Source organism: Camelus bactrianus, chromosome 8, assembly GCF_048773025.1.
Source record: "Camelus bactrianus isolate YW-2024 breed Bactrian camel chromosome 8, ASM4877302v1, whole genome shotgun sequence".
NCBI classification, from domain to species: Eukaryota; Metazoa; Chordata; class Mammalia; order Artiodactyla; family Camelidae; genus Camelus; species Camelus bactrianus.
Window position 1 is genome coordinate 42,087,896 of NC_133546.1, and position 72,089 is coordinate 42,159,984.

Genomic DNA, 72,089 nt, shown 5'->3' on the forward strand with positions numbered 1-72,089 from the left:
AATAAAGAAACTAAAGAGTTGGACCAAATCCCATAGGTGGTGAAATGTCATCAAAGTGTTTTTCACTGAGGGAATGACATAATCATACTCCACAGAGTTAATCCTGCAACTTTATCTGGGAGGATACCTGCCAGCAAATTCACTCATTCAACAGATATTAATGAGCACTATGTGCCAAACATTTGGGATATATTAGTAAACAAAAATAAGATCTCTGCTCTCACCTTTTAGTGGAAGAAGATAAACAATAAACAATAAACAAAGTAAGCAAGGTATATGGTATATTAGAAAGTGGTAAGTACTATGGAAAAAAACAAGAAAGCAAAGCATGGGAAGGAGGGCTGTAACTTTTAAAAGGTTAGACTGGGTAGGTCTCATTGAGAAAGCAACAGCATCTTGGAATCTGCAGCATCAAAGATTTTAAAAGATTGGCAGCTATCATGTAGCTGCAAGCATCTAGCCAAACATTCCATGTAAATGACTCTGTAATTAAGGGTATAAACTGTTTCTTAGAAAAAACTTATGACTCATACAACTTGTAAAGCATCAGATAGGAAGAAGTTGTAGAACGTCATGGCTCCAATAGTAACAGCAAGGATGTCTCTGTCAATGTGTATATTGTTCTACTCTGTGATAAAGTGGTTCATAAATAGGCAGTAACTGCTGCTGTTGGGCCACCTGGCATCTTGTCATGAAACATATTTTCAGCACCGTGATCTGAGTCTTCACTGATGAGAAACGGTGGTTAATATGCATCAGGGCATATAGCAGAACCTTGGCAGTCAACCCCAACTTGGCATTCTGGAAGGTATCTTTATGCTGGAGAATGCAAACACTGTGCCAGGCCCTCCTCCAAGAAACAGTTGAACTGACTCAGCTATGGTTTCAAGTTGTATTTTCTGTTAATAGAGATGGCATGAAGTTATTTGAATGGTGCAAAAGAGATCTGAACTCCTTTCTTTGCTTTATAGTGGACACAACATCGATCACAAGTATCTTAGTGTTTTGTGCTAAGGAGAACCCGAAAGGAGCTTTACAGTGTGGATACTATGTGTAAGATGCTACACCATTTTGTTAGTTTCCTAGTTTGCGCTCTGAAGTAGCATGGATTTGTGGAAATCTTCCTGCAAGACAGTTCTTTTTTTCCATAGATAGTGTAAAATATGTTTTATTTTTAAAATTTATTCGTATATGTTTATATATGTATACATTTTTAATTGAAGTATAGTTGCTGTATATTATATGTTACAGGTTTCCAAGATAGTGATTCACTATTTTTAAAGGTTATACTCCATTTATAGTTTCTATAAAATTATGGCCATATTCCCTGTGTTGGACAACATATCCTTGTAGCTAATTTTGTACTAATAGTTTGTACCTCTTACTCCCCTACCTCTATATTGCCCCTCCCTCCTCCTCTCTCCCCACCGATAACCACTGGTTTATTCTCTATATCTGAGTGTCTGCTGCTTTTTTGTCATATCCACTAGTTTGTTATATTTTTTAGATTCCACATATAAGTTGTATCATTTAGGATTTGTCTTTCTCTGTTTGACTTATTTCACTTTGCCTAATGCCCTCCAAGTCCGCCCATGTTATTGCAAATGGCAAAATTTCATTCTTTCTTACGGCTGAGTAGTATCCCATTGTGTATATATATAGCATTATCTTTATCCATTCATCTGTTGATAGACACTTATGTTTCCATATCTTGGCAATTGTAAACAATTTTTGGTGCATGTATCTTTTCAGATTAAGTTTTAGTTTTTTGCAGGTAAATACAAAGGAGTGGAATTGCTGGGTCATATTGTAGTTCTGTCTTTTTAGTTTTTTGTGAAATCTCTGTACTGTTTTCCATAGTGGCTGCACCAGTTTACATTCCCATCAACAATGTACAAGGGTTCCCTTTTCTTCACATCGTTGCCATTTTTGATGGTAGCCATTCTGACTTGATATCTCATTATGGTTCTGATTTGCATTTTCCTGATGATTAGCGACGTTGAGCATCTTTTCATGTATCCTTTGGCCATCTGTACATCTTCTTTGGAAAAATGTCTATTCAGTTTTTCTGCCCATTTTTAAATAGGCAGAAAAAATGTTTATTTTTTTGATGTTGAGTTGTATGAGCTGTTTATATATGTTGGATATTAATCCCTCATTGGTCATATCACTTGCAAATATTTTCTGCCAAGACAGTTCTTGGTAGTCCACCTTGACACCTTCCTCTCCCTCACCCTTCATAATGCTGCTCTACTTAGTCCATCTCACCACTGCCGATTCTCTTTGTCTTCCCTGACATCAGCTTGGTACACAGCTACTCTCATCTCAGAGTCCCCCCAGCTCTCATCACAATGTGCATTCTTGTATACCTACCCTCTGTGCTCTGCACTTCAACCTGAGTGATCCTCAAAAAATGTAGATCGGATTGTCACTGACTTGTGTAAATATCTTCCCTAGTGCCCAACTATTGTTTTACCTTTCTCTTTTTCCGTCTTCTATTTTTAACAAAAAAAATTTTTTCCCCAGATTTAGTTGTTTCACATTCTATTTCCAACCTTTAAAAAGTTATTCTTAAATTTTGAGAATGCACATGTAACAAAGTCTACTCTTTGGATATGAGTTACAAAGTCACTTCTTCAAGGAAAGTTTTCTCCTGACATAAGCCCTCATAGTACCCTGTTTTATTATTTCATAGAACCTATTTTTACTTTACACAAATTAAATTATCTAATTTATTACATGTGTTTCTCATTGCTTCCACCTCCAACCTACCACCAACAAAGGCCATTAGCACCAAAGTCAGGGATCCTGTCAAGTTCATACCACATCCTTAGTGCCAATAATAATACCCACCATTTAACAAACATTTATTGAAAGAGTGGCTGGATAAAAGAATGAATGAATCAATCAATCACTCAATCAATAAATATATCATTCATGTACCATACTACAATTTACCACTGAGAAGGAGCATAAAACAGATAAGGAATCTCTAGCAGAGACATTTTATTATGTAAAGCAGAAGTTGTAAAGAGATAATATCTTTCACAAACTGGAATGTTATAATGTACAATTCAAATTGCAAATAATTCTCTTCATGAAGAAAGAAAGATTGAGTGAGAGAGGGAAGAAAAGAAAACAAGAAAAATACAGCAAAAAAAGGCAAAGCAAAGGAATCAGAAGTCTCTGGAACCTATCTCAGTAACACTGCAGAGACACTGAGTTGAGAAATAGTTGCAGGACATGGAATAGTATTTTGATATAGTAATTAGTGTATTTTTGTGCTCTAAATTAAATCTGCTCCCTATTTTAATCTCATGGCTTTCTCTCCATGAAAACAAAACTATGCAGTTGAGACATCTGAAGCTTACTGACTCTGGGCCATTGCAGGAGTAACTGACAAGTGAAGAGGATTCCGGTTGGGGCACATTCCTGAGACAGGGATTCTGTCATCTTTCTCCCATTCCTGAAGTGAATTTGAGGGGAGAGGATGTGAAAGAAACTCCCAATAAATGTTGGTGATTCTGAAAATAGACACTCTTCTCTTCTCAACTGAATTTTGAAAATAGCATTCTCAAGGAAGTGTCTGTTGCCATGGTAAGGTTCGAAAGAAGTGGTGGATCATAGAGGCATGTCTTGGGCAGAGAGGGCCTGAAGAGGCACCATCAGGTCTCCATGACCCTGGAGTGCCACGAGAAAGGGTTTGTGGTCAGCCTGGGCAGACGTGGATGCAGATGCCCACCCTGTAGCGTGGGAACCGTAAGACTCCTGGCAGAAGTGAGCATGAAGACCATTCCAAAGGGCCAGAAAGGATAAGTTATAGCTCAGTGGATACACCACTATGATAGAGGATGGCAGGCACAAAGCTGATGCCTGTCCCATGTCATGATGGCATGTATGTACCTGGAATGTTCCCCTAGAGAGAAGATGCAGGGAAAGTGAAATCTGGAATTAAGTGAATTTGAGCCTGAAATGATTGATGGTATTTTTGGAATGGCTACGTCTACCTGGACTTGAAAAAATTAAGTTTTCTGCCACCAAGTATAGCAATAGCTCAAAGTAAAAATTTAAGTTAAAAAAATGGTAGTTACATATTTATTTGCACATCTGAGTTTGTGGCTTGAAAATTCCTACTTGTTCCATTAGCAAATACACAGATGTAGCCAGCACTTTACAGATTTTATATTCTAGCTGCGTATTCAAGTAGCTGACATTTGTTTCACTAAAAAAAGAGAATAAACATAAATTTGATAAATGGCACTAATCCTTCCTAGAAGGTAATCCTGATTATTGGCAGGATAAAAATATTTTCCTGCGAAAAATACTTAATTCCCCCATCGTCTTTCTTCAAGCATTATGGAAGTGGGCAAACTTTCACTTAGCAAAGACAAATGCCCATATATGTAACGCAACTGGACATGCTTCAAGGATGATTCCCCCAAAACAATTCAGACACATACAACTCAGCCCTTTTGTATGCATGGAATTCTCCGTAGGCATGATCATTAGTTGAGTGACTCTGAGTATTGGGAAATTTTCCCACTTTCTTCTTCTGGAAGATCATTCCCTATACCAGGAGGGGAGTCCTCCAGTTCTTTGTTCCTCTGCCTCCCTCCTTTGCCCCTGTCCAGGTCCCCTTTGGAGATGGGGTATTGCAGTGACTTAAGGCCTGGATCATCTGGGCAGCAGCAACCCCCATTTCATGCCCCTGTGACTCCCCCACTTCCCAACTTTGACCCACAGCAGCATTCCTCAGCTTCCACTATGGAAGTTGCTCTTAGCCCGTCTTAGCCCTTGTCCACCATTTTTAAGACTAGAGGATCATTCTGCACACATTATCCTGTGGATCACATTAATTTCCGGGAGCATTCTCTGCCAGCACTTCTGCACTGGTACAGTTCCACGTCTCTCAAAGACATCACAAAGAGTAACTCTCAACATACTGCATGTTTGGGGCTTCCCTGGGAGTTCCAGCTTCTATGACAGTTCTAATCTCCTTCCTTTCATTTCTGGGTTCTGTACTCAACATTATGTGGATGCCAGTGTCTTTCTTTCTTTTTTTTAATAGTTGTGGAAAAGAATAAGGTAAACTTTCTAAATTTGCCCTAGGTTTGTCTGGTACTCAATGAAGAGTCCCACAGTCTCATTTCTCTCATAAATAAGCATAAATCAATAAAGAGTCCACATTTCCATCCAGGAATTAAAAAAAAATAGTTTTGGGGACTGTGGCATCATTCCTGGAGAATATTTGGGTTTGACTGAAAATAATATAAGTTGGCTTAACTGGTATTTCTGCATCGGTTTTAGTGAATCCTACATTTTTAAGAGTTCAGGGAAGACTCTGGTTTGAGGTTGTTGGAGATAATAGAGTGGCTCTGGAATTTGTACCCCAGTCAACTAAAGTGATCCATGCAACAGGCAAACCCACACACTAAGAGTGCTACATAGAATTTCAATTGTTTGGATGAAACATGAGAGCTCTTTTCCTCAAATATCTGTGGAAATTGTGTTGTTGCAAATAATACTTTGAGAAGAAGCTTGAGGCTGTTTTTTATCCCTCTTTTTCAAACCAGATATTTATTCTCTCCCTCTAAATCTCTCTCTCTCCGCATGTAACTGTGTGTATATATATAAAATATGTATATATGCATATATAAATGCATATACAATACATACATACATATATATAGTTTGAGAACACAAAATAAGATTTTCTTCCATTTTCCTAAGAAAATATTCTTCCAAAATATGCTTGTCAGCAGTTTTCCTGTGGCTGTATTTTCTTTACTTTGGGGCTAAATTTGGATGTTAATCCCCGTTAGACTTGCAGTTGACTTCAGAATAATGTGGATAAATTCTGCTTCAGTTAACTCCTTCTACATACCTGGACAATGTTGTATTTCTTCTCCCAATACTTGAGCAGGAAGACTTGCTCTCAAATATTATCTAGTTAGCTATTCAAGTGTCTGAGGAGGGAAGGAACAGTCAATGCCCAGGCCATGAGCATCTGCCATTTGGGAAGTCAGTCTCCACATGGTTTTCTTCTGTGTTTGTTGGAGACTTTTTTAAGGGCCTTAAAGGTGGAACATGTCCTTTCTCAATTGTGAGGGTGCCCCTCAGGCGTCCTTTCTTGTCTAGGGTAAGCCAGTCACTGAAGAAAAGTCGAGGAGAGGACAGCTTTTTTTGATATGGGTGCTATAGCTGCTGGTAAAATCAGTTCCTTCTTTCCTTCCCTTCCTGCCTTCCTCCCTCCCTCCCTCCCTTCCTTCCTTCCTTCCTCCCTTCCTTCCTTCTATCCTTACTCCCTCCCTCCCTCTGGTCATGCCTAACTTTTTTAGGTCAGAAGCTTCCTTCAGCAGTAGAAATAAACTGGGCCCCTACAAGAAAGCAAAGCCACTGATGAGATATCTGTGCACCCTTTTCTCCCAGCTCCCTGGCTGTAGCTTTGGTCTACTGACCAGCCATAGTGAAAAAGCTCTAAATAGAGCCCAGCTTTCCCATATTGTACCCATCCTCTGACACTTACATTAAGCTATATTAGTAAAAGTTCTAGGGTTTTTTTTTCTTTTAATTACCCCTTCAAGGAAAAAGATTATGCATCAACTCTGGGGGGTCTCTTCCCAGGTTATCCAGATTGCATGGAACCTGGAGGATTGTCTTCCAAGTATGTTATATGAGACTGTACTCTTCCCTTGTTTCAATAATGAGGATATTTTCTTTAAAATTTTAAAGATTTTTTAAAAGTATACCATTGAGTTTTGGAGAGACCATTTATAAGCTTGTGCTTTTCCCAACTTTCCTGAATGCAAATTAATTTTTTAATTGTATGTTCAACTCATATTTTTGATAATAATAATCCTTCTAGAAGGTGCTTGAAATGAGACAGGTCTTTGTTTTAAATTCCATTTAAGGCACTTGTATCAAATGGCCTTGAGCAAGTTCTCAACTTAATGAACCTAAGTTTTCCCACATATAAAAATGGAGATAATCTGGAAGAGTGTCCACCTGGAACTTGTTCTGATCAGATATGACATATATAGCATCTAGGCAATATCTGATATATAAAAGGTGTGCAGACAAATAAATACATTATTTGAAGCTGTTTGTTTAAATTAGTTATAATTTTCAAGTTTATTTTAAGCCATAGAGTATTTGGATATCCTGATTCTTAAAGTAGAATATTATGTTTATAAATGGTTGTTGATATATGTTCTCAATAATCATATTGGATGGTGCTGTATGAGCAAAGGAAACTACTTTTCTAAAGTCTTCTAAGGATACTGAACTTCCATCTTCTTAAAAGAAGGCTTCTGTGAAAATTAATCTTCTGACATTCTCAACTAATTTTCATATTTTTCCTTTTCTTCTATATTCTTCATGAACCTGTGGGAAATACTGAATAAAAAAGTTCTGTGATAACATCCATATTTGTTCTCCCACTTTTTAATTGTAAATAATCATTCTATATACTCAGCAATTTAAACAGGCAGGAGTAATTATAGGGTGTACTACAGAAATAAATTACTTTTTTGAGAAAAGGAATTGAAAGAGTCACTACTTTCAATTTGTTACTTGAAATTTATAAATAGTCATGTGCAGATACCACCAACGCATATGAAAATAAAGCAATTTTTAATAAAAAATTGTTGTATTTTACTTGAATACAAATAGAAAGCTTAGTTCTTGTTCTGAATGCCACAAAGCAGACAATTCTGCATGTTTCGCGTTGTTCAGTAAGCTGTTGGACAGTTTCATCTCAAGTCTAACTAAGATAGGGCTAAATCAGAAATTAGAGTTTATCTGATAATATGTATTCTTGTCTTAGACAAAGGCTTTGTTTTATGGGTTCATGTTACTTTTGACCAAGATCCATCAAGAGAAATAGTTAAGTTTTTCATAAAGTAGCCAAGCTACATGAAATAATTCATATACTTCCTGCTGTCTCATGTGTGTAGGAAGGGTATTTTGCCATTTTCTCTGGTGGATCTGTAACTTGGCTTTACAGTGAAGCAGGCAGAGGAAAGGCACTCTCCCAGGAGCTGTCTGAGCTGGCCACTGCCTGGGGCAGGAAGTCAGTCTAGTCTAGAAGGAACTGAAAGGAGATGAGCAGTGTGCTGACTCTTGGTTTAACCAGCGAATGTCAAGTGAGATGACCTTATGTAGCACTTTGTGCTTTTGACCACAGCTTCACAGGCCGTATTTCAGACCCACAGCATAAGATGAACAGAGGTCCCTTTGTGATCTCTGGAGTTTCTTACTTGCTTTCACAGGTCAGGAAACACGTAGGATGAAGAACAAGAAGTGCTGAGCTTCACCTGTCTGTTGGCCCAGCTCTGTGGTTACCTCCTCTCTACTCCTCTTCCTGTCCTGATAAGCAGATCCCTATAATTAATTTTAAATGAAAGCCAGGGGTGGCTTTCATGTCCATTTTTCATTGACAAATCTCATGAAATGTCTGAGATTTTTATCTCAAGGCTCAGAGGTGTGGAATAGAGTAGGGTTAAAGAGAAAAAAATTAAGTTAAATCAGACAGTCTAAGTTCACGTTCCAGCTCTCCCTCTTACTAGCTGTATGATTATTGACAAGTTCATCAATTCCCCTGGCCCTGGGTTTTCTTGACCAAAAATGAGGGGTAAAATTATAGTACCTAACACATAAGATTTTTAAGAGGCTTAAATTAGTTAATGTAATCTAAAGTACTTAGTTTCATAGATAACGTTCAGTAAATGCTATCTACTATTATTTTTAATTAAAATACTCCAAAAATGACTTAATGGAATGTATGTTTGAGCATCCACCTTCAAAACATAGAATCTAGGTTTCTAAACTCTGAGTATGTGACTTGTGAGAAGATACAAGTATCTTGGAATGCTCAATGTGAAGTCACAAGGTTGAGGGCTCCTGAACATTAATTTTTTTTTGTTGAAATTCCTAAAAAAATTCCCCTTTTCACTTATTTTTTCCATATTTATAGGAAAAATATAATTGTGCTTTTAACCAATTAGCAGAAAATTTCACTGCTCTCTGGTGAAGGCACCATGAAATGCAGATTAACTAACTTACCCGAAATAGTTTCCAGATAAAATACAGGGCACCAAGATACATTTGAATTTCAGATAAACAATGGATTTTTTTTTTAGTAAAGGCCTGCCCTGTGAACTATTTAGAATATACTTATACTAAAAAAATTCATAGGTTTATCTGTAGTTTAAAATTAACTGAGTGTCCCATTTTTTATTTGCTAAATCTGGCAAACCTAATCCAAAAAAATACCAAACTGTGCTTCTGTCCTGTGCAACACCAAGATAAAACACAAGAATATCCAATATTCTGCTTCCTGGTTAGGAGTAAAAAATGACTTATAAAATTGCTATTTTCAGTAAGGCAATAATCAGAATATAAAAATAGCTATACTATATATTTCAGGATTATGTATTACAAGTTATAATTATTAATTGGTTATTAAAGTCAAAACCATTAAATAAAAGCAAAAATATTAGGGGGGAGGGTATAGCTCAATGGTAGAGCGCATGCTTAGCATGCATGAGGTCCTGGGTTCAATTCCCAGTACCTGCATTAAAAATAAATAAGTAAAAGTATTAATTTATTCATTTCTACATCTAATATGTAATATATCTTATAAACCCAAAATCTGGACTAAAATGTCTAAACACTTTCCATTTTCCAATTGCAAAAAATATTTGCATTTAAAAATCATTTGTGTTTTTCATCTTTTAAAGGATACAGCATGATTAAGGGCACATAGAATATGGGGAAAAATCACTTTTAAAAGATCAAATGGTAGTACAAATCAGTGCTGTTACATCTTAACCAGTTCAAGAATGATTTCATTAACATGATGTTTACTTCAAAGATAATATTTAAAAATGTTTAGAATACAATGCCTAATGTATCTATTAAAGAATAAGCACTGCTATCTAATTTTTATAGTTTTTAATACCTTCTAAATATCCCACCACCTCCTCCATATGGATTTCTGTAAGTTCTTTTTTCACAATAGTCCACTCTTCTCCCATAATCTCCCTTCTCACCATAATCTCCCCTTCCTAGGAACTTCTGTACCCCAACTTCCACCATGTCTTCTCTCTACTCTTCTTCCCTATCCCCTGCCTACCTCCCAACCTCCTCCACCAACCCAGCTACCCCCGTCCTCCCACCACCTCCTCTACCACCACCCCTGTCCCTCCTTCACTGACTGCTTGTTTCTTTGGACAGAAGGGCATTTCCAAGAGTAGTGGTTCAATTACATTTGTTCTTCCTTCCCTGTAAAGCACCCTTCCCATTAACACCATATTAATGGCTCATATTGTCTTCTCCTGGTTGGTTCCAGTACTGTTTTAATGATCTTGGATAGATCTTCATGAGCAGCATGTGTAGATGTACCAAGGTCATAGTTGTCATGCATGGAAAGAAGTAACACTTAGGTTGGTAAATTCTTGTTATGTCATCATCTTTTTTAATTGAACTAAATTCACATATTTTCTGTAGAGCTATTTAATTTGAACATGCTTATGCATTATTTTTTAAATGAGAACCTCATTCAGTGACATGTATTAAGATGCAACCAACTGCTGTTTACTATGTCACATCATTATATTTATCATATTCTCATTTAGAAAATTTTTATATTGAAAAATTTTATCTGTAGTACAGAAGTAAGTTTCTGGATTAAAATGCTAAAAGCAGAGATTGAAACCTAGTTCACCTCTACAAAATTAGGATTAAGTTTTATATATATATATATATTTATTTATATATTTATATGGGTGTTTTATATGTTATTTGCATATAACATGTTATTTATTTATAAAGAATACATATATTAAAGACAAATATAATATCACATATATGATGATTTCTTTAAGAGTTGGATTGAAATATACTAATTTACCACTGCAATGGCCATATGAATATATTGCAACTATGCTATTCAAAGTACATTGTCAGAAATTATTTAAAAAATAAAAATTTGATATGAAGTTTTAATATCTTTCTTTAATATTAGAGTTTCTTAACCATGCTGTTTTGTTTAAACCATCAGTGGCTAACTATAGAAGAAGGAAAAATGGAATAATAAACAAAGATTAAAATTTTTAAATATCTGTCAAATGTTTCCTAAAGGAAACAAGTCTGTATCTTATCCCACTAAGTTCAAGTAGAAAAAGCTTCTCAGGAAAATGCTAATTGCAAGGTTACCTTAGATTCACTAAACATGTACTTATTAAGCACCTGTGTATCTTAGACTCTTGGAGGGAGGAATACAGAAGTGGCGAAGACATGGTTCTTGATCATGAGGAACTTCTAGCTAGAGGTTATATAAACCCACATACATAGTAATAATGAAAGTTTAGGGCTATAAGGTAATTACAACCAAAGTATCATAGTGGAGAGAGAATTTCCAATTGGAACGATCAAAGAAGACTTTTTGGAAGAGGTATTATATGAATTGATTTGAATTTTAATTGGTGAAGGTGAAGAAAATGGAAACATAATGTATTGAAATACTCAGTTTGATATGTCATAGCCCTAAATTCAAATCTTAATCCCACCATGGTATATAGACTGAAGTAAGCTACATAGTTTCCTCATTTATAATGTAAAACTGGCTGAGAAACAATCTCTAACAAACAGCTCATAGGTTAAATTGGATGAACAGATGAGAGAGAGGAGATAAGAAGTCAGAAGTGTCATGAGCTACAGGGAACCTGGGTGGGGTGAAACTCCAGAGGCAACTACATAAAGCTCTTTACCTAACTGAACTTCTCTAGGTAGCAGAGTGAAGGGAAAAAGGCAAGGAGTTCGGGACACTGAAACCTTGTCCCCTACATGTATTTCCCAGTGGTAATTCCAGGTAGCTCGAATTTGAAGTTGGTGTTTTTAAGGCTCTCTTTGCCAATTTCAAAGCTCTTCTCCTAAGAATTCAATAGCAATTCTGTGATATTAAAACATATGATATATAACTTTGGGAGCAGAATAAAACAGTAATAGTAAGCATGTCCTTAAAGCATACTAGTATATTAATGAGTATGAAAGGAAAAAAATTGAAATCAGATACTGGGGTAGCAAATGTGGAGAAATCTGATTCTAGCCAGTACTAATTACATATCAAAGTGTGTTTATGTTGTAGTGAAAAATAAACACATGCAAATTTAATATTTCTGATTTTAGAATCAGCCATCTGACAGTTTCTCTACACTGATGTGTTTTAGGAATGATTATGCTTATGGAAACATGTACAAATGTTGAACTTGATGAATCTTTATTAACCATTGGCACAGTCTTTCTAATTAATTTCAAAGAAATATTTTTCCTGATTCATTCTGAAAAAAGTAATTAACAGTTGGGTTGTGGGAACATCTTTTGGGGAGGTCATTGCTTTTGTTCTCCTTTAAGTAAACATTGATTTAAAAATTCAGCAGGAAGGCATGAAAAGGGGATTCAGTGACTTACAGTGGTGAAAAGAACTGGAAAAAAAAAAAAGCTCATTTTGTGGTTAGTATCTTTATTTAGAAAGACAAAGAGTCATTATGTTTTTGCATCTTATACAATGAAAATACCTAAGGCCAAGTGAAAATTGGGAAAATATGAAGAGAGGTAAATTTGATTCAACAATGAATTGTATTGACAATGACATTATGGATATATAATGCCTCTTTCCATAATTGCTAGTAAAAAGTCACTTTGCCAGCATAAGGAATGGAAAGGGCCAGTTACCAGATCAGTGCCATTAAGAACTAGAATTGTATAAATTCAGTACATTTTCAATATTTCCAGCTACTGATGAATTAAAAGGCATTCTTTCCTTACGAATGTTAAAATCACACACAAAAATGTATTAATTATACATTATACGGCCTAATGTAATTTTTTATCCTCTAATATCACAAGTTAATATAAATGAAAAGGCAGTTGGTCATAATGATTCAAGGCATACATTAAGCATTAATTTATTCATTCACTCAATTAATGTATATTGTGTATATTAAATTATTAGACAGATATATAAGTGATTGTGACATAGACCCAGGTTTGGAAATCTCTGGCCTGAATAAAATAACACTACTTACACTAGCTAATCTTAATTTGGTTTCAAAACAGAAAGACAAAACAGCAATCCAAATGTCCCTGACACCTTTCTGTTCCCTTTCAATTCAACTGCCATGAAGCCACATCTGACCCTCAGTAGCATGAACTTTCATAGGAGCATCCTACTTGGTTTCCTTTTCCCCATTCTATTTGGCTATTAAAATACCCAGGTTATTTATGTAAAGCCTCAGTCCTTACTCTAAATTGACACTATAGAAGATGTCAGCCACTCCAGTGATTTCAATCCCAGCTTGTTTAAAACTACATACATTATCTTCCCAACTCATCTAATGCCCTGCCCAGCTGGTCCTCCTCTGCCAAATCAAAATTCAGAGTGGCCCCCGTTTCACTCTCCTGACCACTCTTCTGTTGACTCCATAAGTTGGGCCCATGAATCTTTCTGTGTTTTTCATTAGTTGAACTCTCTCTCTCTCTCTCTCTTTTTTTTTTCCAGTATGTCCTGTTTCCCTCGTTCCCCTTACTGAAATACTCTGTCTCTTCCTGCCTGGCCACCTTTGTGCATGTTAGTCCCTTGATCTGAACAGTCTTCCTCTCATAGTCAAGATTCTTGCTTGTCTTGGTGGCCATTCCCATGAAAACTCTAATCACATCCCAGGAAAGGACTTTCCCACCTCTGTATCTCATATTCTTCGTGATAATTTACAACATTCCATCTTAAATTACAGTTAATTGTAAACAATGACTTGCATCGTTAAGGATAGAAACTAGATTCATTTCTTTCTGAAAACCTGACACATTCTGCAGCAGTCCCAGGAAGATATAAAACTCTAAATAAATAGTTATGAAAGAAATTAGTCAGTCCACTCTCTGCAGTTTTGTCTTGTGCTTAAAGGCAATTTATTTTCCCAACTGTTCAGTGGTTTTCTGGATATTTGTTTTCTCACATAAAAAACAATGCATTCATATTTTATGGAGATGGAAAATATTGAAAAATATAAAAAAGAAAATGAAAATTGCCCATTATTCCTATTACCCCTGGGTAAACACCTTCAACATTTTGCGCATTTCCTTCTAAATTCTTTCCCTATGCTTGTATGTAGGTGTTTTTGTATAATTACACATACCATAAATGTTTTTATAGTATGCTTTTTAGTTTTATGGTGTATCTTACAGATTTCCACAATTTTTAAAGCAGCCAATTCAACACAACCTTATTAATCATAAGTATAGATATTAGCAATAATGTTTCTGATGGTTTTAAGATATTTATTATAAAATCTGAAATACTCTAAAAATATTATACAGTTTAAATGCAAATCAGGGATCCAAGATAAAAGGAACTAAGATGGCTTGGTTTATAGCCTTATGATTTTATGTGTGTATAATTCATGCCTAGAACTTGAAGTGTTTGGGAAATCTCTAGTCATGTTTCCGAGAATACAGGACAAGGAGAATGATAATTGTGAAATGTGTGCCCTTTCATTCCTTAATTTAAAAAAAAAATTCTAAGCACTTTGGCCTATATTAAACACAAAGTGAACAAGACATACCTGGTGACTGTGTTTGAAGAACTTATATTCTAATTGGGAAAACACAATATATAGTTGAACAAGAAATGGAAATCAATACAACCTGTAGTAAGTGTCAAGAAGGAAATAAAAGGGATGCTGTTTAAAGAACAGCGAGAGGAACCTGCTTTAGAAACAATAATCAAGGAAAGAACCAGCTGAAAAGCAGGGGAACCTCTCCTGACAAAAGAACAGAAAGTACATGGTATTGGACAGGCATGCTGTCCTCTTGGAAAGGACAGGCCAGCTGTGGTACTGAAGGTGGCAATAAAGGGAAGAGCTTATGAGGGGAGTTGAAACCAGAGGCAGGAGTCGGATGATAATGGGCCATGGAGTTGGTCTTAGCTATTTTGCAAGAGCATAATGTAGTAGATCTAGAATATATCTAAATATAAAGTTTGCTTAGACAGTGATTTCTCCTATCATTTCTTCTTGTGTTTGTTTATATACGTACACATATAAAGACAGCAGTTAATATCCACAAGTCTGATTGCAAATGAATAAATTTTCTAAGTCAGCCATTTATATAGCTCATTATAAAAATATCATTTTTTTAAACTTTGGGTTAAGACTAAATGCATTGAATGCAGTGGTGCACACAGAAATGTTGATTGAATCTGAATTGCTGTTATTATAAAGATGAGGATGTAAAATGCAAATGTATTAGAGGAAATATATACCCAATATTAATTACAGCAGTTTGTATTTTATCTTCTTTAACTAAAAATAATTGAAGTAGGAATCCACGGAAATGGAAAATAAGTCTGAACATCACATCAGTAAATTACTTTGTTAATTGTTAACGCCATTAACATCTCATAGTAAATCACATAGATGATCCTAAAACGTATGAATTATTCAGTCAATTTTTAATCTGTAGACCATTTCTTACCATTTAGACTCTCCTTGGCTGCCTTCTGCCCCCATACATTTCGACTGAATTATGAACCTCCCTGAAGCTTAGTAAACCAGGCCAAAATGTACTTTCCACTAGTGCTATGGTAAACATTCCAATGCTCACATAATATATTCTACACCACCTCCTTCCGTCTTAATGCTGTTTTCAGTGTGCATTTCCGCCTACTTTCTTTTCATCAACTTCTCATTCATCCAGCATGTCCAGATTCGTGACTTTATATTCTGGCTTCTGGCTTTCTGGTGGTCAGGTAGGGGAGCAGCCCAGAGGCAGAAAGGCCCAGGCATTTATTTTATTTCATTTTTTGAGTTTTTTCTCCGAGGTCATGTGGCTTTTAGGGAGTAGGGCCAAGTGGGCTATGGTGGGTAGGGGTAGGGATAGGCTGAGCGTCATCTTCCTGAGGGATGGCAGATGTGATGATGAGACAGGACTCCAAGATGCCTGGGCCAAGGAAGTTCTCCTCTGCCCCCAGTCTCTGACCAGGGAGCTGAGAGGCCAGGCTGAGAATGAGCAGTGACGTCAGCTGGACCTACCTCCAGCTCTACAGGTGGCTGGAGCACCACCATCTCTATTTTCTCAGTGACCAGTTTCTGGAGTTGTTTAATTTTTCTGATCTATTGGTACCTGAGAGATGGGGATATTTACTTCAAACTAGATATTTCTTCAAGAAGGGAGAGAGCCTTTGAGCTGGAACTCAAAAGATTCACATTTCTGAGTAAGCAAGAGCAAGGAGAGAGACATTATAGTTCCAGAATCTCAAAAGCCTGCAGATATGTGGAAATAGAATAAAACTTAGATAAATATGTAGGTAGAGAGAGTAAAAGTTAGCTGTTAAAATTCTTTGGGGTTTGGAAATGAAAGACCACTTTCGAAGTAATTCAGCATAGCCGTAATGTCTAGGGAAGACAGGAATGCACAAAAAATAGCCTCAGCTATTTTATACCTTGAAAGTGAAGCAACAGAGACCTAAGAAACACACCTGCCTTCCAGAAGTAATTCTTTACTCGTGGTAAAAATGGAGAATATGGTAAGCTGGATAGTGCAAGGCTGCTTTGTCTAGGAAGGTGGGGTAAATGTTCCAGAAGTGGCCTTAGATCCACACTTTTAAAGAAAAAAAGGCATGCCTTGTTTCTCTGTGAAAGAGATGCTGGTAGGTGTGTGCTTTGAAACACTGAGCAACCATCCATCCATGAATCTCAGGAAAAAAAGGAAAAGATTTGTCTCAAGTCTCGAGGCCATTATATGAAATGGAGCAGTTTTAATCATGATTTTAAATTTTTTAAATTTTTCACATATTTTACTATATTCTGCTATTCCAAAATGCCATTCCTTCAACAACCACTATGCTTGATATGTTTGCCATAATGTACAAACAGCCAGACGGCTATGACAACACTGGAATTGGATAAGTCAACCTACCTGAGATAAAATGGATTCAAAGCATCCTTACAGCCAAAAGTTCTAAAACTGAGCCCCTCTGTCCTTTGGTCCCAAAGACCAGAGACTAAGCTTAGAGTCATGCTCCTGAGTGGGAAGCTCTGATCCGAAGCTTTGTCTCCTGCTCACTGGCTGCACAATCTTGGGCAAATCATTTAGCCTCTCTGTTAATTGATTTTCTTATCTCAAAATAAAAATAATAAAATGCCAAAAAAATGCCAACAAAATAAGGTTGATGAGAAATATATGTGTAAGTGCTAATGCACTTGAATATAGAAGACAACATAATTAATATGCTATTAAAATTATTTTAATATGCCAAAGCAATTCTTGATTTTCCAATGGCTGCCAGCCACTACAGTGTTAAAAATATATATTCTCTTGTGTATCGCTCAGTTGTATTTTGGGCCAAGCAATCCAAAAAGTCCAATTACACCCAGATTGTGTGCCACACTGGAGCATGCTGTAGAACACTCTTTGCAGTTTAGAAGTGCTTAAGCACCCTTCCGTCCCACTACCAACCCCAAGCAGAGCTGCCATTTTTCAGAGTCAGCTGGAAGTGTGATGAGCTTACAACAAACAGAATTTAAAGAGCTGAAGTCGATGAGTATATTCAGCATTACTGAGCTGCCTACCCCAAAGGAATGGCACAGTGACCCATAAGCAGGAACGAATGGCTGATGTCTTCTGGAGCAGAACAGTGATTTTCCAATAGTTGGCTGCGCAGGTTTGGAGGCTATTTGTTGGGAAACGTATCACATCCATCCACAGAAATGATCATTACTGCATATTCCAGGCTGAAATTATTGAAGCCAGATTTATTGGTGTATCATTTGTTTCACATTTCCTCTGAGAGTTTTTTTTATCTATTTATGAAATAGATAACCATTGTAGATAACTGTAGCTACACAAACACACACACAAAGAAAAGAGAATTATGACCATTTTCAAATTCTATTTCCACCCTTGTCAATATTATCCATCACTAATATTCAAATCCCAGGATCAGAATAAACTTTTGATATTGAATTTACATTCCAGGCATTTTTTTGCTCTTGTAATGGACATTTTCTGTTGGCACAAATGAGAGCATACCCACGTCTTCTGTAGTAAGAATGGAGGCAAGAGGATTTGTTAAAGCACTATTTTTCTTTTTCAAAATTGGACACCATTTTCACAATTCACAAAATTGCTATTACTAGATTTATGGCTTAACTTCACTGAGGTAAATAAGCACTTTAATTCCGTTTTAACTGGGGAAACATTTGCTAAGCTAGTCTGACACCTCTCTGGACATTATCTGCTTCATCTCCCCTAGGCGTCCGCCCTACAGACAAATTTCTCTAACATTTAGTGCTGCATAAAATGATGCCAGGAGGTTTTGCCCATTGTTAAGTAATAATTTTAGAGAAAGTGAAAAATCAAGATAATTATAAAACACACTTGAATAATTTCTTTAGGGGAGGGAAAGTAAAGGTTACTATATACTCTGTTATTTTAGCTGCTATTTTTCTAGCATTTACTTTCTGTTCCCAACCAGCTCAACAATTAGTTTCAGCCTCTCATTATAACAGAAAAAAACCATACTAGCCTCTCCCTGTTGAGAATGTCATTTTCTTTTTCTACTTAATTTGAAAGATCCTTGGGAGCTAAGTAATAGTTATATGGGAGCTGATGATTCTAATCCTCACCTGATTTCTACTTTTATGGCACAATCTGGGGAAATTACAAGTTTCAAGCATCTCTTTTATGAAGTGATTGGAGCCACTCTTTAGGCTTAGTTATATAGTTACATATCTTGAACTCTAACAGATGTGTGAAATATATAATATGTAGCTAATTATATGTGTGTGTGTATATATATATATATATATATATATATATATATATATATATATATATATATATAGTTCCACATATACCATCAAATTTGTTAACATACATGAGTTACTCAAACAACTTTGACTAATGTTGTTACTACCATCCTTTTTAAAATACTTTTTCACTTTGGAAATATTTACAAAATTTTCAGAAAAAATAACAAAGAATTACCCATAATTTTAACTGGCTAACTGCTATTAGCATGTTTACAATATAAAACTCAGATCTCAATCTGCCTCTAAACTGAATTTATTCTGCTCTTCTCTCACACGCATCTCCTAGAATTTTAGACCAATTTCAATTCCCAAAGCCTCTCCAGCTTACCTTTGAGACTATTCAGGAGGTCTCACAAATATTTCCAAGTTCAGGACTTGGGTCACCAGGAGGGAGCCCCTAAGGGGATCAATGGTTCCTGCTCTGATCTCGCTGCAACAGCTGCTTTAGAGACACTCCATTCCTCCCCACCTTTTCATTATTGCCATTGAGCCTGCTCTGGGGCTGTCAATTGCTGATGGTGATACAGCATCACTATACAGCGGACAGCTTTGCCTCCCATTGCTGCCAAAGTTCCTGGCACCAACTTTGCTGAATCCACTCATGCTGACTTGCATTTTCAGTCTCCCAGAGATTTTGGTAAGATGGCTGGGATTCTAGATTCTTCTTTTAAGATGAAGTATAAATCCCCAAAGACAGGGCCAGAGGGTAAGAGTTCTGGTGATGATACTGGTAGCCGTGGTAGTCATCCTCATGTGCATTGTACTCTGAAGTATCCCCCTCACTCCCAGCTTGACCCAGTGTTCTTAAGTCTCTTCTTTGCCAGTTTACGTTGTTTGTTGCCAGGCAGTCTTTCAAAAGAGATGAGCTCTATTGGACCTCTCTGGTAGGCACAACATAGGCTCATGCTATGACACTACTATGGGTATGTTTCCCTCCATTCTGTTGTATTTCATTCAGGAGTACCATCTGCATTGTGCTTAGAACTAAGGATACCAAAGAAAATAAATCAGTTACAGCTACAGTGGCATAAAAAGCAAATATAGGCAACTATGTGAGTCTATAGAATGGGAATCTAATGTTAGGCAAGGACTGCAAATCAGCACAGCCGTGTGTGTGTGTGTGTTGGCTTACGTCTCTGTTTTGCTCCTGGTGTGCCTACTCCATTGTGTCATATGGAATGACTTCCTCCACTTACTTAAACTGCCTACTGGGCCCCTTCATGCTGTAGAGAATGAACTTTTAACTACTAAATCAACATTTTCCAAATTGTTGGCCCTGATCCATTTATACGGTCATGAAATCAATTTAATGAATCTACTGCCCAGAATATTTGTTTTGGTTAATACAATAGGGAAAATGATAAAACATATTAGAGTATATCATAGCTAGGAAAGACGGATGTTTGGCAAACTTTTTGTTTCAGTAAAATATGTGTGTAAGTGTGAATTGGTTGTAATGTAAAATCTAATTTTACTTTTTCGGATCAAGAATATTTGAGAAAGACAGTATTATTCTATATTGACTCTCTGGCTAGAAAAACAGAACAAAGTCCAATATCATTGTTGCATAAAGAGTAAAGGGAAGGCTAGTTGATGGATTTTTAGAGAGGTAGGTGGGACTTGGACGATGGAAGATTTTGTAGGCTCTGCTGAAAACTTGAACATAATTTAGGGGCAGTGGAAAACTATTAAAGGCATTTATTTAAGAGAGTAATATAATATGCATTTTTCAAAGATCATTTGGGAATAAAGTGAGAAAAGAAATGACCAGACATACTGGTGAAGAGAATATTGCAATTATCCAGGGAAGCCTTGGAAAAAGGTATGGCAGTGACTATGGAGAAAACTGGAAGGAATTTAGTGGTATTTTGGGGGGAAGAAAAGACAAAAAGTATATGATTTTTCTTTGCTTAAATTTGCATACCATTAACTAGAGTATAGATCCAATTTTTAATTTTATGTTTCATCATAAACATTTAACACAGTTATAAAATATTACTTAAATGAGTTTTTAAATATGTAATATTTAGAGCCATTAGCTACAATTTTTATGACAAAAGTAATGCATACTACTTTTTGTCGCAGTATAGTTGATACATAACGTTTCAGGTGAAAAGCAAAGTGATTCAGTTATATATATATATATTTATATACATATTTCAGATACTTTTCCCTTATAGGTTATTACAAGATACTGAATACAGTTCCCTGTGCTATACAGGAGGTCCTTGTTGTTTATCTATTTTATATATAGTAGTGTGTATCTGTTAATCCCAAATTCCTAATTTATCCCTCTCCCCTTTCGCCTTTGGTAATCATTAAGTTTGTTTTCTATGTCTGCATGTGGTCTATTTCTGTTTTGTTAATAAGTTCATTCATATCACTTTTTTCAGATTCTACATATAAGTGATAATATATCTGTCTTTCTCTGTCTGACTTTACTTAGTACGAAGATTTCTAGGTCCATCTATGTTGCTGCAAATGGCTTTATTTCATTCTTTTTTATGGCTGAGTAACATTCCATTGTATGTGTATACATATACCACATCTTCTGTATCCATTCATCTGTCAGTGGACATTAAATTGCTTCCATGTTTTGGCTATTATAAATTGTCTCTTAAAAAACTAAAAACAGAGTTACCACATGATCCAGCAATCCAACTTCTGGGCATATATCCAGAAAAGACAGAAACTCTAATTTGAAAAGATACATGCACCTCAGTGTTCATAGCAGCACTATTTACAATGCATACTATTTTTAAGGAGTGAAATCTGCACAAGAAGATTTATGCAGTAAAAATAAATAAATAAGTAAAAATCATATGTTAGCGCTGATTCTTCATACTTAGAGGATAAGCCAGCACCTGTTATAACTATAGGCAGCATTGTTTCTGCTACTCATTCAGTACGCTGATAACTGCTCCTTAAGATTCTCATCCCAGGAATAGACTACAGGCCTGCAGTGGCCCTTAGTGCCTAGAGTGTTTAACTATGTAAAATATTTTGAGTTACAGAATCATTATATATATAAAATAAGAATGTTTAGCACATTTTAAATGATACATGTTATCCACCTTTATTTCTCTAAATTATTATGAATACAAATAAAAGTGTTTCCCTTGTTTTTATTAACATCATGAGATAAGAAATTATGCTAAAATTAAGGTAGAGAACTTGCTCATTGAAAATGAATTTTTGTAAATAAGCTTGAATACAGGTAACTGATTTTAAAACAGCCTTACTGCTTCACTATTGAAGGAAAGGAATAATTGATTAAGTATATCTGTATGTATAAGTACATATACATCTTTTATATACACATATGTGCATGTATACATATGTATATGAATTTATATTGGTCACTCATAATTTCGTATTAGTTTGAACACATATAAATATATACAAGCAAAGTCTTAGATGAAATAAAAATATGCTAGAGTCTGTCTTTTCTTCATTATTGTCTTCTTGCCTTCTTTGCTGACGATTAATTGATTGTAAGTGTGTAGGTTTATTTCTGGGCTCTCTATTCTGTTCCCATTGATCCATATGCCTGTTTTTGTGCCAGTACCACACTGTTTTTATTGCTGGAGCTCTATAGTAGAACACAAACAATAAATGCTGGAAAGGGTGTGGAGAAAAGGGAACCCTCCTACACTATTGGTGGGAATGTAGTTTGGTACAGCCATTATGGAAAACAGTATGGAGATTCCTTAAAAAATTAAAAATAGACTTCCATATGATCCAGCGATCCCACTCCTGGTCATATATTCAGAGGGAACTCTAATTTGAAAAGACACATGAACCCCAGTGTTCATAGCAATACTACAACAGCCAAGACATGGAAACAACCTAAATGTCCAATGACAGATGAGTGGATAAAGAAGTTGTGATACATTTATACATTGGAATACTACTTAACCATAAAAAAGAACAAAATAATGCCATTTGCAGCAATATGGATAGACCTGGAGATCATTATACTAAGTGAAGTAAGCCAGAAAGGGAAAGAAAAATACCACGTGATATCACTTATATGTGGAATCTTTAAAAAAAAAAAAAAGACACAAATGAACTCACTGAAAAACAGAAACAAACTCACAGACATAGAACAAACTTATGGTTAACAGGGGCAAAGAGGGTGGGAAGGGATAAATTGAGAGTTCAAGATTTGCAGATACTATTATATGTAAAATAGATAAACAACAAGTTTATACTGTATAGCTCAGGGAACTACATTCAGTATCTTATAGCAACCTATAGTGAAAAATAATGTGAAAAGGATAATATGTATGTATATGGATGACTGAAACACTGCACACCAGAAATTGGTGCAACACTGTAAACTGACTTTAGTTCAATAAAAGAAATAGTAAGAAAAGAAAAAACAATTTTAAATGCCAGAATCATGTGAATAATCTATGCTTGCATCCAAACAGTAATGTGTTTTAGCTTGAAATGCTAATAAAAATTTAAGAAATCGCACTCAGATTTACTCTGTTTTCAAAATTATACACAAAATAATAATAAAAGTCATCATTATTGAGTCATAGCCATTACCAGGCATTGTACTAGAAATTTTCAACATATTACCTCATTATTTCTGAAACAATTCAGTGATGTAGGTATTATTATCTCCCTTTTAAAGGTAAGATAAAGGAATGAGAAATAGCAATGCTTGGTGAATCACAACGAAGGTAAAATGCTTCTCACCTTAGTGTTAAAATACCCTATGATTTAGCACCAAAATGGATATGCATTTCTCAAGCAGAGCTATTTGAAGATGCAAAATGTAACAATTTACTCCTGTTGACAATGATGAAAATATCCTTTTACTCTACCTTCCTTTGTACTTTGTAATTTCACTATACATATCATTTATCATGCAGCTCTATTCTCTCTTTTTCTGTGCCAAATAAATGTGTCACACTTTCACATTTGGGTTCAAATAAACTGCCATATATAATGATATTTCCATGTGTATGTGTCTTGCCTCACCAGATAGACTTTATTTTCACTGTGGGCAGACTGTTAGCTATGTAGTGAACTCTATGTGCAGAGTACATAGGTATTAATTGAATACCCATTGCCTAATAAGCATATTTTTTAAGAGTGTTACCAGAGACATGTACTAGGTTAGCAACTGCTCAGTCTTTCAACATGAAAAATTTAGTAACTTTGAAGTACATTTACTTTATTAAAGTAAATATCTCTGCCTTTCAGTGGTTAGGTCCTTTTTCTGCTTGGAGGTTATGCAAGACTAATGGTAATATTTTTAATATTCATTAGCTTACCAGACAGACTTCATGAGGATCACAGAATTATTGATCTAGATATATTTTTTCTTCCAAGTGCCAATTTACAGACATACAATACACAAATAAAGAAACATAAAATATGTACCAAAATATTGTACTTCTTAGCATCATTAAAAAGAACAAAAACTACCACTTTACAGTTGGAAAAACTCAATACATATTGAAGAGTAATTTATCACTTATAATTTTTAAAAGCCCTATAATGTTGGGTTAGCCTACACAGAAATAATACTTTTAATGAATATTAAACCCTCGTTCATACATGCTCGTATATAAAATATAGATATTATTTAAACATTCTTTTGTTTGGGAAAATCATAAAGCATATTTTTCTCATTTTAAGCAAAGTACAAAGTTAACAATGTTATTAGAGATGAATGTCAACTTTGAATAAATAACAAGTACAATATGAAGCAGTTTACTCTGAGTGAGAGTAACTTTCATTTTTGCATGGCTCTGAACTCGCAGAGATTTTTGATGACCAAGAGGCCCTTTAAGACACAGCTGCCTTTTCTAGAATGTTAAATGCTTGGACTTGACCCGAAATAGTCCACATACCTGTAAACAGAGAACAGGATTCATCATATACTAGGAATGCAGGAAAATGAAGCGCAGGGAAGGAAAACACACATGGCGTTTCACATGGCACGTCATGGGGCTAAACTGCCCGTTGTATTCAAACTGAAGATGAAAATCCAGAGCTTATGTAAAGTTAAAGGCCTAAAACAATAATAAAAGCCACCGAGGGTTTCTCAAGCTTCTCCCAATTCTGATATATTGAACTGATTCAAATGGAGTTCAGATTGAGAATATGAATATTTAATTGGTTAATCCTTGAGTCAGATTTCACTTCTCTGCAGCTCAAATTCTAAATATAGATGGGAAAAAGGAAAGAGCTAAATTTAATTCGGCAGACAGGATGCACATTTAAAGAACTCACTGAAATGATAAGTGTAACTTTATGGATTATTCATATGCAAAAATAAGGCATTTATGCACAAACACATATATACAAGTACACACACAGTCTCTCTAATTAGCTGTATGATGAATCCTAGGACTATCTGAACTGTAACTTTCAGGCAAATGGATTCAAGTGCAAAGCATTATTGCCTCAACCTTGGGACACCTATTTTGTTTTTCTCTATGGTTTGTTTTGGGGACTAGGTTATAGAGGGTAATTTGACAGAAATATGAACTTCAGACAAAGCTTTACTATTATAACCTGCCTTCAGTGTATCAATTTTCAGAATTGAAATACAAGCTTACTCTGTCTTCCCACAAAAGGCTATTTAAAAATTTAACTGGAACTGACAATAATTTACCGTATCTTCTTGCATATAATTAAATGTACAAGAGAGAAAAAGGTCCCTCTTGAAGAATTAGATTACTTATTTCACTTTTTAAAGGAATTTTAGAAGAAAGATGCTGATAATTTATCCTAAAATATGTGCTCAAAATATTTTGTTCTATTAAATGATAAGAAATTACCTGTTTCTTACTTCCCACCTTATGAATTAGTTCAAATAGAAATTACATGAAATTTCAAAAGATTCATTCACCTCTTAGCCTATGACTTTTATAAGTTACAATTTCTGTGTTTTTAAAGCAATATAATAATTTTACATTTTGATCATTACTCAATACAGAATTACATAATTTCGCTGGGGAATCTATGAAGAAGGAAACATTTATTTACTATAAAGTAGAATAAACCCCCACAATTCTTTTTCTCAAACATCCACTATGACTTTTGAATTCTGCCCTATAATTTCCTCTCAAATTAACTTCCTCCTTACATTTCTTGCATTTAGTCATTCATAGAATACTTTTTTTCAGTGTCCCCTGTGTTTCAAGTACTAGACTATCCTCTAGGGGTACAGAAATTCAAACAAATAACTTCCAGCAGCTGTAGGAGACATTTAAGAACTGGCAATAACAACATAATCGAGAAAGTGTCCAAGGTAGAGGCTCACAGTCACGAAATTTCTGAAGTTACCTGGCTTCATCCAAGAAAGTTAGAGAAGTCTTGGAAGAAAAAGTAATATTTGAACTGACTCTTTAATGACAAGTATTATTTAAGAAGGTTAACCAGGTAAGTAAAGCTGTTTCAGGTAAAGGAAACACTATCAGAAATCACTCACAGGTACACAGGAGCATACCTCACTCAGGAAACTGCGAGAATTCCTGTAAAGCTGGTTAAGAATTATCCCTTGAAGTTTAGCAAGAGGTTAAAATAGAAGTGAATAAAGGGGACAGATCATAAGGGTCATTATAAACATTCTAAAAAGTTCGGACTTTCACCTGAATGCAAAACGGAGCCACTGAATGATTTTAAGCAGAAGCTAATAAGGTTTATTTATTGTAAAGATCACTCTGACATTGTGTGGTGGATAATCTGATAGAATGGAATCAGAGAACTCAACTAAAAAGCCATTCTAATTTCCTAGGTAAGAAATAAAGCAGCCTGGGCCAGTGAAGTCCAGCTGGAATGTGGAGCAGAAGATAGATTTGAAACAGAAGACAGGACTTGGTGATAAACTGTGTGACCCAAGTTTCTGTTTTGGGGAGCAGAATGGATATGGTACTGTAAGACAGTGAATACAGAGTTTGGTAGTAAAGTATTGTGGGTTTGAGTTGAAATGTGGTGAGTACAATTTTGACATGTTGTTGGGTTTTAAACACTTGGATAGAACTAGGTTAAAATGTTGCTTAGATAGCTGAACATATGTGCCTGGAACTCAAGACAAACCTTGGCTGGAGAGAGAACATAGATGTTAGAATTTTTTAAAAAATGATGTGGCTAAAATCTCAGGGAGCATGTTCGCGATATAATTAGCAAAAGAGCACTATCAAATTATACTCTTACATACTAAATTTATTTTTACAAGATTTCTTGAGGGAAAGGCAGAGAAAATAGTGAACCCAAGTGTGAGTCAGATTAATTTTCCCGTTGAGGCTATCAGAGGGCATTGATAGCATCACTGAATCAGCACAGGAGGGAGGAGTTTTAATTTCCACCCCTGTTAAAGCTGTACCCACGCTCTCCCTCCCAGGTGTTCAGCGAAGGACTCAGTTTTGTCCTTGTATGTATGATTTGGATTATCCATCTGCTGTTTTTGTCCTTAGTTCGTGGCAACAGAAATGAAGCAGAACAGTGAAATAACTTGTTGAAGCTCAGCTAATATATTCAGATGAAAGCCAGGCCTAGAAGCAGAATGTGATTGACATTGTTCTCAGTGATCCCATATTAGAGTTATTCCATTTATCGTTCGTGTGAGAAAATGAAATGAGTAAATCAGAACAAATGCTAAGTGAATATCAGGATGTCTAAAAGCCCTTGGGAATGTGGCTTGGTTACCTTTGGCTGAAATAGGTAACAGTGGCAAAGACACTGCTACGTGCTCACCAGCTCATTCCCTTTTCCCCCTAAAAACAAGCTGGTCTACATTTCCTGGCTTCTTCGGTGAGACGAGCTCTGTGCTTGAACCTTGGCTGATGCGGTGTTGATGAAAGCGATGCCAGGCACTGTGACCAGTGTTAGCTTACTGTTGCTGCGTGAGGAATTGCCGCAAACTCAGCAGCTTTAAGGAATAGAAGCACATGATTTTACAGTTTCTGTTGATGCATGGCCTGACTGTATTCTCTGCTCATTACCTGATCAGGTTTTTGGGGTGGGAGCAGTTCTCATCTCGGGCTGGAGGAGCCCTTCCAAGTTCATTGGTTGTTGGCAGACTTCATTTCCTTGCAGCTGTAGGACGAATACCCCATTTTCCTACGAATTGTCTGCCCACTGGGGACAGCTCTCAGATCCTTGTAATTGGCCCCCTCCATCTTGAAAGCCCATAGTGGAAAATTTGTTACGTATCAAATCCCTCTCATTTTGAGTCTCTGGTTACCAGTGTTCCTGATCTCTAGACCCAGGTTTCATGTAATTAGATCCATCCCATTCAGGTCATTTTCCTCAATTGTGCTGTATAGGATAACCTAATCATAGGAGTGAAATCCTTCATATTCACAGGATGTGGACACTAGGGGGCAGGGAATCCTCAAGACCATCTTAGAATCCTATCTGCCACTCTGGCTAACCCTCAGAATATCCCGGGAGAGCTTCTGCTCACTTTCTCTTTCCCGTCCACTGCCCAGTGCAGAGATCCAGTTGAGGACTCAGGACTTGAAAGATGGAGGGGCCACCAGATGGAAGGGGCGTTAAGTCCCGGTATGAACAGCAACACTATCCACTCCCCCTTCTCCCACTTTCTTGCATTGGCCTGGGGAGTGAGCAGGAAACAAATTATTGCATTAGATTTTGAGGGAGTTTTTGTTCCAGCTGATGATCTATTTTAGTTAATGCAGAAATTGTTATCAAATAATCCTAGGATAATATTGTGATACATTCAGAACTTGCTGTTTTCCAGCTATTTACGTACTCCTTCCTTTCCCTAATAATTCAGGTAGCATCTTGCACTTTCTGTGCGTGCTGGCCTTGAGCAAACAGCTGTGTTTTGAGCCGCTAAGTAGATTTTGTAACTCTTAATATACAGGGACATCAGTTTGAAAGCTAACGTGTTTTTTATGTGGAAAGCACAGGCTTTATGGAGAAAGAAACTTTTCTCTTGAAATTAGAAAAAATAAAAACTGGTCTTTGTCAAGAGCAAAGTTGTGAGGTTCAGGATGTAGACTACATACAGTGTATCACAGACGAGTGAAAAACGCGTATTAATATGCAGTGGTTTGCTTGCCTAAAGGGAGAAAAAGCATAATCGCTAAAGGAAGGAGGAGGATGGAGGGGTTGTGATGAGATGTTGGTTAGGTCTCAGAGAAGTAGACACCCACATTCCCCAGGAACTTTAAGCCACAGAGAAGCCCCTTGTGAACCAAGAGACTGAAACTGTGGAAGAACTACAGCTGATGTGGGTGCTTAGATACGTTCATCCAGACTTGGGGTTGGTAAAGCACCTGGGAGTTCCAAAGTGTTCTCCAAAGTATTGAGTGGGCTGACAGATCTGCAGGGGCTGAGAGCCAGGGCAAGGCTCTCATAGCAGGTATGAACTTGTCCACTAGAGGCTAAGGTTGGGCTGGTGAGAACAGAGGCCGATGCAAGGCAAGATAGGAGGTAACTCTGCAGAAGCTGGTGAAAATGCAAGATGACGCTTAGTGCAGACAACCCTCCTCTGATATTAGAAAGATGTATTATGTGACTCCCCTTCCTCCATATTACACATAGTTCCAGGGAGAAGGCAAGAAAATGAAGAGAGAGAAGGAGAACAAATTAATTTCGTTTGGATTCTTAATAAAAGGGATTGGATTATGATCTAGCAATATTAGGCTTTGCACCATGAGCCGAAATAGAGGCCCACGTTGAAGTTACTTGGAGAAATATGCAAAATCCCATCTATGAAGATAGAAGATAGCATCCTCAGTCACTTGATGGAATACTTTTTCATTTAAATTTAAATAGCTCTGATAGAAAAAAGGAAGGAAAACTAACAAAACTTCATAAATAAAAGCCTACTTAATTTCATGAAGGAGGCCTGTTGATGCATACTGTGTTCACATCTTAACGGCTTCTCTTTTTGGGGGGCCTAACTCTTAAAAGTTCCCTTGGATTTCATCCTTTGCCATCTTTGTTTTATTCTCCAAATACCACCCTTAAGAAAGCTCATCCACACCTAGGTTATGCACCATTGACTACCAAATGTCTAATTCAGCACCAGTCTTGCCGTAGAATTCCACACCTACTGTTGGCCTTTATATAGTGGGAATTTCCAAATTAACATGTCCCTTGCTTTATCAGCAAACCTTCTTGCCTTTCTACTTCTGTCATGGAAATTTTAAAAATCTAAACATTGTCTGAGATTTCTCTTCCATCTTCTCCACCTACATTTGTATGAATTCTACTTCCTCAGACTCTCACTCCTGCCCCTTCAGCTCACTCCTCGTTGCCTTTGTCTAATATTAGACATCAGTGATTTCTTTGCAGGATTATGGCAATATCCTTGGGATGGCCTCTCTACATCAGGCTTGGCTACCCCACTCTCCAAACTATATATCTACTTCCACCCAGTTCAGTCTCCATATTCTTTTCAGAGTGATATTCCTAAAATGCAATCTGACATAATACTTTTCTACTTTCAATTGTTCAGAGGCTCTCCTTCAGGATAAACTCCATGATACACAAGGTCCTTCCATGGTCTGCCTCTCGCCTCCATTTAAACTTCATCCTCCTTTTCCCAATATGATGATTTACAGAGTTCCCTGCATGTGCTTTGTTCTTTCAGCCCTCTGCATTTTTTTTAACATGTAACACAGTGCCTACATTTTTGAAATCCCTGTTCTGAATAATTTCTGGCCAATATATTAACTCCTGTTTGTCTTTCAAGATTCATATCAAGCATGACATCTTCCTGATTTTTTTCCCAAAAAACTGTGGTTTGGATGGGAGAACTCAAAATCATTTTCCCTCTCACTCAGCCCCCACCGAGAACATGTGGTGATTATCTGTACCTCTTAACTACTGACAGTTCCTTTAAAATGAAGACTATTTCAAGCTTCCCTCTATACCCAGCATAAGGTTCAGTGCCTGGTTCATAATGGAAACATAGTAAAAAGGCTAAATCAATTTGCTAAGTAAAATAGGAAGGAAAGGGAGGGCAGTTTGCTTGAGAGGCATCAGAGAGTGAAACAGAGATAAAGACACAGAGAGACAGAGACTGACACAGAGAATAAAGAAGGAAATACAGAAGACAGTAATTGAAATTTTCTGGGTGAATAACACTGTTGATAAGTTACAGTCTTGGCTTTACTATCATTCAGAGAAACTTGTAAGATGTCATTTTTTTTTTTCAAATATAATCACGGAGCATGTGTTTGTTACCAACTGTCAGCCAGAACAACAACATCTCATAGCATTATCTATCTAATTGCAAAGAACCAATAAAATCACAACTCGTCTCATTACTGACTCATAAAAGGGTTTAAAAATAAGACTCAGGTTGTCAGAAGCTATTGGCTTCAGCGTGAATATACACACATATTTTTTCCCTCAGAACAATTTAATTAATTCAGAGATGTGCACATCAGTGAAAAAGCTTACTAAAAATTAAATTTGTACTTCTTTATGGTAAAAATTACAAAAATCAAAAGCTTTGTCTCTCTGGGGTAAATTCAGGCTGTAAATATGGCCTCCCAACCATCATCACCCATGGTCTGAATCCATCACCATACAGAGAAAACAATTTAGAGGATTACTGACAAAGCCAACTTTTTTTCACAGAAAATTCAACACAGTTGGTGTTTAGTATGCACATTTTGATTCTTCACGTTTATACAGTTGTCCTACTGCATTTCTGATCACTCTTGGAAATGATTTTAAGTAAATATCTGTCACAGGAATTCCATTAAGATCATCTTCTTTGATTTGAAACTCAAAGCATAAGTATATCTTTTTGGCTTTAGCGCATAAGAAACCATAGAGTTTTCACTGAAACTTTGAATTAACTTTAGTGGCAAAAAGAAAAAGTGTACAGTGTCCCAGAACATATTCAAGAAGGTTTTAATTCCAATACAACCTTGTTATAAAAAAGTCTTATCTAGAACATGGGCTCCAAGGAAAGTATTGCAAGTAGCAAATACAAAGTTCAGGGTGAGAGTTAACAACATGGATATAAATGGCTTCACCAGAACACAGTTTGGAGACAAGAAGACAGTTTGGATCACAGCCTTTAGCAGAAGAGTAGAAGAAGTCGGTGGGAAGGGTCATAGAATTGCGTCTACTCTAAATACCCAATACTTTTGAATTGGGGAAAAAATTAAATAAAAGCTACCTGTGGAAAGAAGGAAAAAGTTCTCTAAGTTAAACATTAGGTGCAGTTAAGTATTAGGAGAAAATATTTTTTTTTCACTTTAGAGACTGTCTAATTTTGCTCTTTATTTTTTAAGCTATTGGTCATTTCTTCTTAATTATTTTTTTAAATATGATATCCTCTTATATCCATTTTTTTTCCTGTAAGAAAGGAGAACAACCAGACTACCAATATCTTATTCAGTATGCAGACAGATTTAATGTTTTTGTTCTTATCTGACAAATGTATGTATTGAAATTGTGGTTTGTATTTCAGGTAAATACAGTACAGAGACATAGGAATGCAGTGTCAGCATTAATCAGTTTTCTGTTCTGCATTAAGTTGGAATAAAACATTCCTGACTCACATGACAAAACCACACTTTATAAAAAGGAGACAAGATCCAGATAGTTTTTGGTTTTTCTCCTCAACTCTTGTCAGAGTTGTCCAGCTAAAAAGTCTTTCTTTAAACTAAAACAGATACGGAATCCTAGAACATATATTTAAACTCTGATAGTTTCATCGAAACATGATTTCCTTCTTTCCTTCCTTCACTGACATGGAGTCTCAGGCAGTTGCTCGCTTTAAGTCTGTTGCTCTTGTCTGAATTAATGACAAATGTTTTTCATCATCGTGTACCCATAGTTTTCTTTAAAAGCAAATAACAATTGACTACATGCTGTAAGTGATAATCTCACAGTATAAAATCAAGTCTTCTTCACGAAATGTTAGCTACATACAGCCCTCAGAATGGAAGACCTTTTCTTTCCAAAGTTTTCCAACTATGCCATTGGAATATGTATGTCAGTACATATAGATAGATATCACTGTATCATTTAACTCCTTTTAATGCAAAGTAATAAGCACAGTATAACCAATATACAATATTGGCTTAAAATGAAAGAGGCTATACAGAAGTTAAATAATTTGTCACAATTGAATTCTCATAAATAACTTTTATAAGTTTTTAAGCTCATGTAGAAAAAAAAAACTTTAAGTAGAAAAGTTTGGAAGCTTAGACATTTACACTCATTGTGTGCATGCATCTCTGTGTGTGTTTGTGTATGAATTAATTTCTCCAAAGACATCATATTTTAAATATAAAAATATTAAAGGCTTATATGAGTATTATTGAATTTGAGATTACTAAATATACATTCTAAAGAATGTGAACCCAGGAGGGATTGTGAAAATTACAACCATGTTTGCATGAGGAAGTACATAATATGTAATCATTTAATTGATGTTTTAATTTCTTAAATAAATTATGACTATGAACATTTACAACAAAGTTAAAAAGCAAATAAAATTTGGATAATGTCACATACATGACAGAAAACTGACTACTATATAAATATCTTATTCATGTTGTATAGATAGGATTAATTTAAAACATTACTAGAAAAAGAGGCAAAGGAGATATATATATTTTTTTAAAAGGAAAGATACAAAAAATTTTTTAAAAATCACATAACTGTGATTTTAAAATTTATAAAGATGCTGTACATATCAATTGTTTCTATTTTTCTTGTTCTTTTTTATGATTAAATAAATACTCATATTCACTATAGTGTGATAAGACAATGTCCAACCCTCTTGGAGGGACTGTGGCTTGTGACACACTTCTTGGAAGACAATCAAGAGTCTCAAAAGTGTTCACACATTTTGAATGATAATTCTACTTTAAGAAATTTTGCTATCAGTATAGATATGGACGAAGTTCATATTTTATAAAACATTTATGCCAGCCTTAATTATATTAAAAACTTTCAATAGGTAATATACCCAACCACAGAGGAATTGTTGACTAAATTATGACACAAGTAACAGAATATTACAGAGCTGGGGCCTGTTCAACTTATATTTTTGAAAAAATTTAATAATGGAAAATTATTACCGTATACTACCAAAAAGCAAATAAAATAAAATAACATCAGCTATAAAATGTGTAGGTGAACTTAACCCCTGTACAAAAATTTTCTAGCTCTAAAATGAAGGAAAAATGCTAGTATCTAGTTCATAGACTTACAGTGTATATTAAATAAGTACATGTGAACTAACTAGTTCTAGAACTGGTACATGGTAAACATTTTATAAATGTCAGCTACTGTTGGAAAGGGTTAGTTTTTTTTTTTTAGAGTATTTGGCCAAAAACAGGAGGGAACTTCTGTTCTTCAGTAGAGTCTACAGAAGTCTTTTCTTTCTCTGTGTATAAAGAAAGCAATGCTGACCAACAATTTCAAAATTGGGAAAGGGGAGGTAAAAATTTTATCTTCTTGTTCTGCGGTAAAGAATGAACACGATCCACATGGCCAGGACAATCAAATGTCAGATGTTAAGTGTCTGTCAGATCTCAGAGGAAGTGCCTGTTGACAACTGTGTCCAAGGGCCAAAAGTAAAGTGTGAAAAGAGTCAGTTATCCAAATACCTGGTCTGTGCCACCAGCCCTTGTGTTTGGCTCTCCTGATAGTCACCACTGGTGTCTGTCACAAGAGCAGGATCCACTCCTTCCAACCCCATTGGGAAGGGAAATTGTGATCAAGTGTCCTGTCAGTGGCTGGGAAGTTACTTAAGATGAGGTAAAGCTGAAAGAGTGGTCCTAAAGTTCTATTTGTGAGAGAGAAATAATTCAATCAATAAATTGATGAGAGGAAGGAAGAAAGAGAGAAAAGAAAGGAAAAAGAAAGAAGTAAGAGGAGGGAGGGAGGACAGAGGAGGGAGAGAAGGAAGAGAGACAGAAAGAGAGGAGGAGGAAAGGAAATGGCCAGCTTCATACACATGTGCAGGACATGAGGTGGGTTGTATTTAGCACGCACTCACGTCCTCTAGCATTTCCTTTTTTTTTTTTAGCTTGTTTGCCAAAAAATCTTTCTGCATATATGTAAACTGAGATTCAGAGAGTGTAAATGACTCACTCAGTGTCTCAGCCAATAAATGCAGTGTCTCAGCTAATAAATGATCAGAGATCCCTTGAGGGTTTCAGTCGTCTTTTGCCCCTGTCGTACTAGAAATGTAGGTCACCTTCACTGAGCTCATGATGTTACCAAACTCAGGTTCAGCTGCCCACTACTCAAAAGCCAATACGTTTGAGGGGCAAGTGTCAGTAAATAGGAAAGTTACTTTAATCAGAAAAATCAGCAATCTGGGGAAATGGTGGACTCTGATCCAGAGACCATCTCTGAGGATTCTGCTCAGCCATGACAGTTTTTAAAGGGAAAAATGGTAGGTTTGGGGGGTGGGTGGTAAGAATCTCAGTGAATCATCAAGGCAGGAGGCATCATTTTCCGTTGTGTGCAGACTGTCTGACTCTCTTTTCAGATGTTATCTTGCCCACAAGATCTGCCTGCAGGATTGCTAAGGGGGCTGTTAAAGGTAGAAAGCTAATAATTCTTTAATTACTTCATTCTTCATTCTTACTTCTTTTTATCTAGGAAAAGACTCAGTAGGTTAGGCAAGGCATGGTATGCATTCAGGAGAACATAAGTCAGGAGTTAGTTTGAATTGCTTAGTGATCTCATTCCTATGATTAGGTCTTTTAAGGTTAGAGGGGGACAGAAATGGGTAAACAGAAAAGGACAAAGGAGCTATTTTCACTTCCCCACTGTTAAACGTCATTCCATTTCAATGGGGTTGGGGCGAAACTCCATCTTCTACAACTTCTTCATGCTGACATAAGGTGCCGAATTCTCAGAGTAGAAGCTGTCGATATGGGTCTGTAGCATCTCTCTGCTGACAATTTTAGTTGCCTGCCTGCATTTACAGGCAGAGAACACTACAGTTATTTTGATGTCCACAAAGATAGAGATTATTATGAGTAATAATGTTAATCCCGTTCTCTTGAGGTCAGTTCTTGGGATTGTGCTAGTCCTAGATTTAGTACTGCTCAAGATGGAGCAGCTGATGCCACGTCTACAGTCTGGTCATCATACACTTAGCTTTTTTCCTCTGGTGGCAGATACAGTATCTATAAAAGAAATAAGAAATGTGCATTAGACACTGAGTCTGTGACTCTATTGTCCTAATCACCAACTATTCCGTTTTGTACTTGGCAGAGGGTTGGTGTGGGGAGGGGGCTGCAGGGTTCTGTTTGGTTCCAATAGGTTGCAGTCCAGCTTTTTAGTTCAAATTTGGAAGAGTCTCCACACCCCGTTATGTCCAAAAAGCTAACACTCAGCTTCTCCCCCTGACAGCAAGGCCGAGGGAGGCACACATGCTCCATTCTCCTCTGTGATGTTGTTACAACTCTGCACATACACAGAGCCTTCTTCTTCATAGCCATTGTAGGGAAGTGTTTCTGAAATTGCTTGCTTTTTGGAATGGGTTAAACAGGGTCCCCACCAAAGTGAGAAAATAAAATGAGATCACAGGGTCAAAAAACAGTCCCCCACTAAAACAAATAAATGAAGAAAAAGTCTGCAGAGTCACAGCTCTGATTCCAGCCATACATAAAAATTTATGAACAGCTCACTTTTGCTCAGATCATTTCAGTTTTCTCCAAGAATATTGGTGGGTATTTGCTTTTAATTTGTTCAACTAAAGAAACATTTTAACACTTTTCCCAAAATTAACAAAAGGTGACTTCAAGTTCTACTTCTAGAAAGACCACCATTAAGCACCAGTTTTTCCAGCTCCCACTTATTGAAGTGATCTTTTTAGAAGTGAAACTTGAAATCACCTTCTGTTAATTTTGGAAATTGTATGATCCATTTTCCAGCCTCAGTACCATTACGTCCAGTACCATGACACATATAGAACATGACTTACTTAGCTTTGACTTGAAAGAAGTTTTTGATTGACCTAAGAGTTTTCGAATTGAAAGCAGAATTACAGTATTAGAATTAGAGGTAGTATTTGGGAGTTTTCTACACAGTCAATTCACCTTTTAAAACTCTTTTCAATTTCTCCCTGCATTTCAAACTAATATATACCATGTTTGCAGTGCTCCCTTTTTCTGTAGTCCCATTAAGCCCATTAGGAATAAATATGTAACATCTGAGTTTGAGTTTTGTATGAACTTTGTATGAGGACTGTCAAAACACTTTCAGTTGAAGTTTCCTGAATAGAGTGAAAAATGGATGGTTTTAGTAGATGGAAGATTTTAAAAGATGGTTAGATCTAGTTATATCATTCATTTTACGTGGTGGGGGTAATCTGGAACTTCCAGATTACCTTCCAAGGTCTGCATGGTCTCTATAAGAATATATTTTATTTTGATGATCATCTAAAAAGAATTCACTCATATTCTGGATTACCTGGTGGCCCTACTTGTAATCAAATACTCAAGGAGATGTCAGCACTTGCTTGTCTTATTATGGAGTCCGAAGCTGAGTGAACAAATGTTTTCCAAGACTTAGATTTAGGAAAAAATAAATGTATTTGTGCAATTGAGTTATCACATCTTACATGATAAACTTGAACAGGAACAATGACAAAACATACATGATAGTAGGCACTGTTGTGACATCTAAGGCAATCCATTGTAGTATTCCTGTGTTTACACTGGCGGTTAGCGACAGCTTATTAAGAATAAGTATAGAAATAAATATGCATATGGGAGACCTGAGATCTAGTCTTGGCACATCCTCTCACTGTATTATTTTGAGCACAAAATTGACCCACTCTAAGACTCAGTTTCTGCGCCATTAAAGCAACAGGACATAAAATTATTTCTGAGATCTCTCAGTTCTAACAGTCTATGTAAAAAGATGCCCTAGGCATCTGTTGTAAATTCATGTGTTACATTTTCAGTTCTTTGAAATATCTAAACTCCACAAATTGTGTATTTTTTGTTGTATTCCAAAAGAGTATTCTTCATCTTCAAATTGAAGAATAGAGCTAATGATTCCAACGTTATTCTGAATAAAATGTCTAAAAGAAAGAGTCCCAGCAAATTCATGTCACTTTTATTTGAGGGCTGTGTTACAGTAATCTCCTAAGAAAGCATAAAATATGTTTAGTTGTAGATGTTTTAATATAGAGGGAACTTCATTAACCATTTTATTGCCTCATAAGCTTTCCAAGGGTAATACGTTCTTGTATCAAACAGAGAAGCATCATTCATTTTAATCTGGTGGAGAAAACATGGGAATGTATGCATATTTGTGTGCATACAGTGGTAGATGTGAACAACCATGTCTATGATGACAAAAGCACAAAGTTCTAAGTCCTCTGGGAGGGAAAACAAACTCTAACACGCTATTTTCATGAATAGCTTTTCACTAGGATGCTCCTTAAAATTATTTTCTCCTTTGTGTATACAAAATACATGACTTTAGACCAGCAGTTCTCAACCAGGGATGATTTTGTCCACTGAGGAACACATGTGATGTCTGGAAATGCTTTTGGTCATCACAAACTGGGGGTAGGGTGGGGAAAGTGTTCCTGTCACCTAGTGGTTAGAGGTCAGGGACACTGTTAAACATTCTACAATGCAGAGGACAGCCCCCCACAGCAAAGACTGACCCGTCCCCAAATGTCAGTGATACCAAGCCTGAGGAACCCTGCTGTAAACTGCAAGCACAAGTTCCCAGTCCCTCCTGTACCAGGTCTCTGAAAAGCTAATAAAGACATTTTTGTCTCCACATTCTCTCCTTACAAAGTAGGAACTTCAGGCTGTTATTCAACTGTTACAGTCTTTCTTTTGATTTCTCTTTCACATTCTAACAGTCTCAATATATAAAGAATTGAAAATTTTTAAAGTGCTAAGTTGAGGAACTATTTATGTTACTTGACAAATGCAGTAATGTCATTATAGGGCCTGTTTCATTCCTTGTATTTCCAGAAAGGCGCTCTCTCTCTTTATATATATATATACTGTCAAATAATGTCTTTCCATGCTTTTGAAAACTCAGTTGAGGAAGCCAGTGCAGTCTTTTTGATTCCATTGTTGTTTTTCAATGTATGTAAATTGTGGTTGCCAAGAGTTCTAGGAGGGATAAACTGGAAGTGTTAGGAGTTGAAAAAGACTTGATATTTAAAATGTGATGTACATGCTTATATTTATTTTCAGGTTTGTTCAAGATACTTTCTCATTTTTTCCTTAAACTGGACAAATCAGTGTTGCTTAGACTTAACTAAGTTTTTATTAGCATTTCCATTTTTCTGAAGGACTCCCAAATCAATGTCTAGATAAACCATAATGGAGGCCTGTGAGTGCCTCTCTTGGAAGAATTGTAGCGCCACCTACAGGAGTCCTTATGCATCCCACTCTGACTAGCTCTGCTCCCAGCAAGCATTGATTGGTATGTGTACAGTACAAAGGAGAAATGAACAAGTCTAGAAAACAAAATAAAGGAAGACAACAAACAAAAGCCAAGGAAAACATTTATATTGTATCACGTGTCTTTGAAGTATGAACTTTACTGGAGTCTTTTGAAAGCAAGTAATTTCTTGATTTCCAAATCTATATTAAAAATCTATATTAAAAATAAAAACCTGCATATTTAAAATGAGAAAACTATACCTTTATATTTAAATGTGCTGAAAAGAATGAGTGACAACTGTCTAATGCTACTGGATTTTGAAAAATCAGTACAAAATTTTACAGATTGAACTGAAGCTGGAACTAAAAAAAAAAAAAAGAAAAAAAAAAACAAATCCACAAACTACTCTCAAAATAGAGAGTAAATTGGAAGATTCTTTTGTTTTCCTTTTCCATTCTCTTCAGAACATGGGTTTATTCAGTTGAGGGCCTTTCTATTTTGGGCAAAAGCCCACATTTTCTGGGTTTAAATTCAAAATGCCCATTTCTGATGACAACAGACATCAAGTTCATATTCTTGTCCCCTGTGCTCTTCTTTATGTATGTGGACTTTGCAGCTGGAAAACCATTATAGCGACTCATCAGCATAAGATAGTATCTGTGAGAACCTTTAAGAGCGTTAAGGTCAGATTTAGAACAAGTCAGCATATATGTAGTTGTTCAGTAAGAAAGAAGTTGGCATTCAAAAATCTACCTCTTAATCTCCTGTGAAAAGGACATTTAACACTTGAAAGCCATTTTACACCAACCAGACAGCTAAACTTGGTAGCTACATCATGAAAGGCGGCCTGCCCACTCTGCATGTGCCAAGCAATCACAGTCTTTGATGAAGTGGAAGAGGGCATTACCATAAATCTTGTCCACTAATAGAATGTTCATTGAGTCCTTTTGGTAGTTTTATGTAGCATGGATTAAAACCAGACCTTGTCTGTTCCTAACAGGAAAGGAGAAGTAGAAGGAGCAGAAGGTGTTTTTAGAGTAAAGACCAGCCAAGCAAATTAAACCAGACCATTAAGCTTAATGGAGTTTGAGAAACCAAGGGGGCAGTTACTAGCTCAAAATAATGACCATCCATCCAACCTGAAGGAAATGTGGGAGAACAGAACTCCCTCTCTTCTCTCTCCTTACTCTCTGTCTCCTTCTCTTTCTCCTGAGGACACACCACAGAAGGACACAAGGAATGGGGATATTAGGGGTCAGTGACCAACTGCACTGACCATGAAGTACAGTTACAGAGCTTAACTCTTTTCCCAATCATATCAGTTCTCTCTGTTAGTATCAAAATAGCACATCTAAAGTGAGCCATATGGAGCTTTCTAAGAATCCAGATAAAGTAACTCTCATAAATGTTGGCCGCAAAGAAATTTACAGCTCTTTATAACCAGAAAGTGGTACACTGGCGGTGATAGAAAAAAAAAAAAGCTGTTGGGGGTAGTGTCATGAAAATAATTAAAAGAACCAAATGGGTTCAATAGGATGACGTCAATCTTAAAAGTGGTGGGGCAAAACTTACTCTTTCTTTGTTCTGTTGTGCTAAAAAAGGGTATATAAAACAAATTAGGTTGCGCAGTTTAGGGAATTTTAAATTTTCCCTAGACAAGCAGGTTGAAAGTAGAATTATGGCCTCATCTTTACTGGTGAGTTTGGTGAGTTTGAGATCTATCTGTATGTACATTTGGGGGGGGGTATTTTCATGTAATTTTTACTCACAAATGTGAATAATAAAACCAGACCATTGAATGAAACCATCCCCCTATCATGCAAAATTGTTTTCGTAACCTTAAATCTAGTTTATGTTTTGTTAAATTGTGACTTACAATATAGATTTAATGTAGCATACTTATCTAGTGCCATAGCTGTATAATTTTGTAATATACAGGCAGAAACTTCTGTCTCTCTACTTTAGATCAATTTCAGAATGAAAGTCATCTAGCTAATACATATTAAGTGAGAGGGTATAGCATTAGTTTCTTTAATTTTATCTGAAATTGTATAAATCTCTAAATATTTCTTATATAATCCTGGGAGTTCCTTATAAATAAGTGAACAGCCCAAAAGATTCTATGATTTGAAAAAGTAAAATCTGTTTTAAAAAGAAAATATAAATCAAGAGGAAAATCAACTCAAAAGAAGTATGTATTCAATCTTTGCTTGGGATCAAATTGCATTTTTCACATAATTTAAAGAAAATTCACAGAGACCAAGATGCCAAGTTGATGCATGACTTGGAATATATTGGAAGTTATGACATAAATTCTGGAACGCCATTGAAAGGCAAAAGAAAATGCTGTTAAATTTCTGATGCTACAAATGGGAAGGCTTTACTGCATTATAACATCTTAGCCTAAAACATGCATCTTAATAAAGATAAGCATGTTTCAGTCATTTTTCTGGCTGTCTTCTTTAAGATGGATCTAAAAACCCAGGGTCATGTGTTATTTTCCTAAAACATATTCTCTTTAATTCATTCCTCTAAAAATGGATTTTCACATATCTCTTCCGTAAACATACTGATCTATAAATTGCTTTAAATAAAACAAGAACAAGAGGAGCTCTTATTTACTGAGGAACAAACTCACTTTCTATTAGAACAAAAGTTTTATTTACATCAACCTAAATAAGAAATATCACAAAGCCTAAAGGCAGCAGGGTCTAGTGACTGAGCTTCAGTCTCAGCTATGCTGTTTGTTAATGAGTGAGTTTAGAGAATTATTTATCTTCTTTGAGTCTCAGTTTTCCTATTTGAAAAATAGTAATAATAATAATAATAATAATAATAATAATAATAATAATAATAATAATACCTACTTCATGGGGCAGTTTTAGGTGACAAATGTGTAAAGGCCTAGTACACCGTCTGATACAATAGATACTTAATAGAAGTGGTCCCTCAACCCTCTGGAGCTGTACATTTAAACCCCAGTTGTCCTCTACAGATTATGTATTCTTAGATACACCTTTTTAAAGTCTTTATTATATAGAAATTATATAGAAAACAATCTGCAAGTGCACATGTGAAAGTTCTAATGCACAGAAAATAAACCAGTGCTTCTTTTTCTAACCATTGTGTAGGCTAGAACAGGATACACAATGCTGTAGTGGCAAGTTCCAAAATTGTAGTGACCCTCTACATAACAATGTATGTCTCTGTCATTTAGTCACCTTGGGCCTGGGGCTTTCCAGAGTAGCTCCCTTCCAAGGGTTGATACAGGGATCTACACAGCATCCGTCTTTTACTATGCAATCTGAGAAGACCTAAGACCTGACCTTCAAAATCAAGGTAGAGGGAGAGAGAGTGGAGAGCTCACACATGCTTTGACGTGTGTTAGACTGAACGTGATCACACTCTACCTAGAACTGGTGGCAAGGCCCCAGCCAAGCTACAAGGGATGCTGGGAAATCTAGGCCAGAATAAGACCTAGTCAGTAAACTCTTATCATCTCTGCCATTTTGAATGTACAATAAAATCGTTAGCAAAGCTATTTAATGTATCTTTTATTTTAATAGCTATAATCTATTTTAAAAACTGGTTTTGATGCTGCCTTTAACTCTGCATTGGTTCTGTATTAAAACATGAGGAATTTTGAAAAATATTTTTCATGATGTTTTCTACTTGCTTAGAGTATTTTATGTTTCATGACATTTTTTACATTCCTGTTTTCGGGTGTGAATTAAAACATGTTCTGTAGCAGTATCAGATTTTGTTTTGCTGTCCCATTTTGAAACCAAATTTGATCTTTCATAGTAGATAGACACAGCAGGCTTATTGGTACTATTTGAACTAAAACCTTTCATAAGCATGTTACAAGTAGCCAGTGATCATGATAAAACTACAGTTTGTCCAAGAAAGATCATGATGCATCATTATATAACCTACATAAGCTATTATATAAGCTAAGAAATAACATTTTTATGGAACAGAAAGGAGGCTGTGTTGCAAATTAGACATTTATTTGTTTGTTATGAAAAATGTCAAGATAAGTAACTCTGAGGCTTACATAGTCCCTGATGATTCTTTGGTGACACAGAAAATGAACTAAATCTGCAGTATTATTATAAAAAATAAAACAAATATTTCAGGAAAGTGCTCATACAGTGCCCTAATAACTAGATTAAAGGTGTGATGGCACAGTGATGGAGCGGTAATATAAATTCAGACAAAGAATTATCCCCTGTGGCTTATCTACTAGGCAAAATCTGAGAATATGAGCTATTTCTGTTGAAATTCTGTGTAAAAAGTTCGCGAGAGTCAGTTTAACCAAGGCTATTGTGTGAGTTCTTTGAACTGGCTGCCCTCATGCTGGTATTACATCCTTAATTGGGAAGACATCTCTCTTGAGAAAAGCTTGAAACTACTGCTTCACGTGTGCAATTCTCTCTGACACTGGAGACTCTGCCTCTGGTTTGTCAGAGGAAAATTTTAAAGTGGGAAAGGTTTAGTCAATCAACATTATTTTCATCAACAAACATTCAATTTAGTTTAACTTTTTGATTGAAGGGGACAGGTGTTTTGAACTCAGCTTGTCAGTTACCACCATGAGCTGTGTTACACGCTTCTGAAAGCCAAACCCACCAGTGCCTCTACGTGCAAGTTCAGGCTTAACCCCTAAGAAAGTAGTGCCTGCACCAAGTGTAATTTTGACTTTGTCTTAAGAGAGTAAGCAAAGCAAAGCACAAGGGCTTAGTCCCTTACAAAAAGGACATCCCCCTTACTACAGAGATGATTAAGAATACAGTTAGAATTAGTATATGGTATAAGCCTTTCTCATTTTTCCTACTTGGCTTCCCTTTGGTTATGCCAAGGTCTCTGCCCAAAAGCATCTAAAATGACCTCTTCTTCCTATCTTTTTCTCCTTCTTTCACGACACATTCCCCTCCTTACTCCTCCTCTCTGATTTACCCACAAATACACATCTACTCGGATTCTTGGCTTCCTCTGGGGATCACTGTCATCAAGATGTTAGTAACTATATTAGCAAAAGCAAGTCCTCTTTCCCTGGTGCATCTTATGCTTTAGAATGGAATAAATATAAGATAGACATTTTGTTTCACTAATATGCACTATCCCTGTGTGTTATAAGCTTTACTCTGATACATTAATACATCAGAAGCTCTCCTTATTTTGCAGAGGACCTAAAAAGATCACTTGAACATTTCCAGGTCTCTTAAAGAAAATAATTAGAGAAACAGAGTGAAAGAGTAAGAGAACTCCCTCACAGCCACCCTCTTCCTGCTAATTACCAAGGACTTCAGGCCTTGGGATCAAATCACTTCCAGGAACCAAGAGCTATTGGCCCAAATATCTGGCAGTTAATACCAACACTTTCCATTTTATCATCAGTTTTTCAGTCTTCCTAAGATGCCAAAATGATTAGTGATGACTCAGTGAAAATGTGTTTAAATTGCAAAAAAACCCCTGAATTTTACACATTTTTTATTAATAGAGAAGTTGGGACTAAGCCAACATTTCCTGTACCAACATTAAAATCTGGCTATTTGGATGTGCTCATTTAAAGGGAGAAGTGATTATTTTTCAAAAAGAACTGTACTCCAAATCCAAATTAAACAATTTGTTCATTTTCCCTGTTTCCTGCTGTCCATTTTAATTACTGTTATTTAGGAGCCTGAGTTTACTCTTAACTCTTAGCTCTCAGGTGATAAAAGGATTGGGAAAGCAAGCCTGCCATTTTATACTTCAAAGTCAGAATTGCCATGCTACATCTACTTTCCAAGTCCTCCCTGAAAGGCTTCAGTAAATTATTCTATAAATTATTCCAGGAGTGTTGACAGAGAGCATGGCTTTAATTTTTAGCTTTTAACCATAGCATAGAGAATCTTACTGGTATGTAGCTAATTCTTTAAGTTCTTTAACTGGAGTTGGGGTGGGAGGTGGGGAGGAAAACAGTTTGAATAAAGACTATCTCTGAGTGCATTCAGCTACTGATTTTCCATTCAGAGGCTCACAGATAATCGAAAACAAAGGGAAGAAATTTCTCTGTTGGGAGCTCTAATCAGTTAAAGAAAAACCGTCTCCAAAGACCTAATCAGTGTTTGAAACACAGAATCATGGAAAGTCCACACACTGATTCTATCAATTAGACTTCTTCACATTGCACGTGACTTTGATTCCATTTCTACACACATACACACACATAATCCTTTAGTTTTTAAATTTTTATACAGTTGACCCTCTTACAGTGGAGGCGCTGGGGTGCCACCCACCCTGCACAGTTGAAAACCTGCCTATAGCTTTGACTCCCCAAAGACTTAACTACTATTAGCCTACTCCTGTTGACCAAAAGCCTTGCCAATAACATAAACAGTCGATTAACATGTATTTTGTATGTTGTATGTATTATATACTCTATTATTACAATAAAGTAAGCTGGAAAAAAGAAAATGTTATCAAGAAAAATCGTAAGGAAGAGAAAATACATATATAGTACATGTATGTATTTACTGAAAAGAAGCTGTGAATAAGTGGACCTATGTATTTCAAACCTGTGTTGTTCCAGGGTCAACTGTGATACCAAAAGTCAGTGACAAAGGTTTCCAGATTTTATAAGGCAATAATAATGTTTAAATACTGATAATGGTTAAAAAAATGAACAGGCAAATCAATGGAGCAGAATAGTCTCAGATTAGCTTCATTTACAGTCACATATTATTAAAGACTTGGTAATTGTGGAAGGACAAGATTATTCAATAAATGATGTTGGGAAAACTGCTTATTTTTTAAGATCTTTTTCAGTGTTTTTCAAGTAAATATAAATTAATGAAAGAGGTAAATATAAAGATTACAGAGAAATTAGAGGAAAACAGAAATTAAAAATATCAAATGTTAGGAATGGCATAATAGCTAACATTAGAGATAATGGGATAAAATCAAAATAAAAGATAAACAATTTTGCACACACTCCCCATAATTCTCGAATACTAAAAAATAAGTTAAAAAAGAAAATATGGAAACTAAATTTCAGGAAGTTTTTTACAAAGGAAATGTATGTATTTCATGCACACAAAAGGAATTCCAAGACTAGCATAACTGGATATAGCACATAAACATTTGATTCTTAACCAAAGACAAAATAATGTAAGTTATCTAGCAATAAAAGAAATGAAAAATTGTCTAATCTCATCCGTATTATACTTTTAAATTACATACAAATATGTAAACACTTTACCTACTTTACCTAAAGAGGTTGTATGCATACATAAAAAATAAAAGTGGAATATTTTTATTATTAGTGTTTTAACTGTTAATGAAGTATAGTGTTTACAAATAAAAGCATCCAATGCTGGTGAGCATGGACATTTCAAACACTGTTGGTAATACTGAAAAATATCCATTTTGGAAAAAATGTGATAATGCTTATATAATAAATTACAAAAAATGGGGCCCTTTCTTTATTAGTTTTAGTTGGGGGTCTCAAGAGAATATATGATAACTGACCCCTTATTCTACCGTAAAGTGCTAGACTATCTGCAGAAATTGCAAATAAATTGCCCAAGTGTACAGGAACTCAACACATCATCCACCTCCTGGCTATATAAACAAGGACCAAGAACTTAATTAGGGAATTTGAGGGCTTAAGAGAGGATTTATTTGGAGAGACATGGAGGTGCTGTGGTCCCCTGGGGGTGCTGCTTTTCTCGCCTCAGCAGTAGTGAGAAATGATTTAAAGAGGCAACTCAGAAAGCTGGGTGTGACTTCTCTGAACTGGGTGTCAATGGGCATTGAAGTGGGGGCCTTGCAGAGGAGCGTCTGGTAAGCCTGGGGTATCTCCCTAGAAAGAACCTGGCTGAAGGAGCCTGTGATAGCAGTGTAGACGGGATCCTCTCCCTCACAGGGTCAGAGGTGTGTGTGTGTGTAGGGAATGTGGTGGGAGACTGTTGGAGGACTTGGATTAGGAAGTGAAGTGATGTGATCTGATTTACACTTTTAAAAGCTTACTCAGGCTGCAAGGGAACTAGTGATAGTCATTGTGATGGTTAACTTTGTGCGGCAATCTGACTCGACCATTAGGTGCCCAGACATTTGGTCAGACGTTATTCTGGGGCACCTAATGATCTAGTCGAGGGAGAGTTCAGTGCTGGGAGTTCAGTGGGAGTGTATTTGGATGAGATGAACATTTGAATTGGTAGACTGAGTAAAGCAATTTCCTTTCCTAATATGCATGGCAATCATCCAATCAATTGAAAACCTGAATAAAACAAACAAACAAAAGGCTAAGTAAGAGGGAACTCCTGTCTGAATGTTTGAGCTTGGACATCGGTCTTTTCCTGCCTTAAAAATTAGCTCCTCTTAGGTCTTGAGCCTGTGAGCTTTCAGACTGGAACTTACAGGACTGGCTCACAGGTCCTTGAACCTAGACTGCAATTTAGACCATTAGGTTGCCTAGTTCTCAGGCCTTTGAACTTGGACTGGAGCTATACCATAGTAATGACTAACACTGAGTGTTTCTTGTACTAGGTGCTATCCAGTGGCTCCCATGGGTGTCCAGCCTGCTGACTGAAGATCTTAGGACTTCTCAGACTCCACAATCACGTGAGTCAATTCCTTATAATAAATCTCCTTCTAACTATATGTCTCTCTATCCTAGTGGTTCTGTTTTTCTGGAGAACCCTAATGCAGTAATAATAATTACTAACACTGAGTGTTTCTTGTACTGGGTGCTAGTCAGATGTTTTATGTTTACATAGATCAATCTATGTAATCCTCATAATGACTGTATAAAAGAAGCTATTATGGTCATCATTTTGAAGATAAGGAAATTGACAGAACGGGTTAGAGGTCAGGTCAGGTCCAAGATTCTCATTCATTCAGTCTACTTCCTGCACTCACTTGCTTACCCCCCACTCCATAGTAATTCAAAAAATGATTATGATTAGGGCCAATAATGGAGGCAGGGGGACCACTAGAAGGCTGTTGCCAATCAGGCAGAAGATACCAGTGGCTAAGACTAGGCTTAGAGCAGACTGTAATTAGATATGGAAGGTGTGGGGTGAGAGGCAAGTGCCAAACACAGCGATGGGTGTGCACTATATAGAAAAGAAAAGAAAAAAACAAACAAAACAATAAAAAAAAAAATCACTGAGATTTTTGGAATTAACTTGTTTACTCTAGTATACCTAAACTATCCTCTCATGATTTTGATTCTTTCTCTGCATCTTGTCTTAATGCATTGAAATGTTATATATCCATTAAAATGTTATATATATTTATAGAAATATATAATATATAGATAAAATATGTAATACATAGATTATATATATATATATATATAAATGGATAAAACTATATATAATGCTTTATTTATATAGGTGTATGTATTTTCCTGAAAGAGTGTATAATTATAAAATTCTCAAAGAATCTGGTGTCCTCACAAAAGTTCAAGAGTGTGGGTTTAAAGAGTCCCCATCAGGCATTACTAGGGTGCAGTATAGACACATGAACCCCACTGGAGCCAAAGAACTGTCTGGTGATGTTCTTGAGTGAAACCTTGATTACTGAGAATAAAAATGGCTGGTAGCTTCTGAGACAGCAGATATTAAATGTCATTGATAAATGGCATTTATCAAGACAGGAAGACAGAGAGAGGAGGTTTGGACAGAGATAGGAGTCCTGGGACAAAGAATCAGGAGTTCTGCTCTGAGCATTTCAAATTTGAAAGCCTTTATGCTTCTAAGCAAAGAGCCTAAGTGGTTTTATATAAGAGTCTGGAGCTCAAGGGAGAGTTCAATGCTAGAGATATAAATTTTAGTGTTATTGGTTTATGCATGGTATTTAAAGACATAAGACCAGAAGCCATGAAACTAGGAAGACTGTTTAAATAAAGAACAGAAGGCAGCTCAGAACCGAGTCATTCTAACTTTTGAAGATTTGAAATAGGAGACGAAACTAGTGAAGAAGACTGAGAAGGAGTAGATAGAGGAGTCGAGGGAAATCAGGAAACAGTAGTACTTCAAAAGCTGAGGAAAGTATTTCAAGGAGAGTTCCACTGTGGGAAAGGATGCTGAGGGAGCAAGATGAAGGATGAGGAGTGACAACTGGCAAGATGGAGGTGGAGGGTGAGCTGGCTAAGAGCTGACGCTGCAAAGTCACTGGGGGAAAAAGTCTCACTGAAGTAACCTGCATGTTACTGGTATTGATTAATGAAAATCCAAATCCCTTTTCATTAAACATCTTAAAAATGTTTTAGCAAGAGTGTTTCAGTCGGAATACTGGTTCTGGAGGGATGGGTGGGGGATTCTCTTTAGTTCTCTATTTGCCATCTGTGTGTGATGTCCCTAAGACTACCACAGGCCTAGGGATTCACCAGGAGGACTCAGCATATAGTGGGTCATGTTGATGATTTATTACCGTGGAAAGATGCAAAGCAATATCAGCAAAGGGAAAAGGCACATGGGGTGAAATCCAGAGGAAACTAGGTGCATGTTTCCAATAGTCTTCTTCCAGTGGAGTCCCACAGGAAATGCTTAACTCCTCCAGCATCCAATTGTGCCAACAAGAGTGAAATACTGTCTACCTGGGAAGCTCATTAGAGGCTCACTGCCCAAGGTTTTTACTGGGGGCTGGTCACATGGGCACCCTCCACCAAGCACATACCCAAATTCCAGACTCCCAGGGGGAAAGTAGTTGTTGAGCACAAACCTCATTGTTCGCACAAACAATTTATGCCAGTCAGTCCCTCTTACGAGTTAGGGATTGGTGGGAGCAATCCCAGAATCTTAGTTCTCCAACATCAGCCAAGGGCCAACATTGTGAGACGGCCTTTCTAAAGATAGCAGTCTTAGGACTGCGGTGTTAACTCTTCTACACACCATCTGTTACAGACTAACTAACTGTCTGCATCCCTCAGATTCATATACTGAGGCCTTATCCTCCTTTGTGATGGTACTTGGAGGAAGGGGCTCCAGCAGGTAATTAGATTTAGACTAGGTCATGAGGGCCTGACCCTCTTGAGAGGATTAATACGCTTATAAGAGGAAAAGAGCTCGCTCTCTGTCTATGCACATGCACCTAGGAAAGGCCCTCTGAGCACACAGCCAGAAGGTGGCTGTGTGCCAGCCAGGAAGCGGGCCCTCATCAGAACCCAACTGTGCCTGCACCCTATCTCAGACTTCCAGACTCCAGCACTGTGAGCTATAAATGTCTGTGGTTTAAGCCACCCAGTCGATGGTATTCTGTCACAGCAGCTCAGGCAGGCTAAGAAAGTTGATTAGCTTCTTCTCTGTCTTAATGTATTTTAGCAGTATTCTGGCTTCGGTGCATACACCCATCAGAGTGGCTGAGCAGGAGAAAGGTAATTATGAGAGGGTATTATGTGGGCTCTCAACCAGATTATCAGTGTATCTAGCAGCAGCTAACCAGATCCAGATGCTGATCTGAAAGCCAGAAGCACAGCTCTAGCTTAAGGACAACTAGTAAAGGCAATAGCTGAGAACTTAAAGCACATAAAATTAAACAGTAATGATTATTTTTTTCAGAGGGGGGATTAACAGTCTATTCCAGCTCCTACTTTGTACCTAGATACTAGTATCTCCAGTTGTTGGGAGTGAAGCCAGCCACACCCAGAGGATAGAAGGTCAAAAGCAGTAGGGCTGAGGTGTCATTCACACAGAGACCTGCTCTGTTCTAGAACCAACTCTGGTTTCTGGTAGAGAGGTCTGTTCCAGTCATCTGTTGCCACATAACAAAAGACCCTACAACTAACTTAGTGGCTTAAAGCCACAACTAATTATTTTTTATGACTTCTGTGATCAGACATTTGGGCAGAACTTGGCTGGGTGCTCCTTCTTGTCCATGTGGTTTCATAAACATCACTCAGTAGGATTCGGCTGATAGGACTGTCCTGGAGGGCCCAAGACAGCTCCACTCCTGTCTAGCATCTTGATGGAGATGCCTAGAAAGCCATACTCATCTGAGTCTGTCAGCTGGACCACTTGCACATGACCTCTTCAGGGTGGCGGTTTGGGGATTCCTGAATTTCTTACATGCAGGCCCAGACTCCCAGAGGGGACATTACAAAACCAAGGTGGAAGCTCCAAGGCTTCTTCTGGCACAGCCATAGAATGCTATTTCTGGCATGTTCTACTGGTCAAAGAAATCACTAAAGCCAGCTCAGATGGGCAATTAGATTTCACTTTTTGATGGGGAGAGTAGCAAAGAATTTGTTTTAATTTATACATTGACATTCTCCATTTCTAAATTTCTTCTCAATTATGGTAAACTGTGGTTCCCTCTTGCCTTACTTTTATTCTCATACCATTTATAAAAAGTTAGGCATTTATTTTCAATGGCCAAGATATGGAAGCAACCTAAGTGCCATCAACAAATAAATGCATAAAGAAGATGTGGTGTATATGTATATACAATGGAATATTACTCAACCATTAAAAAAGAATGAAATCTTGCCCTTTGCAAAAACATGGATGGACCTGGAGGGTGTTATGCTTAGTGAAATAAGTCAAACAGAAAAACAAATACTGAATATTTTCATTTATATGTAGAATATAAAAAAATGAATGATTATAACAAAACAGGAATAGACTCACAGATACAGAGAACAAACTAGTGGTTACCAGTGGGGAGGGAAGGGGGAAGGGCAGGATAAGGGAAGGGGATTAAGAGGTACAAATTACTGTATATAAAAGAAGCAACAAGGATATTGTATAGCACAGGGACTGTAGGCAATATTTTATAATAACTTTAAATGGAACGTAACTTATAAAAATATGAAATCACTATGCTGTACCCCTGAAACTAATATAATATTATAAATAAACTACAATTAAGATAAAAAAGCAAGGTAGGCACTATTTTTCAAAAGAAGGGTACATTCTAGCTCACTGAGAAGTTGCTAGACTGCTTTAGTTTTTACTTCACACCTATAAAGCACTAGTATTTATTTTGAAAAATCAGAGAACCTCTACATATGATAATAATAAATTTGTCTAACATATAAAAAATGAAGTAAATGTTTCTGAATCTGTTCTCTCAATGGAATGGGGGATTTTTTTTTTTAACCATTAGAGCCTACAATCTAGAGTTTGATTTACTGTTGAGTTGTATAGTAGGATAGAACCAAACATAATTCCCATAGGAGGAACAACAATGGCAAAAATACTTCATAAAGATGATTCAAAAAGTGCAGTCATGCTCAGTACTCATAAGAGTAAATGTGCACAAGCACACAGTCATAGTGCTTGGCTGGATTTCTGCTTTAGGACTGGGATACCATGCATTCACTTGTAAACATTCATTAAACATTTTTTTACCTATTAGAAGTCACAATTTTTTTTCCTAATAATTATAAATTTACATATCTGTATTTCTTTCTCTACATATATATCTCCTCTCTCTATATATATATGTAAATCATTGACAAGCTACAATGGGAACTAGTTTGAAACTAGAAAGTATCTCTCTATTTACAAATGTCAAAGCAAAATAAGAGCATTCTGTTTCAGTATTATTTGCAAATGAGAAGTTTGTCTACAAGCAGGCTATATTACACACAAAAAACATTGCCCAGTAAGGCATTTGAGTTTTAAACATCACCTTAATTTGCTTGACATAAGAACAATTATTACAGTGGTACCTGATAATTACTGAATCATAGTAATTATTAATGGGCTAGATTTCTCAATGCAGATATACTTCAGAGTTTATTTGAAAATTTACAGTAGAGGAGGCACATTATCTGCCCTCTTAAGAGAGACTTATCTCTTTTCCTTTTGGAATAAAACTAGTAAATGGAGACAGTGGTTGTGCTCATAAAACATACACCCGTTGAAATGGCTCTGACAGAGGTTTCATTTTCAACTCTCAGCCAACACTGAGATAGATGGACGGTGAACCTTGAGTTTTATTTCAGGAGTGTTACGCACTGTCCTGTGTGAAAAAGGAATGCTATCTGTAATGAGATTTTTCATTTCCAAGCTTAACTTTAGGAGCTGCTGTAGAAAATGTCCTCTCACACTCCTGATCACCAGGAAGGCTGCTTGGCAGATACTTCACCTTTGTATGAATATTCATTATAAAGTCAGTAGAGAGCAACAGTTCTTGATCTGACTTCATCTTCTCTGGACCCAGAAAATATTACCATAAAAACTTTATTTGCATCGCCTTGCTCCTTAAGGACTAAGGGGCCAGAACTGCCTGGTACTGCCTGGTGGTCTATCCCCATGGCCTCTGTGAACATTACATTGAGGTCTGTGCCCCTGTCTCTGAGCCCAGAGCCCTATGCCTGGCGTCAAGTTGCTGTGGCTGCCAGAGGCACTTGTCACTGTGATAAAGTGACCCTTCTCATGTCTAATTGACAGCCTCCAGCCTTCAGCAAGTTCTTTATATAAAGCTGAAAACCAAGAAAGAAGTATGAAAAAAGAAGCCTTTAACTTCATGTTTGGTTCATATTTTTATATTTTAAAAATCACACCTACCTATATACATCTTTCTCCTGATTAGGATTTAATAATCCAATTAATAAAGACTCCAGTCATTTACAATGAAATCAGCCAGCCTCTGAGATAACTGAATGAGAAATGCATCCTAACATTTTAGGGGCAATGTCATTCCTCATGTATTTTGCTTTGTGGGGTGAAATTTACACAGAAGACGCATGGTCTTCTGTCAGTGATGCCAGAGATCACTTTTACAGAGATGCCATGCTAGATTCAGCAATTTTTTTTAAAAAAGGGGAGGGAGAAGGCCCAATTAAATTTGAATTTCTGATAAATAAGGAATATTTTAGTATAATACTTAGACTAGTATTACCATGCAATACTTGGGATACTAAAAAATTATTTCCTATTTATCAGAAATGCAAATTTAACTGGATATCCTTTATCTGATCCGTAGTTTTATATGTCTTTCAATATGTATTACATTTCTACAATTAAAATTAGAAATCTCATTTAATCAAATAGGCAAAAAATATCCAAATGGAGGAAATTGTTTTAGATGAAGGTGAGAATTGCCAGCTAACAGAAATCCTTATAAATACATCGAAGCAGTTGAACATCATATTGATTTGATTATCCTTTCTACCCTGAATCAGCAACTATTGGGTTAGTTGGAATGCAAAAGGCAGCTCAGTGGCTTGAGAATTGTATCATTCTCTCAAGATATGAAGCAGTAAATTAGCAGGAAATGACTCCACACTTCTGTTTTACTAATGTCATTGTTTATTCGGAGTTAACAGAAGGATGCTTAGAAAATATGGCAGGTGATAGAAAATCAAAAGGATCCATGGGTTGTTGGGCACTTTTTAAATACAGGTCAGTGACTGGAAAATCAGACTGAACGTTCATTTACCACTTCAGTGTTGTCACATAATACTAAAGAGATTAATCCTAAGCCTCAGCTCCAGGATCTTTAATTCCTCGAATTAACATACACTTGCTCGTGATGCTCAATGTTTAACTAAACCAATAATAAGCTACCGTGTGTGTTTTATATATTAAGTATATACAAGTGTGTGTAGGGACACGTACATATGTAGGTGTGTTTGTGGATAGATATGTGGGTGTATATTTATGTATATGAATATATATGTATGGACACATAATAGTCACCTCAGAGAGGAAGAATTGTAGCATTTTATCATAAATTTTATATATGGACATATATTTACTGTTGGTAAATGCAACAGAAACAAGATAAACTTCATATTTTGAGGTTGATAGTGCTTCTTCTTTCCTTCTTTTCTTATCCTGTAACTATTTTACAGGATATTATTTTCTTTTACCAAACATACCCATTTCTTAGAGAAGATAAATCACATTTTAATAAGAAGCAGCAGAAAGCATTTTTTAAAAAGGGTATGTGTTACTGTGGAAATAGTCAAGCGAACTCATTTGAAGCAAGAGCCTTTCACACTATCAGAATAGGTTTACTAAAAAGAAGATACATTAAAATAATAGTATTAATAATAGTGTAAGAAAAGTAGTAACCTACATAACAGGATGCATATTCTTGGAAGTAACCATTTGAAAACAACAAGAACAGAACTATTCTATTACATCCGAAAAGGTCTATTATAACACATTGTTAAGCTAATCTACATTCTTGTTATGGAACTAAGTTAATAAATCCAATGATATTATGAGAATATTCTGTAATTCTAACTTCATGAACTCAACCTGACTTCCTACGACTAGAACGAATCAGTGAAATTTTGATTATGTGCTGTATGTGTGTGGTTGAGAGCCCCTTTCACATCTACAAACTACAGTGGTGACTGTAGTCCTGTTTGTGTGTCTGACAAAGGGACTTCTATTAGTTATCTTTTCATAGTTAAAATAATGAAGTTGTTTTTTTTAAGGAAAATTTGAGTAACTTTAAATATATCTCATCTCTTTGCTTTTAAAAGGATCCATTCGCTTATTTCTGCTACCCTCCCCTTATAGCTATGAGATGACAAGCTGTTTCATATGTAGTGAATCTTAAGAGCAAAACCTTTAGGTGAGCAGGTCTTGCCTTGAGTATTATGGTTTTAGAAAAATTACAATTGAAGCAGTGAAAGTGGGGTATGAGGGGAGGTGATATTTAACTAAGTGATAATTTATCTTGCTGAAAACTGAAAACCCTATTAGGGACTTCCATCAAGTTTCACATTTCTAATGACCCTAACTTTTTATGCCGAGGGAAGAGGTCCTCTGTAGGTATGTGACAGAGCGCTGAAAGGTCATTTGTCAGCAGGGTCACTAAGCTGTACAACTTGTTAGGAAAGCTTGATACTGCTTTGGCCCACATTGCTGCTGTCTGAAATCCCACAGGCAGCTAGCAAGAGCAATTAAGCAAATTCTGGTTTAGCTGAGATTGACCCCTTTCAATATTTTGAAATGGGCATCAGTTCCTGTCAGAGTGTATCAACTGACTATTAATGATGAGAGGAGATGATCCTGGCAATGATCCCTACCTCCTGCAGAGAACTGAGATTTAAGGCCAACTCACCCTTCTAGTAAAGCTTTGCCAGGAGGAAGGTTACTGAAGAAGGTGTCAGATTGATGTTGGAAAGCCTGCTATTCAACCACCCACTATACCCTTTTCTGCATTTACTCTACCCTGTGTATTCCTCTTAGGGTCATTAGATCGGAAAGTACACTAATGCCCTCTCCATAACTGAGCTATTGCCATGCTATCTCATATGTTTTAATGTATTTTAGTTTAAAATGTAAAATCACAGTTAAGTTGCAAAGTGTGATCTCAGACAGTGAGTAATTTCATGTTTATTTTAATACTGCTTTGTGTTGCCAAATATTTTTCATATGGGAATGAGAGTGTGCAGTGCAGTTACAATGTGCATGTGTGATCAGATATTTGTAATATCTTTCAAAAGAGATGATCAGATTTTGGTAACATCTGTTTGATTCTTTAGGAAATTCTTTACCTAATTTTCAGGTAAAATCTGAAAATATATAATAATGATTTATGAACTTGAGATCATTTATACTCTGAGTTGTTAGCTCTTAGGTTGTATGCCTAAATCTTCACATACTTATTTTTTTTAAAGAACTAACATTTTTCTTCTTTTCTTCTTATTCATTCATTCAACAAATATTTACCAAAGACCCATATGATCCAGCCACAATCCACAAGTATCTATAAAGTCTATAAAAAGGCTTAAGAAGATGGAATGGGTCCTTGATCTCCCAGAATTTAAAATCTAGTGAGTTAGTCTTAGTGGATTGATCCTGAATAATTGAATATGTAAGTACAACTTTTTCCTTTAGGTGAATCAGTGTAACTTAAAAGGAACTCTTTTTAATATTAGTGTGTTGAAAGAAATCTAAGCTATAATTCTGTAACAAATGTCACCTTATTTTTCGGGAGCCCAGTGGCTAACAACTAAAAAAGTTACACGATTGAAACAATTCTAGAAAACTGGCAGATACATACACACATACACGTATAGACAACAGTTCAATGCAAACCCTACGAGTTGCTGAAATGGATAATGTTACATGCTCTTGGACTAGCGTATTAATTTTCTTATTAAAAACAATTACTTGGGTTTTTTTTGTTAAAATATATATATCTTAGGATACTCTCCCAGATATAACAGCTCAGTACGTTAAGTATGCATCCCAGGAGTATACATTATCAGCCAATCTAATCTGATTTAGGTGCCCTATGGCTTACACTTTGAGAAATATTGCTTAAAATGACAAACGGACTGTGTTTATTATTAGCAAATCAAAGCCAGGCTATAGGAATTTCACTTCCATCCAGAAATACCTACCTGCTAAGGAACTTGTTCTCCCTTCATAAAAAAAAAACTAAAAAACTGAAAACAAAATAAAAAACAAAAACACAAAATGAGGAAAATATATATTAAATATTTATTTAGTTAGTTATTTGAAGTATAGTTGATTTACAATGTTATGTTAGTTTCTGGTGTACAGCAAAATGATTCAGTTATACACACACACACACACACACACACATATTCTTCTTCAGATTCTTTTCTATTATGGTTGATAACAGAATATTGAATATAATTCCCCATGCTGTGCAGTAGGACCTAGTTGTTTATCTATTTCATATTTAGTAGTTTGTATCTGCTAATCTCAAACTCCTAATTTATCCCTCTTTTGCCTTTGGTAACCATAAATGTGTTTCTATGTCTGTGAGTCTGTTCCTGTTTCATATATAAGTTCATTTGTATCATATTTTAGATTCCACATCCATAATCATCAAAGATATTGGCCTATAATATTGTTTTCTGATAATGTCTCTGTCTGGTTGGGGTATCAGGCTGATGGTGGCTTCACAGGATGACTAGGAAGTGTTCCCTCCTCTTCAGCTTTTTGGAAGAATTTGAGAAGGACTGGTATAAGTTTCTCCTTGTATGTCTGGTAGAATTCCCCAGTGAAGCCATCTGGTCCTGAACTTCTGTTTGCAAGGAGTTTTGTTTGATTGTTTGTTAAATTGCAGATTCTATTTCACTTCTAGTGATCAATCTGTTCAAATTATCTATTTCTTCTTGATTCAGTTTTGGTGGGCTACATGATTTTAGAAACTTGTACATTTCCTCTAGGTCATCCAATTTGTTAGCATGTAATTGTTCATAGTATTGTCTCATTTGTTTTTGTATTTCTGCAGTATCTGTTGTTATTTCTCCTCATTAATTTCTTATTTTATTTGGGTCCTCTCTTTTATTCTTGGTGAGCCTGGCCGAAGGTTTTTTGATTTTGTTAACTCTTTCAAAGAACCAGCTCTTGATTTTATTGATTTCTTCTATTGTTTTTTTAATCTCTATTATATTTATTCCTTCTCTGATCTTTAGAATTTCCTTCCTTTTGCTGACTTTAGGTTTGTTTTTCTTTTCTATAATTCTTGTAGGTGGTAGGTTAGGTTATTTGAGATTTTTCTTGTTTTTTGAGGAAGGCCTGTATCACTATAAACTTCCCTCTAAGGAATGCTTTTACTGCATCCTATAGATTTTGTATGGTTGTGTTTCATTGTCATTTGTCTCAAGGTGTGTTTTAATTTCCTCTTTGATTTCATCATTGACCCATTGGGTTTTTTAGTAGCATGTTGTTTGGTCTTCTCTGTGTAATTGTTTTTTTTTTTTTTTTCTCATTTCTTTCTGTGGTTGATTTCTAGTTTCATGCCATGGTGGTCAGAAAAGATGCTTGAAAGAATTTCCATCCTCTTAAATTTGAGGCTTATTTTGTGTCCTGATATGCGGTCTCTCCTAGGGAATGTTCCACGTGCACTTGAGAAAAATATATATTGTGGGGTTCTTTTGGGCATAATATCCTGAAAACACTAATTAGGTCTAACTGTTCTGCTGTGTCATTTAGGATCTCTGTTGCCTTATTGATTTTATGCCTGGAAGGTCTGTCCATTGATGTCAGTGGGGTATTAAAGTCTCCTATTATTTCATTCCATCAATTTCTTCCTTTTATATCTGTTACTATTTGTTGTATTTAGATGCTCCTGTATTGGGTGCATATATGTTAACCTGTGTAACATCCTCTTCTTGTATTGATCATTTTACCATTACAGTGTCTGTCCTTCTTTATCATTCTTTATGGCCTTTGTTTTAAAATCTGTTTTGCCTGGTATGAGTATTGCTATATTCATTTTCTTGTCATTTGTTTGTATGAAGTATCTTTCCTTCCCCTCACTTTCTATATGTGTCCTTTGCTTTAATGTCTCTTATAGGCGGTTATTGTAGGCACTTGTTTTAGTATCCCATCTGCCACTCGATTCCTTTTGATTGGAGTATTTAGTCCACTGACATTTACAATAATTATTGATAGATACGTCTTTATTGACATTTAAAAACTTGTTTTCCAGTTGATTTTGTATTTCTTGGTTGTTCCTTTCTTTTTCTTTTTCCTTTTGTGGTTTGATGATTTTCTTTTATATTATGCTTGAGTTCTCTTCTTCTTGGTTTTTGCAAATCTATTATATATTTTTTATTTGTGGTTACCTTGTTTTTCAAGTATGTTAACCCAGTACTGTAACTACTTGCTTTAGACTGGTAGTCATATAGGCTCAAACACATTCTAACAAAATACTCTACATTTTCTTATTCCCCTCCCCCACATTTTATGATTTTGATGTCCTCTTTTACATCTTCATGTTTACCTTTTTTTGCTGTTCACTGTAGTCATCATCTTCACAAAAATGTTTTTTGATTTTTTTTTTTTTTAGTCTGTGTACTGGCTTATTTAAGTAATTTACTTTCCAGTGTGATCTTCCCTTCCCTATAGATTTTTGCTTCTTTTCTATTTAAAAAAACCTTTCAATGTTTCTTTTAGGATAGGTTTAGCATTGCTGTATTCTTTTACTTTTTCCTTCTCTGAGGAATTCTTTACATCTCCTATTCTAAAGGTAATCTCACTGGGTGGAGTGTCTTTGGTTGTAAGTTTTACCCTTTCAGGACTTTGAATGTATCTTGCCACTTCTGGCCTGCATTATTTCTATAGAAAAATCAGCTGATAGCCTTATGAGGGTTCCCTTGTAATTAACCCTGTTTTTCTCTTGCTCCCTTTAGAATCTTCTCTTTTACTTTTGCCATTTTAATTATAATATGTCTTGGTGTAGGTGTTTGAGTTCATCTTGTTTGGGACTCTTTGTGCTTCCTATACCTGGATATGTTTCCTTCTTCAGGTTTGGTAAGTTTTCAGCTGTAATTTCTTCAAATACACTTTTGATACCCTTTTCTCTTTCTTCTTCTGGGATTGCTATTATGCATAGATTGGCATGCTTTATATTATCCCATAGGTCTCATATATTGCTTTCATTTTTTAAATTTGTTTTTCTGTCTGCTGTTCTGATTGGGTGATTTCCATTATTCTGTCTTCCAGATTATTTATTCTTCTGTATTATTCAGTTTGCTATTTATTACCTTTAGCCCAACTTTCAGCTCAGCAAATGAGTTTTCTAATTTTAATTGGCTCCTCTTTCCAGTTTCTAGTTTCTTTTTATAATAATCTGCATTTCTACTGATATCCTTTGCTAATTCATTCAGTAGTTTCATTACTTCCTTTTTGTACTTGGGGTCTAGTAGACTGGAGAAGTCTGTTTCATTGTTTGTTGTTTTGGGGGAATCCTCTTCCTTTTAACTGGGAATGGTTTCTCTGCTTCTTTATTTTACTTATATTTTACTGACTTGATGAGTTCAGGAGAAAGTTATCTACTGTGGTCTTGAAGGGATGTTTTTATGTGAGAGCATCACTGTGTAGCCTGTATGAGTCTAATATTTTTGTTGCCAGGGCTGTTTTTAGTATGAATGCCTGCCATGTCTTTCCTGAGTGTGTGCTGGCCTCTATTCCCTTGGTAGGGGGTGTGATTGGTGTTGTGGTAACCAGAGTTTGCACTGGATGTTGAGAAGAGCCTCCTTTTTGCTCTGTGGTTGTCACAGCCCTGGCGGGAACAGAGTGTACTACCCAGTTGTTGGAGTAGAAGCCTTAGGATCCATTTCTGAGCTGCAGTGTGAGGTATGAAGGACTGCAGCACTCCTGCTGTGAGAGGAGACACTGAGGATTCCTCCACGTTGTTAGCGAATGTTCTAATTTCAGTCTTTTAAAGGCAGTTGTCCAATTTTCCCAGTACCACTTATTGGCTAAAGACTGTCTTTTCTCCATTGTGTATTCTTGCCTCCTTTGTCATAGATTAATTGACAGTAAGTGCATGGATTTATTTCTGGACTTTCTATCCTTTTTCATTGATTTGTGTCTGTTTTGTGCCAGTACCATACTGTTTTGATTACTATACCTTTGTAGTATAGTCTGAGGTCTATATTGAGTGCCTGATCTTAATAGCGGCAGAAGAGGTACCTGGTTGGGGAGGTGGTGTGTTCTACTCACTCAGGTCCTCTGTTCATGGCATTTCTTCCCTGAAGGTAAGTAAAACACTGACAAATTTTTATGCTATAGACTTCCTTTTCCTTCTATCTATGTAAATATCTTCCTTGTTCTCAAGTTACTGTCACTGAGAAAGCTACAAATTTCTCTTATTGTCATAATGGGCTTTGATTTTCTTGGCCTTTTTTCTACTTAGAATTATGAAGATATTTAAAGTAATTTCTGCAGAGAATATATGTCATCCATTACACATTAATTTTACTCTTCCAGTTCTTGCAGACTAATGTCTTACAGTTCATTCATTCATTCAATAAATATTTATTTATTGGGCACCTGTTATGTATCAAGCATGATTCTAGGTGATAGGCACAGTAAGTAAGAAGGCTGAAGCTCTTACTCCTGAGACTTACATTCTAATGAAGGAAACGGACAACAAACACGTAAAGTCAGTGCTGGGAGAGTGCTATAAAGCACTTCAGTAATTAATCCTTCACCACCACAAATATTTTATTTGCATTTTACATTGAGTTTTTTTTACTACAATCCTTTAAAGAAAAATGAAAGATACAGTTATAAAGCTTAGGAATATTAACATATAAGAAAAACAGGTGTTAGCTGTGCTTTAAAACTGCTAGCAGTGCTATGAAAATTGATGCACCATCTAATGTTTATGAAGGATGCAATACATTACAAAATACTATACAATAGATCTATCTTTTTCTTTAAAATGTTTGTGAGCCAAGAAACATTCTATAAATAGAGTAATAATTAACACACTGCACAAGTTTAAATTCAAAACACTTACAGAAGTGCTTTCACAGCTCCAAAGGTGTTCACGTGGATGAAACACCCAAGGAAGATGCTCTGGAGTGTGGCCATATTGCTTCTTATGCCTAGTCCTCATGTGCTATAGATAAATTCAAAGGCAGTTTACAAGTAGCAAAGCTGCAATGCCATGCTGATTTTTTCAGGAAACAAAATTCATTTTAATCAAGCTTACTTTAGGGCAGGCAGTGTCTGGATGACAAGAAATCCTATCACTAAAATATCTGCTAGGAAATCACAGTTTAGTAAGTAGTTCTATATCAACTGGCAATACTGTATCTTTTTTTAGTTTTAATTTAAGTATGATTGATTTACAATGTTAAGTCAGTTTCAGGTGTACATCAGAGTGATGTTATACATATGTATTAATATATCTGTATTTTTTCCAATTCTTTTCATTATAGGTTATTATAAGATATTGAATAGTTCCCTGTGCTCTATATATACTAAATCCTTGTTGTTGGCAACACTGTGTCTTAAACCACAAACAAAAAGGATTGATCACTGTGCATCCTAAGGGACCTCTTAAATGACTGCTAGGTTGATACTGTCTTCTCTAAGTATCCGGCAAGGTGTAACTTTGGACATCTCTGAAGTCAACAAAACCATTAAGCAGTTTACAAGCTGTTAGACATGGCTTACAAAACAGGAGGAGAGGAGAAATTTTTTCACTTTTTTCAAGGAGGGAGAAACAGAAGCTATTAGGATAGCTCAGATCTGATCGAGAGTGGCTAAAGTTGGGTATACCTTTAAATCTGAGCTCTGATTCTGTGCCCCTCCACCACCACCAAAGCAGAGGACACCTGGTATTCTTTCTCTCTCTTCACACTTCTTTTTTCCTTTAAATGACAGAACAAAGAGTTCATATGAGCCAACACAGGGAAAATATGTCTGAGGAGAAAAAGACAGTCTTGTCAAGAAGTTAGAGGAGAAGCCAGCAGAGAAAAAGAGTGAATAATGCCAAATTAAGATGGAGAGTCAGCTGTAAATAAAGGCGGCCATTATTCCAGGGGGTGGCAGCTGTTTTCTATAAAGGAGCAATAGTAAATATTTTGGGCTTTGCAGGCCATATGGTCTTGGCTGCAACTAATCAACTTTCATTATAGTGTGAGAGCAGACATACAGGCAAAGCCCAAAATGTTCCAATAAAACTTTATTTATAGATGCTCAATTTGAATTTCATATAATTTTCATGTATAAAGAAATATGATTTTTCTTTTATTTTTTCCCATACATTTAGAAATGCAAAAACCATTCTTTAGCTGACAAGCTGTACAATATGCTGTGGACTAAATGTGGCCCATAATTTGTCCACCCATGTACTATCCCAGGAACATACCAGATCAAGGGCTGTATGAACATTTTATTTTATTGCAGTCTGAATATTTTATTTTTAAATGAATACTGTGCATGATACATTAATAGTTTAATAATGTGTGAGTAGAAAAATAGTTCCATTTCTTACGTTGGTCAGGTCTCTGTGTTTTATACATCCAAAATCTTTCATCTCCTCATGATACTAAATCTAAAATGGAAGAGCAGTACCTAACTAATAGATTAAGTCAGTGAGAGCCCAAACTGAAAAACCAGGGTACAGAGATAAAATCTTCAAGGCACTGGCAAAATGTGCACGAGAGAAGGAAATGGTCACTGCAGTTACATTTTGATTGATATTTAACCACTCCCTTAAAACACTGGAAGAATCTTCACATCCTCACTGACAGTGGATTCCTGATGTCCACATAAATGTATTCACTTTGGATTTTCTGGTTTTCTATCTCTAAACAATTATTGCTACTAGAAGGCACAGTACTAGAGAAGATCTGTGTTTCCAGATTACACTGGGGACCTGGGTCCTGGGGCTTCATGCTGCTTTCTACACTCCAAATCCACCCAGTGATGGGGGTGAAGGGATTCTGCCAGAGGGTCAAACAGTGAAGGGGACTTGCTAGAAATCTTGACAGTGTTTTTACTAGGAAGGTGGTACTGGCTAAGGTCACTACATGTCATTGATGTATCGGGTAAAAGCGTTTCTGGAGGTGTCACCGTGCAGAGTAAGCAACAGCAAAACTAGCAATGTAGAACCTTCATCTTCAAGAAACACTAGGTATCTTGCTGGAAGGCTCAGAAATGTCTGCGTTTATTTGCATCACTTACTCTTTTTGTATAATCTTTATGTTGGATTGAGTGGTTTTCAAAATTTTTGTTTGTTTTTATCGTAGCAGTTAGATTACTTTAAGAATCCAACAGAAAATCTCAAGATATAAATCAGTCCACAGTGGGGCTGCTCACATTGACCGTGGATGAGGCCATTCCTCGGAGTTCTCTCATCTAACTCGGTGGCTCTTGGGGCTCCTTGGAATATAATTTGACAATCACTGCTCTTTACTATTTTACTTACTGTTTACTTTTGCTTTCCTAAGGTAGTTTTTCTCCAGTCATAGATAGAAATGGCAAGCTTTTAAAAATCTTCTCTTTCAGAATACACTTCAACACAAATTTGTTATAAAGTTATGACAAATTTCAGATAAGACCTGTTCACCCTTTCCCAGAACAAATAAGGGTCCTCAGTGTCACTCATTGTAGATAACTATATGGTTTATTTCCTCTTTCGTTTGCTTTTGGAAATACATTTTACTTTCTAAACACGTAATTTTGGAAGTCTCCATATAGTGTGTTCTTCACGTACAGTGCTCACAAATATTTCTACAGAAGGCAGAAGCTTCAGGGTAGGGGTGAAAAAAAGAGGGCGAGATTGAGTTCTTGCTAACAGGAAGCACCTCAATGATTCAGTTGGAAAGATTTCTAGAGAAGGCAGTGAAACCAGGGATAGAAAAGCAAACTCCAACTGTGAACAGTCATGGGAAATTGGAAGATAGAAGGACATGCATAATTTCGCCTGGCTGACAAATTAGCATTCATTCCAGTCTATGAATACACTGCTTTGGCCTGCCCACAATTAAAGTGCCAGCTTAGCTTTTAATTCAAGGGGCATTATAAAGATCAGAAGAAAAAAAATAACAGTTTCTAAAGTCTTTTATTTAGGCTACTGAAAACATCTTGAATTAAATTGAAAGCACAGCTCATTTACTTTCAGCTACTTTTGCCACTTGTTCCCATAGACCGAGAAATGCAGCATGGATGGCCGGGGACATTTTGGGGGACTCCAACAATAACTGGTGCCTGCTGCTGCTGTTGATTATTTGGTCTCAACTCTTTTAAAACATTAATTAGGACTCCAGTTGTAATCTTGCCTGACCTGTGTTAAATACCACTGAACTTACTTATTTAAAAAAAAACATAGATTTTTAAATTTAAGAAGAGCTGCAAGAAATATAATTTAGTATCTCTTAATATAAACAGCCTTTTTAAAAAATTAGATAACTGGTCCTGTGTCGGTTTAAAAATGCAAGAGAGGGCACATCTGGAGATGAAGTTATATGTAAATTTGCTCCCTGATCTCAAGCTGCTTCCTCAAGTGTGTAAGGATTTAACTTCGTGTAGATTATTTGGACTTCTTTCCAGGCTTTGTTTTCTCAACCTGGGAGGTCAGTCCTGGAGGGGATGAACAATAGTAGTCAGTTAGGGAATCATTTTTTTTAAATAGGAAACTTGAGGTTGGATTTTTAATCCCAAATAAAGAAGAGAAAGTGTGTGTGTTTGTGTGTGTGATGTGTATAATGTAAACTCACATTTCTAGGATATATTTTTCTCCTAAAATCATACAAGATCTCCCAAGAATAGATTTTGGGGAAAAAAAGGATTATTTATTTATTGCAAATTTTTAAAAATCCAGTTTCCATTTTTAGTAAGTTCTCTACAGCCCTAGTAAATAGAAGAAGAGGTAGCAGGAGGGATTGATATGTTGGTGGGAAAGAAGACAATTTTAACATTCATTCTCACTTTTAACCCCAAAATTATGTAATAAGTAAATTACAGGTCTAAGGCTCTGTCAAGATGCTGTGCTTGTCATTATGAGAGAGCAAGGATAAAGCTTAGGGTGTATTCTCAGTTATGAGGAGCCTGTATTCTAGGCTGAAGCTTCCCAGCAAAGGACCACACCCACTGGTGTGACTTGACAGGGTTGCACGGGGGCTTGGAGATGCCAAGTCTCTCTGCACTGGGGCAGCCAGGCAGGGCCTGGAGAAGGCAAGACCTGTGGCCAGTAGCCTCTAGCTGTAAGCCGTCTTATTCTGATTTCCTTGGTGAGCATCCAAGCTGGGTGGATTTCCTGTGGTCTCATGACCTGCTGAATAACATTGAGTTTCTCTACCAACCAGACATTACCTCTGAAGCCAGGAAGGGCTTGCAGGCAGGCTGCTGGAAGAATTTATTCTTCATAGATGCCCCTTATCAGACCGAGGGAGTTTCACTCTTTCCCTAGTGTTTTAAGAGGTTTCATCACTAATGAACATTATATTTTTCAAATGCTTTTTCTGCATCCAGTTAGAGAATTACAAAGTTTTCCTTATTAATTCTGTTAATATATTAACGTAATATTAACATGTGCTGATTTTCAAATGTTGAATTTGCACTTTTTGGATAAACTCCACTTGGTCATGATTGATTGTCCTTTTTATATATTGTTTGACTCTCTGCTACAATTTGGTATAGAATTTTTGCTTTTATATTCATGAGGGATATTGGTGTACAGCTTTTATTTCTTGTAATATCTGTATCTGTTTTTCATATTAGGATAGTGTGGTCCTTAACAAATGAGTTGAAAGTATTCACTCTTCAATTTTCTAAAAGAATTAGAGTATAATTTATGTTACTTTTTTGCTTGGTAGAAATCTGCAGTGAAGACTTCTGGGCCTGGCATTTTCTTTGTGAGATTTTAAACTGTAGGTTCAAAACAGGTTTTTTTTTTCTCCTTGAGTGAACTGTGGAAGTTTGATTATGTCGACTGTGATTTGACAATTTCATATAAGTTTTAATATTAGCGTAAAGCTGTCCATAAATATTTCTTACTATCCTTTCAATATCTGTAGAATCTGATATCTCTTTTTCCTAATATTGTGTATTGTGTCTACTTTTTATTTTCCTGATCACTTTGGCTAGAGGCTTATCAATTCAATTGACTGTCCTAAGGTTAATGTTTTGGTTTTATTGACTTTATTTTGCTTTATATCTGCTCTTATCTTTATAATTATATTTCTGTCACTTGTCATTTCTTCTACTTTTGTTGCATCTAATTTGTTTTTAGTTTTTTTCTTCCAATTTTATTGATATATGACTGACATACTGCACTGTTTAAGAAAGGTGTACAGCATAATGACTTGACTTAAGTTACATCATGAAATAATTATCACAGTATGTATAGTGAACATCCATCACCTCATATGGATACAAAATAAATGAAACAGAAAAATTTTTTTCTTGTGGTAAGAACTTCTAGGATTTACTCTGAGCAATTTTCATATGTAACAGAGCAGCATTAATTGTATTTATCATGTTGTACATTACATCCCTAGTACTTATTTGTCTTATAACTGGAAGCTGTACCTTTTGATTGCATTCATCCAATTCCCTCTGCCCCCCTACCTCTGGTAACCACAAATCTGATCTCTTTTTCTAGGAGTTTTTTAAATTTTTTGAAGTATAATTGACCCTCAACACTATGTTAGTTCTTTTACACCACATAGTAAGTTGTTATTTCTGTACATTTCAAAATGATCACCATGATAAGTCTAGTTATGATCTGTCACCATACAAAGAAATTACGTATTACTGACTGTATTCCTCATACTATGCATTTCATACGTGTGACTCATTTATTTTGCAACTGGAAGTTTGTACCTCTTAATCTTCCTCACCTACTTATGTCCTTGCCTCAGTCCCTCCCCTCTAGCAACCAGCTGATTGTTCTCTGTATCTGTAATTCTGTTTTGTTACGTTTGTTCATTTGTTTTGTTTTGCTTTTATCATGTCCATTCATTTGGAGTATATTCCTCTGTTGCCTCATTTTGCCGGTTTTGTTTCTCTGTGTTTGGTAGGTTGATTATGTTTTCCCGACCTCGGAGAAGTAGCGCTTGTAGGAGATGTCCTGTGAGCCCCAGGAGCACACTCCCCTCTGGCCACCAGAGCTATATGCTCTTGAGGTGTCCCTTGTTTGGGTCCTTCTGCAGTGGCATGCTGACTACTGTGTTGGCTCTGGTAGGTGTGGTTGGACTCCAGTGCAGTTGGTTGCCAGGCCCTGCCTTGCACAGGGGCTACCAGCCACTGGTGGGTGCAGCTGAGCCACGAGGCTGTAATATGGGTGCCAGGTGGTCCTGGTGCTGGCCTACCAGAGGGCAGATCTGGTTTTAGGAGGTGGTTGTGGGATCAAGTGTCCCATGTGTTGGCCTGCTGGTGTGGGGGGCCAGTTCCTGACACAGCTGTCTGCAGGGCTCTGAGGGTCCCAGAGTTGGTATCAGCGTGCTGACGGGTGGGGCTGGATCCCGTGGTGGCTGGCTTTAAGAGCCCAAGTGGTCCCGGGGCTGGCGTTGGCCTGCTGCTGGGTGGGCTGGATCCTCATTTGGCAGGCTGCAGGTCTGGGGCTGATGGTGAGTGAGGCTGGATCCTGAGGTCTCTGGCTACAGGGCCCAGGAGGTCTGGTCCCAGGAGTATCGCCAGCTCATTGGTGAGCAGAGCCAGTCCCAAAGTCCCTGGCTGCAGGGCCCTTGGGTCCTGGAGTTGGTGTTTTTGCCTGTGGTGGACAGGGCCAGGGCCTCAATGGTCCAGAAGCTATTGCCTACCTACTTGTGGGTCAAGCTGTGTCCTAGTTCTCTGGCTGAGGGCCCAGAAGGTCCCAGGGCTAGAGCTGGTGTACTGAGGTGCAGGGCTGGGTCCTGGCCCTTTCTTTTCAGATTTTTTTTTAAGTGAAAGCTAAGGTCATTGGTTTGAGGTCTTTTGCCTTTTCTAATGTAAGTATGTAATTAATATAAAACATTTAAATTTTCTTCTAAGCACAGCCTGAGCTGCATTCCACCAATTTTGATATGCTGTGCTTTCATGTTCATTCCATTTGAAAATACTTTCTAATTTCTTTTATGATTTCTTATTGACCCATGCATTAGAAGTAAGGTATTTAGTTTTTGAATATTTATGGATTTTCCAGATATCACTCTGTTGTTGATTACTAATTTAATTCCATGTTGTTCAGAGAACATAAATTATTTAAAATTTATTGAGACCTATATTGTGGCCCAGAAAATTTATCTTCATAAATACTCCATTTTCACTTGAAAAGAATTCTTGCTGTTTTATGGTGGGATGTCCTATAAATGTCAATTATGTCAACTTGTTTATGTTGTTGCTCAAATCTTCTCTATCCCCATTGATTTTCTGTCTACTTGTTGCATCAATTACTGAGAGAAGTTTTGCATTTGTCTATTTTACTTTTCAGTTCTATCAGGTTTTGCTTCATATATTTTACAGTTCTGTTATGTGCAAAAGTGTTTAGATTTTTATATTTTGATGCATTAACCCCTTTGTCAAGAAATGACTTTATCCCATTAATATTCTTTGCTCTGAAATCTATAGAATATAGCCATCCTCACTTTCTATTGATTAATAATGAAAGCAGGGAATATCTTCTTCCAGACTTTTAATGTATTTATATCTTATTTAAAGTGGATATTTTATATACAGCCTACCGTCAGCTTTCTAAATAATATCTGCCTTTTAATTGGTGTAGTTAGAACATTTATAACAGTATACCTTCAAGTAATATTCTATTTCATGTATATTATAAGGCCTTTGCAACAGAATTCTTCCACTTCCCTCCACCAGCCTTTGCTCCTTTGTTTTCATACAGCTTACTTCTGTAGACATTATTAATTTTGTAATGAAGATGTCTGGGTCTGGATTTCCCTTGTAAGATTTTTAACTACAAATTCAGTTAGTACTATTAAGAAAAAGAAAAGGCAAATCACAGGCCAGGAGATGTTTTTCTCAGATATATCTATTCTAGCTAAGAGATAAGGGGTAGCCTCTACTGCTAACTTATAGTAAATACCTTCTTTGCTGTGATAACCATCACCTTTTGTAGTCAAAGTATTGGCCCCTGCAGTCACACAGAAAACAGGTGGAAAGAAGGGGGGGGGAAATGGTGAAAGAAATAGAATACAGGAGTAGCCAAGGTCACTTTGACTCATTCAGATACTTGGATCAGTGTTTACTTCATGACCATCCATTCCAGATTTGAAAAGGTGCCACTAATACTACTTATTCTTTTGCCTGTCTTTTAAACTACAAGTACAATTGACCCTTGAACCACCCCGGGGGTTGGGGCACGCACCCTCTAGGCAGCAGAAAATTCATTGGTGGACCCTCCTCAGCTGAGAGGTTCCTCAGCAGCCCCAGCTCCATGGTCATGATTCAGCCAGCTCCCTTTTGTGTAGTCCTGTAGTATTTGCTATTGAAAAAAATACCTACATGTAAGTGGGTCCACATAGTTCAAACTCATGTTGTTCAAGGGTCAAGTGTAGAACAATAGATAATGCTCAACTTTTAATTCACAATTTTATTTCCATATATACCTCAAGTGGTATTTCACACAAACAGTGCTCATATATTTTATTTCTGTCATTTGTTTTAAAGGGCTGATGGAATACCTCTGACCCTACAGACAAAGGTGACTGGAATAGTTGCCTTAGACTCACAAGCATTTGTAATAGGGTACAAGGGAAGTGCCCCACCCGCCCGAGTTCGTGAATGTCTTTGTGGATGAAAGTCTGCCTACTCACCCTAGACTATTAGTTAAGAGAGAAAAACAATCTGTTTTACTTACAGATTTTGGGGGGGTCTCTTTTCAGGAACAGCTTATGAGATACTCAAATATAGCCTGGAAAACAAATTTTCTCCCAAATCTAGTATATATTTGAGAAAAACATCTATGTAATATTCTTTGCTAGATTATACAAATACATCTATTTGAGATAAGGGGTAGGCTTACTATCAACTTATAGTAAATACTTTCTTTGCTGTGGTAAGGAACCATCACCTTTTGTAGTCAAACTCTTGATCACTGCAGTCCCACAGCAACATCAAAAACACAGGTACCAGATATGGAGTGTCCTCAAGGAGGAGATAGGAACAATGCATGAAGTAGGGAGGTAGGTAAATCCAGCAGAATTTGGCCTGCAAGACTGCCATTGACTTACATGAGCTCCTTGAGCAGTTCTTTATAGCAAGGGTTGAGTGTGGCTTCTGATCATTGAAGGCTATGTCAGAAGTGATACGATTAGACAATACTGACTCTGGTGATCCATGGTGATCAATGAGTGTTACTGATCACATGTGTCTATTGCTGTACTTGCTTCTAAATCTATCTGCCTTTTTTCTAGTCTGATGGCTTCACAGTCATCTCCTCCTGTTGATCTGACTGGTGTTAATCTAATCAAAGTCCCAACTCTTTCTGTTCTGTCCTCATAGCTCTGCTAATCCTCAGGAATAATAAATGAAGAGCCAGTTAGGAGTGTATAGAAGCACAGCAAATGCTGGAATCCATCACTTTATTGAGACTGGGGTTGGTTCAAGGGTCACTGATCAAAACTAACTGAACATCCATGAAGTCCCAGATCAGAGAGTCACATCCAAGAGTCAGGGAGCAAACAGAGCCTTGACCTGAGCAGGTAGCTGAGGTCCAAATATTGTAGAAGAGTCA

At 36.5% G+C, this 72,089-nt stretch overlaps 1 long non-coding RNA gene across 1 annotated transcript; it reads right to left on the reverse strand.

The window, feature by feature from the left end:
- Positions 1 to 12,377: 12,377 nt before the first annotated feature.
- Positions 12,378 to 25,031, reverse strand: LOC123619777 (uncharacterized). Its single transcript, XR_006728446.2, has 3 exons — positions 24,740 to 25,031; positions 19,195 to 19,850; positions 12,378 to 17,893 (listed from the first exon to the last, which is right to left on the reverse strand). It is a non-coding gene; the product is annotated as an uncharacterized LOC123619777 (long non-coding RNA).
- Positions 25,032 to 72,089: the final 47,058 nt, after the last annotated feature.